Source organism: Brassica napus, chromosome C9 (assembly GCF_020379485.1).
Source record: "Brassica napus cultivar Da-Ae chromosome C9, Da-Ae, whole genome shotgun sequence".
Taxonomy (NCBI): domain Eukaryota; kingdom Viridiplantae; phylum Streptophyta; class Magnoliopsida; order Brassicales; family Brassicaceae; genus Brassica; species Brassica napus.
The window spans coordinates 46,597,296-46,648,908 of NC_063452.1; the positions used below are offsets into that span (position 1 = coordinate 46,597,296).

At 38.8% G+C, this 51,613-nt stretch overlaps 2 protein-coding genes across 2 annotated transcripts; one reads left to right on the top strand and one right to left on the bottom strand.

Moving 5' to 3' along the window:
- Nucleotides 1-1,233: 1,233 nt before the first annotated feature.
- LOC106385070 (GPI-anchored protein LLG1-like) lies at nucleotides 1,234-2,708 on the top strand. Its single transcript, XM_013825024.3, has 3 exons — nucleotides 1,234-1,521; nucleotides 1,610-1,669; nucleotides 2,158-2,708. The coding sequence occupies exons 1-3, from the start codon at nucleotides 1,431-1,433 to the stop codon at nucleotides 2,517-2,519; spliced, it is 513 nt and encodes a 170-aa protein (XP_013680478.1). The 5' UTR covers nucleotides 1,234-1,430; the 3' UTR covers nucleotides 2,520-2,708.
- Nucleotides 2,709-18,693: 15,985 nt separating this feature from the next.
- On the bottom strand, nucleotides 18,694-26,147 carry LOC106385234 (actin-related protein 8-like). Its single transcript, XM_048768046.1, has 9 exons — nucleotides 26,076-26,147; nucleotides 24,913-24,976; nucleotides 20,239-20,309; nucleotides 20,046-20,113; nucleotides 19,845-19,936; nucleotides 19,689-19,786; nucleotides 19,335-19,416; nucleotides 18,989-19,131; nucleotides 18,694-18,846 (listed from the first exon to the last, which is right to left on the bottom strand). Exons 1-9 carry the CDS (start codon nucleotides 26,145-26,147, stop codon nucleotides 18,694-18,696), a joined length of 843 nt encoding a protein of 280 aa, XP_048624003.1.
- Nucleotides 26,148-51,613: the final 25,466 nt, after the last annotated feature.

The following is a 51,613-nucleotide window of genomic DNA, read 5'->3' on the forward strand; positions in this document are numbered from 1 at the left end:
GACCTTTTTTTCCTTGCGGTGTGCATTCAGATAGCAGTAGTGAAGTGCAAATATGAAGTAATATCAACCAAAATTAAGAAAAGTCTTTTAAAAGCAGAGATAATCACATGGGCCTCTCTTGAACATGGCAAACAACCAGCAGTTTTGCAAGACCCGAATTTCTTAACCATGTTTTCTACTTTCTTTTTTCCTTTTATTTAGTTTCACCTGATGAGAAGTTTGAATCACAGACTCTTGACATTTTAAAATTTATTATTTGTTTGTGTAATTGTGCAGAGGTTTCAATGAGACCGGCTTATCGTTCTTCCAAGAAAGTAAATGACTATGACAAGCTTGAAGATGAAGTGAAGAAGAATAGAAGGATGATAAGCTTGAAGGAGACACTGCTTTGAACAAGTTCTTCCGTGAGATATATTTGAATTCTGATGAGGATATGAGCAGTGGTAGAGCAAATCATTTGTGAGTATCTATCTATCTATATTCCTATTTAGTCTTTCTTTTCTCATGGAGATTACAATGTTTTTGGCATTTTGATTGACTCTTTTGTAGTTTTGCACAATGAACAGGTGGAATCTAATGGGACAGCGCTTTCAATAGACTGGAAAGATGTTGGTGCTAAGAAAATCGAGTGCACTCTTCATGATGATCTGGCGCTCAAGACATGAGAAATGTGATCTTATATGATGTGTGGGTTTTACCTTAATCTAGACAGAACTCGAAGCCTTGGTCTTAAGTCTTGTTTCTCTACTTTATGGACTTAAGGTACTTTGTATTTTCCATAACTCATATTGTTTATACGAAACACTGAAATTTTTAATCTAAACGTTCTAATGTATTCTTTGTTCATATGAACATAATATAAATATCAATATGTAACATCGAATCTTTCATATTAACCACATACATGTAACATAAGTATTATATAGTTGTAAATATGTAATTATTAATTTAATATTAATGTTAATGTCCGGGCGGTCCACCTAGTATCTTAAATATATACTCTTTGTCTTTTTTAACTAACCGTGGATTAATCAGTGCGTACTGGTCATTAAAGAAAGTCCCAAGTTACATTTTTAGAAAATGTAATAAGATGAAAATGGTATTTCATTCCTCACCATACTATCCTATGTTAGCTTCCTTAATCTATTAATCAGCCTGTTTTGTTTTGTTGTAATTTTTTTAATTAAAATCCTACAACATAAATCATCAGCGGCAATAAGGCACCATCACCATTCCGCGTTGTTCTAGGCTGTCAAAAGAAAAAATGTCATCCACCTCTTTTTGTATTATTTATGTATTTAATATTTTATAATATTATGTTTCTCTCTCTTCTCTCTCTCTCTCTCTCATATCTTCGTGGTACGCCATAGCTCGCCCCCGAAGTCGTTTTTCTTTTTCATCAGATCTCTTGGTTACTTGCAAAGAGAATCATGGAGCTCAACTTCCTCTCTAGAGCTCTGAGTTCTTTCATCCTTGTACTCACAATACTTGCATCCTTCTCATCTTCAAGTTTCATCTCAGGTACACCTTTTCTTGATTTTTTTCCCCCAAAAGATCTCTTCTTATTACGTTCTTGGTTACATCAGTCAACTTATCTTTCTCATTGCAGATGGTGTGTTCGAACCGCAGAATTTGGCTATTGGAAGAAACCTGCTTCAGACCAAGAAAGGCAAGTTCTTCTGAATCTCATAATCTCTCTCTTATCTGAATCTTTTACTCTTCTTTTAAGTATTGAGGGTCTTAGTAGCAGTTCCATTTTGGTTTGTTTCCCGATGTGTTATGGATCCGTATACTATACAGCTTTATGGATCCAGATGGAGCAAGTAACATTTCCTTCATCTTTATGGATCCGTATACTATACAGCTACACTGACCAAATCTTTATCTTGATTCTCGTTTCTTGCTTCTGGCTGCCTATTGTGTGATTGCGCTTATATGATGATCTTTAAACCTCAACAAAATGTTTATTGATCTTCAAAACTGTTTGCTTCTCGATCATGGCATTAATCTGAAACCATTTTACACACAAACTGCTAATTGCGAACCTGTAGTTAACTACTATTTTCCCATTGTGCTTCATGGGATATGCATCCCAATTTTGTAAGAGTAGTATGTTGTGTATTGACATGGTTCTCCTTTTTTTCCATGGCAACACAGCATGTCCTGTGAACTTTGAGTTTATGAACTACACAATTATAACAAGCCTATGCAAAGGTCCCAAATTCCCAGCCAAGGAATGCTGTGGCGCCTTCAAAGACTTCGCATGTCCCTACGCTGATGATCTCAGTGATTTAAGCAATGACTGTGCAACCACTATGTTCAGTTACATCAATCTCTATGGAAAATACCCGCCTGGACTGTTTGCAAACCAGTGCCAAGAAGGTAAAGAAGGTCTCGAATGCCCCGCTACGTCTCCCACCTCGGCAAGTGATGTAAACGCAGCCACCACCACCGCTGCTTCTTCTCGTCTTTGGCTGGCAGCTTCTGCAGCTTTTTTGGTGTTTGTCAAGTTGCTCTGAGGCTGAGAAAGCCTGATGTCCGTCATGTAACAACTTGACGAAGCTGAATGCGTCTGTATATCCACGAATTGTTTTACTTGTACTCTCTCATTCTTTCGATTTTTGGAGCGTCCAAAATTCTAAATCATAATACGTATGACTTTTGTGTATCATTGTCTCTTTCTCTATAAAGGCAACAACTTAAACATATTTATAACTGACTTTAGTAATTGTCATTTTCTATGGTTTGGATAATTACTATACATACGGACTTGTGTGATCAATAATAGATACCATCACTATACATATGGACTTGTGTAAAACTAATTGCAAGCAGCTGCAACCTGCCCATCTCTTACTGAAGGAATAGCACGGTCTTTGCAAAGCTAGAAGTAAAAAGAAAAACTAAGACATTCACCACATTAGTCTTGACTTGCGACGGAACTGCTTTCTTGTGATGCACCAAGAACCAGGAAAGGTGCTCAACTGCACATAGTAATTAGTCAAAATGCAGCTGTGTGAGGCTCACAAGGCGGAATACGTGTTCAATGTGGTCAATGCCAATGATTTCACCAACATGTCCCCAATGTGTATGTAAATATCAAATTTAGACAAATAGCACTTGAAAAATAATCAGTTGGCAGTAAAACTTCTACAAGAGATTGAGAAAGAAGCTGACGTCACCTAATAATACGCTAAATGAATATCAATAACAATATCGAACTTACGTTACTGATAAGTTTTCCCCCATGCCATGCTGTGTCCACTCCGCAAGGAGGGATTACTTTAACTCCATTGCATATAGATGATGAAGGAAGATAGTTTTGCAGTTCTTTCTCTAGCCTTTCTGTATACATCACACACACACACACACACACAAAAACCGCTTAAGCAAGTCATTCATGTATCTTTTAGATAAGAGTTTTTTTTTTTTTTTGACAAAATCTTTTAGATAAGAGTTTCGAAGATCTTTCAACATTTAACAAAACAATAAGCAATATGACTGTACCTGCAAGCCCTGGCAAACATGCGCTTCCTCCAGCCAATACTACAGTCTTGAACCAGCTACCATCGCCTGTAAGTTCTGCTGCATCACAGTGGTCCATACAGAGCGCGACTGCCTGTTGCAACCCCATTGCGCGCCTAGTTATGCAATGACAAAAATCAACCAAAGAAACTATTTTAAAATGGCAAACATTTGGAGATTCAGAAGAACAGAACTACGCCTGAGATGCATTCAGCTTAACACATTACAATGATGTAATTAAAAAGACTATAGGAATAATGTGGAAAACAGTGGAACTTACTAACAAATATACACTACAGTGGTAAGGTGATATGATTTCTAGTCCCAGAACTGGTTCAAATTCCATCTCTTGGAGAAACTTTCAGGTTATATCTTAACTACTGTAAGGTAATATGATGCAGCGCAACCTGTGATCGTTCCCGATCACAACTCCCCTTCCAATTAGGACTTTCCTTTTCTATCTTTATGTTAAGTTTACTTATTTTTATCTAAAGTGCTTTTATTTTAGGAATAGGAAATCCCGTAAGGATCGTGCCTTTTGAGCTTTATATAAACGAGGTATTCAACCTCTTGTAGGTTACAATTTGATTAATAAAGTTATTGAGTTTGGTTTTAAAGAGCTTTCGAGCACTGCGAAGAGTATTCGCGCCCTCTGTTACAGCTACCTTCAAACACAAGTTATCGATTTAGGGTTCTAATTCTTGAACCTGACGTTAATAGCTTCCGTCTCTCTATCAGTTGGTATCAGAATCAGTACGTTTCGGGATTTCGTCTATCGTTCTCAATGAATAAGAAAACGACAGAAGGAACATCTCAAGATATGAGTGATTTACGAGCACTAATTGTCGAGATGCAAACGGCTCTCGCCACCACCATTCAGACGTCGATGCAGACCTCAATTCAACAATTGGGCGAATCGTTGGCGACTCGCTTGGATACTATCAACACAACATTACTCAACCGGCTGGAACCTCAATACCAGCAACCGGGTATTGTTCCTCAACAACAACTTCCACCGCTTCACCAGCAACGCCAACGTCAACTTCCTCCGCAACAACAACCTCTTCGCCAACATCAACAACGGCTGCAACGCCAGGACCAACTTGGTAACGTACGCGACCTGGACATACACGCGAATGAGGAAGAAGAAGAAGATGACCGTCTTCGGCAAGTCTATCGAGACGATTTGCAACACCGAAGAAACTTCGATAATCGGTTGGAGAACGGTTTCAAAGTCGACATCCCAGAGTTTCATGGCGGCTTAAAAGGAGATGATCTCATTGATTGGATGGTTGCCGTTGAAGAGATCCTGGACTTTAAGCAATTCCCTCCCGAACGACGAGTCTCTCTCGTTGCCATGAGATTTCGCGGTCATGCGGCGACTTGGTGGAAACAGCTTAAAACAACCCGTTCACACACTGTAAAGGCTCCAATTCAGACCTGGGAAAAGCTCACAAAACACATGCGTCAAACCTTTTTGCGGCACAACTATGAGCGCACAATTTATAATAGACTACAAAATCTCCGGCAGGGAAGTCACAGCGTTGATGAATACGCATAAGAATTTTCCTTGTTACTAACCCGCACAGAGATACATGACAGTCAAATCTAATTGGTCTCTCGCTTTATTGGAGGTCTCCGACAACAGCTCCAAACAGCTATGGCTCAGTTTGATCCGACGACCGTGGGCGAGGCGCATAGGCGCGCTGCAACGTTTGAACAGCAGTCCCGTTCATCGAACTGGAACAATTCGTCTCGACCAAAACAACAGGACACAACAAGTAACACAGCACCGGCAAAAGATGCAACCGATGAGGGCAAAACACCTACACCGGAAGAGCAAACACTTCGCCGGTCAAACCGCCTCAACGCCCTCCGTTGTTATTCATGTGGGGAGCACGTACATCGACAGACGGCTTGTCCACACGCAACACACAGGGGTCTCATCGCAGAGGATCAACAGAATGACGAGGAAGCATACGATTCCCAAGAGGAAGACGAGGATGACAAAGACCTGCCTCTTCCGACGACGGGCGACGTGGGTCATATGCTGGTGCTACGCCGGTCATGCATCACTCCTCGTCGACATGATGAACAATGGCTTCACACTAATATCTTTCGTTCTACTTGCATGATTAATGGTCGCGTCTGCACCGTCGTTGTCGATTCAGGCAGTTGTCAGAATGTCATATCCGACGAGGCTGTCACAAAACTCGGCCTGGCCAGAGAAAAACACCCGTCACCTTATACACTGGGGTGGCTTAATGATAGCGCTACAGTTCGTATATCCGAACGAGCCCTCGTCTCCTTCTCCGTTGGACCTCACTACAAGGATCGGATTTACTGCGATATAGCTCCAATGGACATTAGCCACTTATTGTTGGGAAGGCCATGGGAGTTCGATCGCAAGGTAATGCATAGTGGAGCCGAAAACAATTACCAATTCATGTGGAACAATCACACAATCTTGCTTCTTCCGCCTAAAGAAACAGTGACTCCACTAACGTCCATCCCAAAAGTCCCATCTCCAGCTCATTTGCCATCAACAACCAAAGCAACATTGCTTTGCTCGTATAAGTCATTCAAATCCGAGCTCAAAGCCGAGGGAATGGCATTCGCGTTGCTACCATCTCCCATCACCAAGGTCTTCACGGGTCAAATACATGATGACATCAAGACAGTCCTAGACGAGTTTCAGGATGTATTCCCAGGCGACTTGCCGACATCCCTACCGCCATTGAGGAATATTCAACACCAGATCGACTTGGTTCCAGGAGCAACGCTTCTCAACCGACCTCATTACAGAATGAGTCCTGGCGAACACGAAGAACTTCGACGCCAAGTAGAAGATTTACTCCGTAAGGGCCATATTCGCGAGAGTCTCTCTCCATGTGCCGTCCCCGCTCTTCTCATACGAAAGAAAGACGGAACGTGGCGTATGTGTGTGGACAGTCGGGCCATTAACAAGATTACGGTACGCTACCGTTTTCCGATACCTCGACTCGACGATTTACTAGATCAAACTGGTAAAGCAATGATATTCTCAAAAATTGACCTGAAGAGTGGGTACCATCAGATACGAATCCGTCCGGGTGATGAATGGAAGACTGCTTTCAAAACCCGAGAAGGATTGTTCGAATGGCTCGTCATGCCTTTTGGTCTCTCTAATGCTCTCAGTACCTTCATGCGCATTATGAACCAAGCACTGCGTCCCTTTATTGGCAAGTTCGTTGTTGTATATTTTGACGACATCTTAATTTTCAGTACTTCGGTGGCCGATCATATCACTCATATATGAGACGTATTGCAAGTTCTACGAACTGAGCAACTCTTCGCGGCTAAGCACAAATGCGAGTTTGGAGTTCCTGAGCTTCTTTTCTTGGGTTATGTGGTGTCCGGACAGGGTTTGTCAATGGACCAGTCCATGATTGAAGCCGTTCGCTCCTGGCCAGTCCCGAAGACGATCACGGAAGTACGCAGCTTCCATGGCCTTGCGTCTTTCTACAGACGTTTTGTGACTCACTTTAGTAGTGTTATGGCGCCACTTACCAGCTGTATGAAGGCGGGGAAATTTCTTTCGACTCCGGAGGCGACTGAGGCGTTTGAATTGATCAAAAGAAAGCTTACAACAGCTCCCATTCTCGTCCTCCCTGATTTCACAGAAACCTTTGAGCTTCATACTGATGCGTCTAAACTCGGCATTGGCGCAGTACTCAGCCAACAAGGCCGCCCGATCGCTTACTTCAGCGAGAAGCTGGCCGGTGCTCGATCACGTTATAGCACTTATGACATAGAGTTTTATGCGATCATTCAAGCTATCAAACATTGGCGACATTATTTGGTCCATCGAGATTATGTGTTATTCACTGATCATGACGCTTTGCGTCATCTTGATAGCCAAGCTAAAGTCTCGTCACGTCATGCTTCGTGGATTTCTTTTCTACAACAGTTCACTTTCTCCATTCGACATCAATCGGGCAAAACCAACAAGGTGGCCGATGCTTTAAGCCGACGTTATACAGTTCTCACTGTCATGCGGACGTCCGTTACAGGTTTTCAATCTTTGTCGGATTTATATCCAACCGATGGCTTCTTTAGTCATCTGTGGGAGGAAGCTCAGGCCGGAGTCTTGACTGATTATACCATCCACGATGGTTTCCTGTTCAAGGGACCTCGCCTATGCATTCCAGACAGCAGCGTCCGTTTGAAAATTATTCAAGAGTTTCATAATGAAGGGCATGCGGGACGTGATCGTACGCTCCACCTTGCAACATCATCGTATTTCTGGCCGACAATGCGGCGTGATGTTATACGGTTCGTCTCTCATTGCCGCGTGTGCCAGCTCGCGAAGGGAAAGGCGTCTAATGCGGGGCTATATCTTCCTTTGCCAATTCCAACACAGCCCTAGACCCATGTTAGTATGGATTTCATTCTCGGCCTTCCGCGAACACAAAGGGGTTTCGATTCAATTTTTGTGGTGGTCGATAGATTTTCTAAGATGGCACACTTTTTGCCTTGCATGAAGACTTCTGATGCTGTCAATATTGCGCTGCTCTTCTTCCACGAGGTGTATAAGTTACACGGATTACCCTTGTCTATTGTCTCCGACCGGGACACTAGATTTTTAAGCCATTTTTGGAGATCCTTGTGGAAGTTGGTAGGCACTAGCTTGGATATGAGTACTGCATACCATCCACAAACAGATGGGCAGACGGAGGTGACTAATCGTTCACTTGGAAACTTACTTCGTTGTTTGGTCAGTGATAATATTAAGAGCTGGGATGTCAAGCTCAGTCAAGCGGAGTTTGCTCACAATCACGCCTTAAACCGGAGCTTGGGTTATTCTCCGTTTCAGGTCGTATACGGCATAGTGCCACGAGGTCCTCTTGATCTTGCGTTGTTACCCGACAAAACAAGGCTTCATGGCGAAGCCGTTGATTTTGTTACCGAGTTACAACAGGTCCACCGGTTGGCTCGTGATAATCTGTCTACAGCGGCTGCTCGATACAAGCGTGATGCTGATAAGAAGCGGCGAGAGTCGATCTTCGAACCGGGGGAGCTCGTATGGGTCTTCCTCACCAAGGACTGTCTTCCTGCGGGTGAGTATGTAATACCCCGTCTTAAAAAAAAAAAAAAAAAAAAAAAAAAAAAAAAAAACCTAATTTCGGTTTTCTGGAATTTCTCGGGGAAGCCGAAGGCTCGGGAAATTTGTATCCTCAAGATTAAGGTTAGTCTGGAGTCTATTAAAAATATTTATCTCATCAGAACGGGAGCGGAAAAATATTTGGGATTGATCGCGGGACGAAAATTCACCAGAAGGACCGAAATCGCGCAAATCGACTGAGAAGCTCGAGGTGGCTTGATCTAAGGGATCAGGACGTGGTATCAACCATTAAACCTGCTGAGTGTTAACACAAGAAGGAGGTGTAGACGTGCATGAAGCAGTTCCATGCAGCTCGACACACAGAAGCACGAGGTGTCACAGTACCTGCGATCTGCCCATGCGAACCGGCATGTAGAGGCCCGTGTGTCGCGATGCATGAACACCAGACATGCTGAAGGGCAAGTGGACGTGGAGGTGTCTTATGGCATGGCCAGGAGGCATGCAACAGGGCATGTGGACGCCCATGTGTCGCCACGCATGCGACTGGAAGCATGCGAGACGACACACATGCGATCGGGTGGCATGTTCTTATTGGCCGGCAACTTCTATATATACCCAGCCACCCTTCACCATTTTTACTCATCTCATTCCATAGAAACCAAAGCAAAACGTGGCTAGAGAGAGAGAGAGAGAGAGAGAGAGAGAGAAAGAAGTGAGGTGCTTTAGAAGTATATGCATTTCCAAAGACTGATAAACTGCCGGGAAGTTCCGAAAGACTGTCCAGAAGTGAAAGAAGGTTCTTTCCGAGTTCTGATCAGTCCAGACTAGTCCATTCAAGACATCAACGTTGGATTTTGGGATTTAGCATCACGGTACCAAGACGAAGATTTGGAGGGGAGAAAAGGGGCTTGGTCAACATCCGGAATCAAAGAGTCGAGCCACATCGCTTAATCATTGTGAGTCACGGTTAATTGTTTGTTAACGTGTTTTTAATGCAGGTTCCTGACATCGGAGACGGTTTCCGAGCTAGGATAACCGGACCGGTCTAGGTGTCAGTTTGTGGATCCGAGGCTTGAGACGATGTCTGGGCTAAGTGGATATCAAGACTAGTCTAAGCACCCGAATTATTGTGATTGTGTGATTATTATATGTTGTTATAGTGTGTACCTCGTGTTGGTACTGTTGTGTGAGAACCTCATGGTGGTTCTAGTAGTAGTTTGCAGGTCATTGCTTCCTTAAATGGTACCACTAAGCCGGTCGTGGTCCGGAAAGTGGTGGGCTCGGTTGAACTTGGCTTGATCACCAAGGCCGAGTGTCACACGTAGATGTGACAGCCCCCGGCGAGTCCGATAGAGGACCGGGGCACGGCGATTCCGATTGAGGACCGTGACCGGGCGATTTCCAAGCGTCTACATCTGTGTGGTGTAATAGTGAATGGATTGCCGGTGTCCCTTATGTGGAGGAAGAATGATTCTGTTGGGCCCTAGGAGTATATATATATATATATATGTTGTTTGATTGATGCGACACTCATAAAGAGTTTTTTGATTTAATATGGTTTAATGGTTTATTGCTTAAATCGGTCTTGCTTTATGATCTTGAATGTTGCTTGTTGAACTACCCGTCTTGGTTGTGTTTGGGGTTAGGTTTAGAATGACGGGTAGTTGTATATGCTAGATAGGGAAGCCTGGCTCACTGAGTGAAACTAGTTCACTTACTCCTCACATCCTTTTGCAGGTGACCAGTAGAAAGGACCATAGCGCTCGCAGAACTGTAGGAGCTGGTGTAGATTGGACATCTTTTGCTAAAGACTCGTTTTCAAGATATATAAATGTATGTTTTACTTTCGACTGCGTCCATGGACCATATGTATAATATTTTAGGCTTGTGAACTTCATGTTTTATATATATGGAATAAAGTATGTTTTATATTCGTGACGTGTTGAATCTGATATTAGGTTAGTCCAACCTAACACAACTCTATGATTTGGTACGGGTTGCAAAGCCTTAGGCCGAAGATTAGAGGAAACGAGTTTTGAATGGATATTCTGGGTTACAGAGTTATATTTGTGACTTGGAAAGTCTATTCTAAACCCGTTGTGACACTTTCGAACTTGGCAGAGGAAGGTTGTTCGGGCATGTTCTTGTTTGATTCTTGCCCGGCTGACTGACTGATGTCTAAAACGGTTTGGGGGTGTTACAGAGGTGGTATTAGAGCATGGTTTAGATTATGCGGTCAATCACGTACTTTCCATATTTTATCGAGCCAAATGTGTCGCAAAAGATGTATTAGGAAACCAGTAGAGTTCCGCTCTAATTAGTATTCTAAATAGGAATTCCCTGTTTGTGGATTGCAGATGGCAAGGAGGGGAAGGAGTGATGGGGGACAAGATTGGATGCTGGGTATAGACAGAGTCTCAAGAAGAAGAGGATTGGGATATGAATCCGAGGGAAGGGTGCACACACTGGCGCACACCAACCAAGGATCCAGTGAAGAAAACGTAAGAAGAAACAACAATCTGTTTGGACATGATCAAGAGATACCACCAGAAGAAAACTTTCCACCAAACCGTACTGTAAGGGGAAGACCAGAAACAGGTGATAGCGAGTCAAGTGTCCAAGGACCTAGACCAGTGAGGAGGAACAACCCGATTGAACCAGAAGTTCATGATCCACCACAACAAGGAGTAGGAATGGAGCACACTCTGAAGATGCTTCATGACGTGATAGCGAGGTCATTACAACAACCTCAGGTGCAACCTCAGCCACTCGTGCCACCACAACCTTCAGTTAGTACACCGATGTTACCGTTGATAACTGCCATGAAAAATATGAAGACACCACATTTTGAAGGAGGGACAGATCCACTTCAAGCCGATCAGTGGCTTCGAACAATGGAGAAAAACTTTGAGACCCTGACGTGTTCCGAAGAATCTAAGAAGAAGATGGCAGTGTATTACTTAGACAAAGACGAGGCAGAATGGTGGGAGAGTAGGGATCGCCAAGTAGGACATCTGGTCACCACTTGGGCGGCATTCAAACAAGAATTTGAACGCAAGTACTTCACTCCTGAATCTAAGCGAAGGCTTCAACGTCAGTTTGCAAACTTGGTACAAGGAGATAAGACGGTTAGAGAATATGAATCTGAATTTATGCGACTGCGACGACATGTGCTGCGAGGACAAGATGATGAAGAAACCATGATATCTAACTTTATGTTTGGTCTAAAACCAGAGTTAGAAAATAGACTGGCAGTCGGGAACTACGAGAGTCTCACCGAGCTAGTGGAAAAAGCTGTGAATGTGGAGATTGGATTGGAAGCTGAGAAGGCAGCAAGTAAGAAATTCAAGCATCATCAAGAAGGAAAGTATGGTGGAAACCAAAGATCTTTTAAGGGTAAAGATAAGGAAAAAGAATCGGGAGGGCCAAGTCGACGATCTCTATTCACAGGGAAATGCTTTAACTGTGGCAAGATAGGCCATAAGTCAAGTGAATGCTACGGAAAGAAACCTGGATCCTTTCAGTCAAACTCCTACAATCCTACATGTTTCACGTGTGGAAAGAAAGGGCACATCTCTACCCAGTGCAGCGTCAACCGTCCTATCCCAGCTACGCCAATCACTGTCCATCCTCCTCCAGCTCCACCTGCAATCGCACCAGCGCCAAAAAGGCAAGCTATATGAGGTAGAGTTTACGCTTTAGAACTAGAGGATACTAAACTTCCAGGCCCATCTAAGGGTCCCATCACAGGTATTTGGGTTCTTTAACCTTACTAGATTTATTTTGTGTCGTGTTATTGCTTGTGATGGATTGGTTACCTTCTATTGGATAATTTTTATGTTGTTGATATATATATTGATGTTGTGGCAGGAACTTTACATGTTGCGGGACGTCCCACACATGTATTGTTCGACTCGGGGGCAACACATAGCTTTGTGGCCCCTGAGGTAGCTGCCGAGTTTGTGGGTTCATTTGTGATTGACAGGATGGATGTGGCTGTGATGACTCCTGGAGACCAAACCCTCCAAGCAAAAGAATGCCTCAGAAGAGTTCCGTTAGTCATTTGCGAGAAGATGTTCTTGGCAGATTTGTTGGTGGTGCCCTTAAAAGGATATGAAGTTATCTTGGGCATGGATTGGTTATCAGGCTATCGGGCACAATTAGATTGTGGAAAAGGTCGTATTTCGTTCAAGGAGAACGGGTAACGGCAAATAGTGTTCTACGGGATCAGTCCAAGCAAGTCTGTGTCTTTAGTAGCTGCCTTGAGAGTGGAAGATTTGCTTAAGGATGGAGAAGCGTATCTGGTAACAGTAACTGCTAGTAAAGGACCCGCTAGCAATGGAGTTGAAATTACGGATATTACGGTAGTACACGAGTTTGAGGATGTGTTTGCGGCGTTAAAAGAGTTACCTCCACCTCGGAGTAACCCTTTCACAATTAACTTGGAACCTGGAGCTAAGCCGATAACAAAGGCTCCTTACCGCATGGCACCCGCAGAGTTAGCAGAGTTGAAGAAACAACTTGAAGATTTAATGGAGAAAGGTTTCATAAGACCTGGCTCTTCACCATGGGGAGCTCCGGTCTTATTTGTCAAGAAGAAGGATGGTAGTATGCGACTTTGCATTGATTATCGAGGAATCAACAATATCACCATCAAAGATAAGTATCCTCTTCCGAGGATAGACGAGTTGTTGGATCAGCTAAGGGGAGCAAGTTGGTTTTCGAAGATCGACTTGGCGTCAGGCTATCATCAGATTCCAATATCAGAAGGTGATGTCATGAAGACTGCGTTTAGAACTCGTTATGGACAATACGAGTTCGTAGTAATGCCTTTTGGACTTACTAACGCACCGGCGGCCTTCATGAGATTGATGAATGAAGTCTTCCACGATTATCTCGACAAGTTCGTGATAATCTTCATCGATGACATTTTAATATATTCCAAGACAGAGGTCGAGCACAAAGCACACTTGAAGCTAGTGTTGGAACGGTTAAGAAACCAGAAGCTGTATGCCAAGTTCAGCAAGTGTTCTTTCTGGAAAAGAGAGATCGGGTTCTTGGGGCACCGTGTGTTTGGAGAAGGAGTTTCCGTAGATTCGGAAAAGGTGAAAGCCATCGAGGAATGGCAAAGGCCATCAATGGTAACCGAGGTAAGAAGTTTCCTCGGGTTAGCCGGGTATTATCGAAAGTTCGTCAAGAACTTTTCTTCGATCGCTAAGCCCTTGACGAAGTTGACCGGAAAAGGAGTTCCGTTCATCTGGGGAAAAGAAACGGATGAAGCATTTCAGAGATTGAAGAAAGCTTTGACCACAACACCGGTATTGGCATTACCTGAACAAGGTAAACCTTACACTGTGTACGCAGATGCTTCTAGGGTTGGGTTGGGTTGTGTGTTGATGCAGGAAGGCAAAGTAATTGCTTATGCATCAAGGCAACTCAGGAAACATGAAGAGAACTACCCAACACACGATTTAGAAATGGCGGCAGTGGTGTTTGCGTTAAGGATTTGGAGATCTTACTTATATGGAGAAGTCGTGGAAGTATTCACAGATCATAAGAGTCTCAAGTACTTGTTCACACAGCCTGATTTGAACCTCCGACAAAGGCGATGGATGGAGTTTGTGGCGGATTACGACCTGAAGATTCAATATCATCCAGGCAAAGCTAATGTGGTCGCAGATGCACTAAGTCGTAGAAAGTTGGCTTCTGATGTTGGAAAGGAAGTGGAAGTGTTATCAAGTGAACTCAAGTTGATGACTTTATGGGCAATTGAAGGGGAGCCAAGTGAGCCTTTAGGCATGTGAGCCGTAAACCAGGCAGGTTTACTCGCACGGATCAGACAGGAGCAACAACGTGATGAAAAGTTAAAACGGATCATCGTAGAAGTTAAAAATCAAGAAGCTCCAAACGCAAGTGGCTATCATGTTGCAGCAGATGGTACATTATTACTTAATGGGAGGATATCAGTACCACAGGGAGAAGGGCTACGAGATGAGATTTTGAAGTCGGCGCATCACTCGTTACTCAGTATCCATCCCGGGAGTACGAAAATGTATCAAGATATCCGAAGGTATTATCATTGGCCAGGAATGAAGAAATCAGTGGCGCGATGGGTGGCTCAATGTCAAACTTGTCAACAAGTCAAAGTCGAGCATCAGATTCCAGGAGGATTGTTACAAAGCTTACCAGTACCTCAGTGGAAATGGGATTCCATATCCATGGATTTCATCACTGGGTTACCGCCGGCTCGAGGAAGATCAAATAATGCAATATGGGTGATTGTCGACAGACTGACGAAGGTGGCGCACTTGTTACCTATGAAGGAAACAGATAAGGTAGAAGTATTGGTAGAGATGTATGTGGATCAAATTGTGAAGTTGCATGGCGTGCCAACAGATATAGTCTCCGATTGAGATCCTAGATTCACCTCAAATTTTTGGAAGGCGTTACAAGAAGCAGTGGGAACTAAGTTATTCATAAGCACCGCGTATCATCTCGAGACGGACGGCCAAACCGAAAGAACCATTCGCACCATAGAGGATATGATGCGGATGTGTATATTGGATTGGGCGGGAAGCTGGGAAAAACATTTACCATTAATTGAGTTCTCCTACAACAACAGCTTTCATTCTAGCATAGGTATGGCACCATATGAGGCGCTTTATGGGAGGCCATGCAAAACACCTTTATGCTGGACCGAAGTTGGAGAAAGAAGAGAGTTTGGACCCGAAATTGTAGAAGAGACAATGAAAGAGTTGGGGATCATTCAAACCAATATGAAGAAAGCGCAGGATAGACAAAAGAAGTACGCCGATCAATCAAGGCGAGAAGTGGTGTTCAGTATTGGTGATTGGGTTTACCTAAAAGTGTCAGCTCAAAAAGGAAAGGACCGATTTGGGAAGGTCGGCAAACTAGCGGTAAGATTCATTGGGCCTTACCAGATTATACAACGAATCGGAGAGGTAGCTTATCGTCTCAACCTACCTGAAGAGATGCAAATACATCCGGTATTTCATGTATCAATGCTGCAGAAACATGTTCATAATCCCAGCGCTATTGAGACAGAGCAAATCGAAAAGCTGCAAACAAACCTCACTTATCCAGAGGGACCAATCCGAATAGGTGAACGTCGGATACGAAGATTGAAGAATCGAGAAATTCCTCAAGTCCAAGTTTTCTGGGGTAAGCGGAACCGTGTAGTTGTGACCTGGGAGGATGAATCAAGATTCAAAGCGTTGCATCCAGATTTCTTCCACGAAGATGTAGTGATGGAAGAAGGGGGATCACCGGATCCTTAGAGAATTCGGGGACGAATTCTAATAAGGGGAGGAGGATGTAATACCCCGTCTTAAAAAAAAAAAAAAAAAAAAACCATAATTTCGGTTTTTTGGAATTTCTCGGGGAAGCCGAAGGCTCGGGAAATTTGTATCCTCAAGATTAAGGTTAGTCTGGAGTCTATTAAACATATTTAGCTCATCAGAACGAGAACGGAAAAATATTTGGGATTGATCGCGGGACGGAAATTCACCAGAAGGACCGAAATCGCGCAAATCGACTGAGAAGCTCGAGGTGGCTTGATCTAAGGGATCAGGACGTGGTCTCAACCATTAAACCTGCTGAGTGTTAACACAAGAAGGAGGTGTAGACGTGCATGAAGCAGTTCCATGCAGCTCGACACACAGAAGCACGAGGTGTCGCAGTACCTGCGATCTGCCCATGCAAACCAACATGTAGAGGCCCGTGTGTCGCGATGCATGAACACCAGACATGCTGAAGGGCAAGTGGACGTGGAGGTGTCTTATGGCATGGCCAGGAGGCATGCAACAGGGCATGTGGACGCCAATGTGTCGCCACGCATGCGACTGGAAGCATGCGAGACGACACACATGCGATCGGGTGGCATGTTCTTATTGGCCAGCAACTTCTATATATACCCAGCCACCCTTCACCATTTTTACTCATCTCATTCCATAGAAACCAAAGCAAAACGTGGCTAGAGAGAGAGAGAGAGAAAGAAGTGAGGTGCTTTAGAAGTATAGACATTTCCAAAGACCGATAAACTGCCGGGAAGTTCCGAAAGACTGTCCAGAAGTGAAAGAAGGTTCTTTCCGAGTTCTGATCAGTCCAGACTAGTCCATTCAAGACATCAACGTTGGATTTTGGGATTTAGCATCACGGTACCAAGACGAAGATTTGGAGGGGAGAAAAGGGGTTTGGTCAACATCCGGAATCAAAGAGTCGAGCCACATCGCTTAATCATTGTGAGTCACGGTTAATTGTTTGTTAACGTATTTTTAATGCAGGTTCCTGACATTGGAGACGGTTTCCGAGCTAGGATAACCGGACCGGTCTAGGTGTCAGTTTGTGGATCTGAGGCTTGAGACGATGTCTGGGCTAAGTGGATAGCAAGACTAGTCTAAGCACCCGGATTATTGTGATTGTGTGATTATTATATGTTGTTATAGTGTGTACCTCGTGTTGGTACTGTTGTGTGAGAACCTCTTGGTGGTTCTAGTAGTAGTTTGCAGGTCATTGCTTCCTTAAATGGTACCACTAAGCCGGTCGTGGTCCGGAAAGTGGTGGGCTCGGTTGAACTTGGCTTGATCACCAAGGCCGAGTGTCACACGTAGATGTGACAGCCCCCGGCGAGTCCGATAGAGGACCGTGGCACGGCGATTCCGATTGAGGACCGTGACCGGGCGATTTCCAAGCGTCTACATCTGTGTGGTGTAATAGTGAAGGGATTGCCGGTGTCCCTTATGTGGAGGAAGAATGATTCTGTTGGGCCCTAGGAGTATATATATATGTTGTTTGATTGATGCGACACTCATAAAGAGTGTTTTGATTTAATATGGTTTAATGGTTTATTGCTTAAATCGGTCTTGCTTTATGATCTTGAATGTTGCTTGTTGAACTACCCGTCTTGGTTGTGTTTGGGGTTAGGTTTAGAATGACGGGTAGTTGTATATGCTACATAGGGAACCCTGGCTCACTGAGTGAAACTAGTTCACTCACTCCTCACATCCTTTTGCAGGTGACCAGTAGAAAGGACCATAGCGCTCGCAGAACTGTAGGAGCTAGTGTAGATTGGACATCTTTTGCTAAAGACTCGTTTTCAAGATATATAAATGTATGTTTTACTTTCGACTGCGTCCATGGACCATATGTATAATATTTTGGGCTTGTGAACTTCATGTTTTATATATATGGAATAAAGTATGTTTTATATTCGTGACGTGTTGAATCTGATATTAGGTTAGTCCAACCTAACACAACTCTATGATTTGGTACGGGTTGCAAAGCCTTAGGCCGAAGATTAGAGGAAACGAGTTTTGAATGGATATTCTGGGTTACAGAGTTATGTTTGTGACTTGGAAAGTCTATTCTAAACCCGTTGTGACACTTTCGGACTTGGCAGAGGAAGGTCGTTCGGGCATGTTCTTGTTTGATTCTTGCCCGGCTGACTGACTGATGTCTAAAACGGTTTGGGGGTGTTACAGAGTACAACAAATTGAAGTCACGAAAGATTGGCCCCGTCGAGATCATTGAACGTATCAATCCAAATGCATATCGTGTTTGTTTGCCTTCTCATCTTCGAACTTCGGATGTGTTTAATGTCAAGCATCTTTCTCCTTATCATGGTGATAACGATGATCCAGATTTGTGGTCGAATCTTCCCAACCAGGGGGGTCCTGATGCAGCGCAACCTGTGATCGTTCCCGATCACAACTCCCTTTCCAATTAGGACTTTCATTTTCTATCTTTATGTTAAGTTTACTTATTTTTATCTAAAGTGCTTTTATCTTAGGGATAGGAAATCACGTAATCCCTTAAGGATCATGACCTTTTGAGCTTTATATAAACGAGGTATTCAACCTCTTGTAGGTTATGATTTGATTAATAAAGTTATTGAGTTTGGTTTTAAAGAGCTTTCGAGCATTGCTAAGAGTATTCGCGCCCTCTGTTACAGCTACCTTCAAACACAAGTTATCGATTTAGGGTTCTAATTCTTGAACCTGACGTTAATAGCTTCCGCCTCTCTATCATAATAAGTAGGGCAGGCCTTACATTCCAGCAAGACGTGGTTGGAATATTATCTCCCCTGTCTGAAAACGCTCATTTGACAGAGTAAACCATCCTTCACCCATAATTTCCACTGAAGCTTTTGTGTCTCTTGAAAGTTCAGCTTCATAATCCAGAGCCACATAATACAGGTTCTACGTTTGCAAAACAAAGCATTATGTAAATCAATTTAGTACAAAGTACTAATGCGTGTGCATGAGTTGCATTATGTGCGTGTACTATGGAAACCTACGTAGTTATTTTTGCTATCAGGAAAAAGTTGATCAATGGTAATACCTCTTTTAGAGTACGAACAGTGTAGAGCGATTGGAAGGTAGTGTTGTTCTCTTGCATCTTCTCTGTAAGGAAGCCCGTGAGTTTAAATGCTCCAAAACCAATGACTTCTACACCTACCTGCCTCATCACCTTCCCATTCAAAACTGCAGAACACCCAGTAAAATTAAAATGCTAAGACACCAGTGAATGGTGCAGACAGAGTCAGAGGGAGATTATTTCCAACGATATGAAACATTTACTTAATCTTTTTGACACAACTAATCAACTTCAGTACTATGTTACTAAAAATCAAGTGCAAGGACACAAAAAGAGTTGAATCAAGGAGAGAGAGAAAAAAACAGCTTACTTGGGACAATGGTTATGACTTGGAAACCAATGTTAACAACAATTCCAGATGTCTGCCGTGCAGCATATAAAGCTAGAACAGCCTGAAAATACATTTACAGATCATTCATAATTGGCTTCTGACTGTGTTAGCAACAAGACCAATCACGTGACATTGCATGTTACTATTTCCAGCTACTAGTGAGATAATGAATCAAATTCTAGACAAATAAATTCAAATTCTCGCCAATATACTCTTTTAGTTTGACTGCGTTAAACCGGGGAAAATTTGGCTATAGAGATGGAGAATGAATCTCTCTGAGAAAACCACTGCTCTGAATCACAAGAAAGCACTTGAGAGAGAACAAAGGCTTGCCTGATTAACTGCACATACTGCAGGAACATTCATGTCGAACAAGACATTAAGGATAGCAGTCTTAAGCAGCCGCCTTGATGCCTTTGCCGATTCAGTATCTGAAACAATTTTTTTTTTAATTTAAAAAACCTTTAAAGTGGAACTACGATATGTAACCTTGAATACAGAAAAATGACAAAAGATGAACCATCAAATGGCAGAGGGGAAGTGAAACCACTATTGGCTGCATAGATGGCTTAACCTGCATCCTGTAAGAGAAGTATCACATAAGAAACTCAAATATGATTTAGAAGACAAAGTCAGAGCCGTAGATACAATCTGAAACTATTTAGCTGCCACAAAAATGACAAAACAAACCTGTTGAAAATGGTTACAAAGAACTGTTGAAGCCTAGCGTATATGGGTGACTCAATGTTGCCAAATTCCTGGCGATAAAACTACTAAGAACTTATATCAAAAAGATAAGAGGCAAGGTTGTTAATATTTCAAATATAATATTTGTAGTAAAGAAGAAATAGTGAAACTGCTACAGTACCAGGAGCTATCTCACCAGAAAAGTAGCAGAACGTCCAGAAGGTGAATCATTCTTACTCCTGCCAAACTTGCAATATCCAGAACCACCTTCATGGCGAAGCAAAGCACATTCACACAAAATGAAACAAGCTCTTATAAACAAGGCATGGACAAAAAAACGAGATCCAAACCGAACTCAAATCTTCACAATATAAGCCGTAAGGATACCCAAATGAATCATGTACGGTGGTACAAAATATATCTGAACCCAATATATTATTAACGAATATGGGTAAACCTAAATAACCTGAAATACTCAAATTCAAGTCTATTTTGATATGATATACTCCAATTAAGTTTTAGAATGTTTTCTGAATATTAAATTTTGATTATTCATCCATTATCTTTTGTTATTAATAATTTCCCATAATTTTTAACCATAGAATTTCAATGAACACGTTTCTCTTTTCCTAAATTTACCATGCATTGAAAATGTAAAATATGTATTTTGTTTCTAAAACATGGAGTTTTTCAAAAGAAGGGAGTATAAAATATCTGAACCCAAAAATGAATATGATAAGAGTTAAAAAAAATATCTGAATCTGACCCAAGCATACATTAAAGATCCGAATCAGAGAGCTAAAAGCATCTCCAAAAATACTCTCTATTATAGAGTTTGCAAAACTATATGTTTGAAATTTTAAAGTGTTATTCTCCAAAAGCAAAATTCAAATTTAATTTCAAAATCATTTGTAATTTACACTATAGTCCTTAAATTTATCATAATTAATATAAATCCATAAAACTTTTATAAATAACTAGCACATATATAAAAGGAGGATTTACCAAAAATGACTCAAAACTTAATTTTGAATACAAAAATGTACCCCAAATTCAATCAAATGCAAAAGTAACCCAAAAGCTTAGTGAAATTACAACAGTCCCCTTATGAACAAACAAAAAACATGTATTCAATTTTACCGTTATAACCCTTCGTTAGAGAAGACTTCTTTGTAAGTCTTCTCTATGATGACTTCTTTGTAAGTCTTCTTGTTCAGTAGATCTTAAAAATAATTTTATAATTTTATAAAAAATATTTTGATGGGTAAAAAAATTGAAATCATGTAATAATAAACATTTCTCAATGATGTAAATTTAGTTCAACTGAAATTGGATTATTTTCAACATAGATGAGTGAATGTATATTGGCTCATGAGTCATTGGTTTAGGGTTTGATAACATATGTTATAGTATTGTATGTATCTTTAGGGTTAGATTCTGAAATCTTACCTTTTTTTTTTCTTTTTCAAATTGACTTATATATGTTTAGTAACTATTTAATAACTTGATTTAAACACTTTCTAAGTTTTTTTAAGTTTAAGAAAGTGTTTTTTTGCATAGTTAATTGATTTTAGGGCCTGAAATACTCACAGGAGACTTAAAAATAAATCTTCAAACACATCCCACCTAAATTTTAGTAGAATTTATGGTTTCCGCCTAAATTTTGGAATAATTTAGGTTTCCCACCTAAATCAAAGTCTTCCATAAGTCTTCCAGGAGTTTTCCATAAGTCTTCGAGAAGTCTTCCAGAGAAAGTCTTCTCATGGATTAGATCTTAAAAATAATTTAAATTTTTTGTAAAAAATATTTTCATGGGTTAAAATTTGAAATCATGTAATAATAAACATTTTTCAATGATGTAAATTTAGTTTATCTGAAATTAATTTTTTTTTCAATATAGATGAGTGGATGTAGATTGATTCATGGGTCATTAGTTTAGGGTTTGGTAACATATGTTATAGTATTGTTGGTATCTTTAGGGTTAGATTTGAAATCTTATCTTCATTTTTTTTTCTTTTTTTCAAATTGACCTATATATGTTTAGTAACTATCTAATAATTTGATTTAAACACTTTCTAAGTTTTTTTAAGTTTAAAAATGTTTTTTGCATAGTTATTTGGTTTTAGGGTCTAGAAGACTCACAGAAAACTTAAAAAGAAGTCTTCCGACACATCCTGTTCCCGCCTAAATTTTGGAATAATTTAGGTTTCCCGCCTAAATCAAAGTCTTCCATAAGTCTTCCATGAGTCTTACATAAGTCTTCCATGAGTCTTCCATAAGTCTTTCAGAAGTCTTCTGGGTCGAAAATATTTAACCTAATTGGAATTTTTGTCTCCATATATGAAGAAAATTTACACATTCTCTTTCTTCATCTCAAATGACTGCAACAAAAATGTAATGTTTCTCACTCCAAAACTCTCTAACCTCTCTCTAATCTCTTTGAACATCAAAACACCAAACTTTATATCAATTTCTCACTTTTCTTATGTCTTCTCACTAATTTATCTTCTTTTTGCAGGTTTTTCATTACATGATTCTCATCTTTCACTCTTTCAAAGGTAGATCTCTAAATTTTGGATTTGAATTTATGTTTGTTTTATATGTTAGATTCTAAAAAGCTATAGATTCAACATAGTGTGACTGTTTTGTTTATTTTGTAAGCATAAAATTTTCATTTGTGAAGTTTTTCTCTGTTTTGAAGTCATTTGAATGTTTTTGAATTTGCAGGTTTTTCCAGATCTGAGAGACTTTGAAAGACTTCTCAGAAAACTCTCAGAAGACTCTCGGAAGACTTCTCAGAAGCCTTCTTAAAAAGTCTTATAATGCATTTTATGCTAGAAGACTTCCCACGAAGTCTCCAGGAAGTCTTCTGAAGTCTTCTGCCTAAAATGGTATAAATTTTGGATATGTATTTTGTGTGTTTTATATATTATATTCTAAAAAATTATAGATCCAGCCTAATGTGATTGTTTTGTTTATTATCTAAAAAAATATTTTTGAAGTCTTCTCTATTTTTAAGTCATTTGAATGCTTTTGAATATGCAGATTTTTCAGATGTGAGACAGATTTTGGAAGACTTCTGGGATAATTCTTGGAAGACTCTCGGAAGACTCTTGGAAGACTCTTGAAAGACTCTCGGAAGACTTCTTGGGAAATCTTCTAATGTATTTTATGCTAGAAGACTTCGTGGAAGTCTTCAGAAAGTCTTCCAAAGTCTTCTGCCCAAAGTGGTACAAAGAGACGATGTGAAGTGGAGTTCAAGCTTCTCTATGTTGAGGAATAATATCTAGCTGTGTAATAATTTTGTTTATGGTCTTTTTATGATTTGTATGTGTAATATTTTAGTTGTGAATTATTTTGTAAACTTTAAGAGATGTTAATCAAAAGAATGGTAAATATGTTCATGTTTTGCCAAACGTACGTGATTTCATTAAAGTTATTGCTGCAACATACCAAAAAATATTTTAATCATTCTACCCACACATAACAAAACACAACAACCCAAAAACTTAGTAAAATTTGCTAAAACTAAGAGAGAAGACTTTTCAAGAAACCTTAGTCAAATTCACAAAAGATCAAAATTGAATTTTAAGTGAAAGTTGAAATTTTAAATCTCATAGAAGTTAAAAATTGTATCTTATGAGGAAGACAACGCAAACACATAACATCAAATTAATAAAACAAAATCATCGGAGAAGACTTCTTATGAAGTCTTCTACAAGTCTTCTATGAGGAAGACTTACAGAAAACTTCTCCGTTTAGCTGAAAACATTATTAAACATCAATGTTTGTACCTTCATAATTATCACAAATTACGTTATAAATTCGACTCAGTAGTCCCAATATTTACTAATAAACATGATATAATAAGAAGATATTAAAAATTCATTTTAATTTTGGATGAATTTGAAGTTTAATAAAGATTTACGTAGAAGACTTCTTTTGAAGTCATCCACGGAAGGCTTCAAAAGAAATCTACTCTGTGTAGACTTCAAAAGAAGTCTTCTATTTAGGTCATTTTTGCAATTGAAAATTTACGAATGAAGACTTCTTAACAAGTCTACTCTACAGAAGACATCTTCGGAAGTCTTCCTTTGTAAATATTGGCTTACTTTTGAAATTGAATTTTTTTTCGAAATTCCCAGAGAAGACTTCTCGGATAAACATGTTACTTTTGAATTTGACCGAAGTTAGTCAAAATTTTGATTTTTTGTAGAAGACTTCTACGGAAGTCTACCTGGAGAATACTTCAAAAGAAGTCTTCTCTAAGTCTTCCGGAAGTCTTCTCAATGTCGCAAGAAGTCTGCTTCGTTACTTTTACAATTGACTATATTTGACTTTTCGAGAGAAGTCTTCTCTCGCGGGAAAAGGTTTGACCAAAACCCAGAATTAAACTCGAGAAGTCTTCTTTTAGAAGTCTTCTTATTAATATTAAATGTTTTACTATTATTTTTCAATTGCAAAAGCAACCCACACAGATATCTTCCGGCATTGAGAAGACTTACGGAAGACTTTCAGAAGACTTCTGTAGAAGTTTTCTCCATGAAGACTTCTGTAGAAGTTTTCTCCATGAAGACTTCCTTAGAAGTCTTCTACAAAAAGTCAAATTTCTGACCAACTTCGGTCAAATTTAAACGTAACATGTTTATCCGAGAAGACTTCTAAAGAAGTCTTTTCTGGGAATTTCGAAATTTTTTGTTTACAAAGGAAAGTTAGAAGACTTCTAGGGAAGTCTTCTATTAAAAATACACAAAAGGTCAATTGCAAAACTAACATATGCATTGACCAGAAGACTTCTTTAGAAGTCTTCTCGATGAAGAAGACTTCTCGAACAGATCGGAAAAATAAAATGTAGTTCGCGATTTCATACCTTGAACTCGTGAGATGACTTGCGTGGTTTCTCCAATCACCCAGAACTTCACCACAACAGCTACCTACTCGTTAATCACCAAGAATCGTGAGCTTATGAACCTTACATAATTTGTAATCAAAATCTTCAGTTTTTTTTTGATGAATTTTGAGAGAAAGTGTAAGATATGTGGTTTGTGTGGATAGGAAATGAGAAAAGATGAGAAAAAATCGAAACTTTAGGGCGTTAACACTTTCAATTTGGTAGTTCATGGTGGTTGAGGTATTAATGTCAATGGCAAAGTTGTAAATATTTGATGAAGATGAGGATGGTAAGGTAAAAGCCTTATTTTCAGAAAAAAAAGTAATGGCAATTTCGTGAATAACTAGAACTTCTATGGTGAATAGGACAAAACAAAGTTTCAAAAAAACATAGGTTATTTTTGTGTTTGACTTGAAATTTTGATTCATTTTTTAAAGAACCCCCATATAAAAATATTATAGTAATATTAATTAATAAAATATTACACTAAAATATAAAATTATAAATAGAAATACATAGTTAAATATTAAACTACAAGCACAATACCACATTATTACATAAAATTATTTTCTTAATGCTCTATTTTCAGTTACACAAAATTTGTTTAGGCAATATTTTAGAAGTTCCGGAGAAAATTTACTAGACTACTAATGTTGTTTTAATATTTGATATGTGTAATACTTATATCTTCATGTATCTTTTTGTAATATTCTTGTTGTCTAATTCTACTTTTAAAATATTATAAAACTTATTTTATTTTTAAAAAAAATTATGTGTAAACTTAAATTTATAAAAAATAAATTGGAAATATTTAAGATATACAAAAGTTTTAAAGATTAAAAAGATAAATGAGAAAATACTTATGAATCATAAATATGATGTATAATTAATTTTAAGGAACAAAATGCAAATAAAAAGATGAACTTCAAATTTAGAGTTTTGAATAGTGAAACTTTAAATATGAATTTTTTTTCTTTTTAAAACTCTATATTTAAAGTTTTACGTTCATTTTTGGAGAGTAAAAAACTCTATATCTGAGGTTGAGTTTCTTTTGGAAATGCTCTGTGGTTAAGAGGCTGAACTGGAAAAGAACCCCGCCCATGCCTATTATAAACACAAAGAAGAGAGAAGAAAGCAGATACCTTCAATAATGATAGAGTCGGGAACTTGTGCCCTTTGACCATAAACACGCATGAAGGAGGTGGGTAAAACATTTGGTAAGAAGCTTTCTTTCTCTAACAGCGAAAAAAAAGGGGATTGGGTTTTCCAGATCTACCTCCGCCGTCGGTGGGCACCACGCTCTCCGGCGAGAACTCTCTGCCTCCCCCGGCCTTCTTCTCCTCTTGTCCCCTCTCTCATGCCGCTATGGTCGGTAAAAAAAAAAACATCGTCCGCCGTTGGCTTTGTCCTTTAAGGTTCACAGTCTGATGCGCTCTGCTAGGATTTTGGCTATGGCCAAGCTGAAGAATAAGTCAATCTCTCTCATCGATATCCCAAATTTCGACGTACCTGCTACTGGATCTTTGATTCCGGTGATGAATTTTTCTTTAGTTGCTCTGGCCTCTGCTTCGGGTCCGTCTTCTTCTGCTCAGGCCTCTGCTTCGGGATCTTCTTCTGTAGTCGCATCCGTCGCTGCTCCGGTTCCTCTTGAGTCGTCGAAGGATGGCGTTCCTTCTTTCTTGAATTCCTCTCTTCCTCCTCAGGTGGAGGGTTCCAACCTCCGCGAAGGCTTTCCTGTCGCTACGAACGTTTCCAAGCCTTTGGAGAAGGTAGATGCTCAGGTTAAAAACTACGCTGTGCTACTCAAATGCTCTGCTCAGTTGCAGGAGATGGGTACTCCAATTGATCACATCTCAGGCGCGCCTTTCGTCCTTATTCCGGATGAAAACATTGAGGCCGCCAAGATGGAGTTCAAATATTTCATCTATGCACGCTTCCATGGTGATTATCCCTCAATGGGAAAAATTATCGGAGTCGTCAATGCTGTCTGGGCTCGAACTGGTCCTCGAATCTTTGTCCACAACCTTGGTCAGGGTACTTATCTCCTCCGTGTCACTAATCCAAGAACCCGTGAGGTCTTTCTGTCTCGTACCTGTTGGAATATAGGGGGTCTTCCTATGTTTGTTGCTCCCTGGTCTCCTGAGTACTCTCCGGATGAGCCTCCCCTCACCAGTGCCATAGTTCCTGTTGAGATGCGCAATGTTCCCTACCTGCTGTTCAACAGGGAGATTCTGAGTCGTATCGCAACGGCAATTGGCAAACCGGAATCCCTTGCCCCTAAAACTGAGCGCAAGGAGAACTTTGAGGTTGCTAAGTTGTATGTTCGCGTTGATCTTACATCCCCACTCCCTCATAAGGTTGTCTCCCGATTCTCTAATGGCAAGGAGGTAATGATTGATGTCTCTTACCCCTGGTTGCCTATTAAATGCGATAGCTGCAGCAAGTTCGTTCACATAAAAGAGAGATGCCCAACTGTTGCGAAGGAAGCTTCCTTAAATTAGGCCAGAGATAGGATGTTAGCTCATCAAACATCAGGGAGAAGATCCAAATCTCGCTCGGGTCGTTCCTATGATAAAAAATCAAAGAATTTGGAAACTTGTTATGTTCCCATTGTCCGTGATACGAATTGTGGAACGGAGCCTCAGGAGAATGATACTGTTTCACCCAAAGCTCAGGAATCTTGTGCTCTAGAGGAGGGTGAAATTTATCAGGAAACTGAGGATCATGAAGCTGATGCTGATAAGTGTGACAGAGTAGTGCAAGATACTGCTCATGGTGGAGTCAGTAATACGGGCGAAGACAGCAGAGGAAGCGCTGATGTGGTAGTTAGTGATCAACAGTCAGTAAAGGACCGTCGAGGGGATCTGCAAGATGTGATATCGGATAGAGTGGCAGTAGAGGTAATTAGTTCTGAATCATTATCAGAGGCAGTGCCAGCTGCTGTGGTTGAGCTCATTACAGAGGCCTTAGTGTCGAATGTAGATCCTGGTGGCTCTGCAAATTTAGACTCAGATCAAGATGTGGCTAAGCAAGAGGGTACTGAACGTCAAGACACGGCTCCGACATTAGAGGATCAGGATCGTGACAACCCGTTTATTCTGGTTAAGAATAGGAAGAGTGGTCGCAGGGCCATGAGGCGCCAATAAAAATGTTTAAGATGTTTTTTGCGTGGAATGTACGTGGACTGAATAGCGATAGACGCCACACGATGACCAAAGATTGGATTAATATCCATAGGCCACTTTTTGGAGCTTTTTTGGAAACTCATATTATGGAGAATAATAAAGAGAGAATTTTAGGAGCAATTCCTCGGGGTTGGAATTTTTTTGGGAATTTTGAGGAGGATGTTTCGGGTCGTATCATCATTGTTTGGGATCCTACCGTCACGATGTGTATCTACCATGCAACTGCTCAATCAGTCACTTGTGGAGCCACTATTCTCTCTGAGAACATTACTCTAACTGTCACATTTGTTTACGGTTTCAATCAAGTGGAGGAACGTAGTGCTTTGTGGGACAGTTTAGTCGAGTTACAGGACACTTCTCCGTTTGCCTCGCATCCCTGGTCTGTTATCGGTGACTTTAATCAGATGTTGAGGACTAATCATCACTCAAATCATCTATTCTCTCGTGTTGATGAAGCGGGAATGGATGATGCTAATCTCGGGTTGCAGGAAGCTCAGTTGTTTGAGGCGCAAACCAAAGGTCCCCCCTACACTTGGAGGAACATGCAGGATGACAATCCCATCTCTACAAAAATTGATCATGCATTCATCAACCAGGCCTGGTCGTCTGCTTTTCCTGACTCATATGCAGAGTTTTTGGATCCCTCTCAGTCGGATCACGGCCCTTGCCTTCTTAGGATGCCTTCAATCAGACGACGGGTCGTCAAACCCTTTAAATTCTTCCACCATGTGATTGATCACCCTGAGTACGCAGAGACTGTTGCTGACAATTGAAAATGCGATGATATAGTGGGCACTGATTAGTTCAAGTTGGTCCGCTTGCTCAAGAAGTTGAAGCGACCGTTGCGCAGTCTTAACAAGCGGCACTTCAGTGGCATATCTCAGAGAGTAAAGGGACAGAAAGAGAAGGTAGATGCACTCCAGCGGGCCCTCCTTACCTCTCCAGACAACGCTACAGCGGCAGAGGAACATGTTGAGAGAGATAAGTTGAATACTCTATTAAAGGCTGAGGAAAAGTTTTACAGACAAAGGTCTAGAGTTCGTTGGGGATCGTAACACACCCTTCTATCACAGAACGGTTTCTCAGCACGCGTCAAGGAATCATATTCATTATCTTAAAGATACTGATGATCGCATGCTGTTTTCGATGGATGATATAAAGGCTCATGCTGCAAATTATTTTCAGGGGATTCTAGGTTCAACGGTGCTTCCGTTCTCTGCGGCCTCCTCTGAAGACTTGACATCCCTCTTACCGTTTTGATGTACTGAGCTTCAACAGAATTACTTAAAACGCGAGGTCACTGCAGCAGAGATCAAAGCCACGTTGTTTTCCATGCCCATGAATAAGAGTCCGGGTCCGGATGGTTACTCTGTCGAGTTTATCAGAGCTTCTTGGGACACTGTGGGTGAAGATGTCATCAAGGCAGTTCGTGAATTCTTCAGGAACGGTAAATTGCTAAAAGATATGAACACAACTGCTATATCTTTGATTCCTAAGAAGCCAGAAGCTTGTTCATTGAGTGACTTCAGACCCATCAGCTGCTGCAATATTGTCTACAAGCTAATCTCGAAAATCATTGCGAACAGGCTTAAACCTATTCTGTCTGAGTGTGTTAGCCCCAACCAGGCCGCTTTCTTAAAGGGTCGCAGTCTCAGGGAGAATGTACTTTTAGCAACTGAGCTCATCAAAGATTATAACAAATCCTCTTGTCACAAGAGCGCTATGCTAAAAATAGATATTCATAAGGCTTTTGACACAGTCTGTTGGGAGTTTGTCACCAAGGTGCTTGCGGCTCAGGAGTTTCCTCCTATGTTCATTGCTTGGATCCAAGAATGCATATCTTCGCCTAGATTCTCGATTGCAATAAATGGTGAACTGGCGGGGTTCTTTGAGGGCAAGAAGGGTCTTAGGCAAGGAGACTCAATTTCCCCATATCTGTTCATTATGTTGATGGAGGTTCTTTCTCGTCTATTAGATCGCGCTCAAGCTGAAGGCTCCTTTCGCTTACACCCACTTTGTTCTGACCCGAAGCTAACCCATTTATTATTTGCGGATGATCTCTTGGTGTTCTCTGATGGCTCTAGGATGTCAACTGCTGGCATTAAAGAGACTATGAATCTTTTCAAGAATTGGTCTGGACTGGATATAAATGAGACAAAGTCAGAGATCTTCTATGGAGGGTATTCTGACATCCAAAAGTCAGTTTTAAGTGATCTCTCTGGTTTTCAGCGTGGTGAGTTTCCGACGCGGTATCTTGGTCTGCCCCTAAGCCCGAAGAGAATCTCTGCAGCTACGTTGCAGCCGTTCGTTGATCGAATAACTTCAAAACTGCACTCCTGGACAGTAAAGTTTCTATCGTTTGCAGGTAAGGTGAAGATGATATACTCTGTTATCTATGGGATGGTCAACTTTTGGAGTTCTGTTTTTGTATTACCGAAATGGTTCTATGCTAAAGTGGACTCACTATGTTCTGGGTTCCTATGGAAGAACAACACAACATCTGCGATTGGGGCCAGAGTCTCTTGGGTTAATATTTGTAAACCAAAATCAGAGGGTGGTCTAGGAATTAGACAGCTTGAGGAATTTGAGATGGTATTTAGACTGAAGAGGGTGTGGCTTTTCTTCTCTGAGTCTGGGTCTCTTTGGGTTCCTTGGCTAAGGAATAATAGGTTTGGTGGTCGTTCTTTCTGGCAAATTAATGATGCTCAGAGATTCTCTTCCACTGTGGGACCTCAAGCTCGACGTGTGGCGGTTGTTCTGAAGCTCCTCTGTCAAGTCATCGTCTACAACCTGTGGCGTGAACGGAATGCTCGCATCTTCAGGGAAGTGAGGATGAATCAAGACGATTTCTTCAGAGTGGTGGATCGTTCCATGCGTGATCGGCTCCTTTCCCCTTCTCTCATATCTTCCTCATCTCCCTTCTTGCTGGAGTTGTATTTTTGGTTCATTTTCCCTTATAGTTAATGCAACTTTTCTCTCTCATTTTCCTTATAATAAGTTGTGTTTCACAACATTGTAAAACCTTTTGAAAAGCTGGTATAAATTTTAACATTTAGACCAAAAAAAAAAAAAAAAAACACACATGAAGGACAACTCCTCTGATTCACTAGAAATCATTCAGCAAAAATAAGCTAGACACTGAAACTCTCTGACAAGTGACAATCAATCATCAATCATCATCCACACATCTCAATTTCACCGCGTCTCTTGGCTCCATCAGCATCAGTATCTGGACTAGTATATCGATCGGTAGCTGATCGAACGCGCCGATAGAAGAAGAGGAAGAACCTGAATCGCCTTCGTCGAATCCTTGCAGCTATTCGATCGGCTCCACAGCGATCCCCATACTTTCCTTAGATTCATAGTCGAATTTCCCCGAACCTCTCTCTCTCTCTCTCCCACCCTCTGCCTTTGTTGACTTGTGCTGTTTTAGATAATGACACGTGTACAGTGACGGGCAAGGATTTTTGATTAGAGTGCCACTTCACTCACCGACGCAAATTTCAATCATCGCAATATCGCATAACGATATTTTGCGAGCCCAATGAGGAAAAGATCCAAGTGGATTTACCACAATTAGTTAAAAAAAAAAAAGAGAAATTGCATCGAATAGCTTTCAAACAAATTATAATTTATTATATAATAAAAAATCTAAATTATAAATATGTATTGTATATTTTATATAATAATGTTATTATATCTTTGTATCCAACCGATGAAACTTGCATACAAAAAATAAAATTTAATTAATAATTTGTTGCAAAAGATAAAATATAGTCTTTCATTATTTACATATCTTTTTAAACTGAATTTCTTCTCACGAGAAAGACAACCAATTGTGATAAAAAAATGATGAAAACATAGACGGTGAACACATACAACAACTTTTTCTCCTTTTCTTAAATCATTGATTCTTACAATCATGCTTTTGTTTACATACTATGTTTCGTTTCGTTTCTGTTTTTATTTTATAGATCCAGTGGTGAAGAATAATGACGGCAGATCAGTAGAAACGCCACCGTGTTGGGAAAAAAGAGGAGATGAAGAACAAAATGATGGTGGTGAAGAATAATGATGGTGAACAAAATGGATGTGTATCAACATGTCTAAGAAAAATACGAATTGAAGAAGATGAATTCATTGTTTAAACTATATTCGGTGAAAAAATTAGTAGTATATATTCTTAAGTGTAGTTATTTATGTAAGGTTACAATACTATTTGAGACATATTTTATACTAGTCCTTTAAAATGTAATAATATGTCATGTTTTTAAATTTGATAGTTTTCTTCTCTATCATTTTGTGTGATTGATTATAATATATATAAAATTCATTTTTCGAATATTGGACAAATTTAATTATTTGGAACATTTGTTTACTATACTACTGTGGAATAGAAGATATGCAACCGGCTAACCAAGTAAATGTGTTTTCAAGTGTTTATTATTAGAAAATAATTTATAGATTGTATTTGGGTTTATAGGTTCCTGTCTAAGGTTTAGATTTACTAAGTAAAGATTTGAGTATAGTAAACCATATTATATATATTCTATTTGGATTTATATTTCTTGATAGGGTTTAGCTTTACATTAAGGTTTAGATTCGGGTTTATACTTCCTTGATTGGGTATATATATTTATATTTGGGTTTAAAAATATACAAAACAATTCTAGGGTTTAAATTTACTAACTTGATGTTTGGGTATAGTAAACCATATTATATACATTCTACTTGTAATCACTCTCCTCCTAACAACCATTGAATCTTCAAAGTCTTCATTCAAATCGCCGGATGTGACACATCCTTGAAGCTTCTGAAGATTTGAAACATATCATTTTTGAAACACTTTCTATAAGCTTCAATTTGCTGAATCTGAACAAAATCGCAGAAGTCTAATTGAAAAAAAAAAATCAATTTTCAATTTTTGAAAGACACTTTGCTTAATACATCGTGAAGCAAAGATTGATTCTTTTTTTTAACAGAAAACTGAGAATAACCAACGAGAAGATGAAAGACCCACAGATTCTCTGATTAAACAAAATCAACAAAATATTTTAGAATTATTGTAAAGTTGTTCTTTATTTGTTATTAAATATCAGTTTTTATAATTTATAGATAAATAATGTATTTATAGTCAAAAGAATGAATAAATAATGTATTTATAGTCAAAAGAATGTTTTTTAATTCGTATGTACAATTTTATAATAGTCTAAAAGATAAAGATTGATAAAAAGAATACTTTTTCTTTTATTCTCTGTAGCACAAAGCTGGTTTTTTAAAGATAAGAGCATTGGAATTGAAAAGTTTCTCAGCACCAAGTCTTTCAACATATGACCATGGAGATTCAGGCGATTTTCCGATATGGGTTCGTCAGAACTCTTTGCCGGCGGTAGCGTCATGTCGGTGCAAATTAGTAACCCATTGAAGGCACTTCATGGATAACGTAGAGACATGTGCTTCTTTTATCATTATCCTTATCTGATGTTCAATGGAAATTGGGCTAATAATTTCTTGTATTGGGCTGAGTTGTGAATTATGAATCCACTTGTAATTTTGACCCTTTCTGGTCTTTTAATAATATGGTTGACAAAAAAAGTCTTTCAGCATATAATATTAATATGCACATGATGAACATTATATATAAATTATTTTTACATATTATATATTCTTTTACATATTATGAAATAATAAATATATATTATTAAAAATTCAGTAACTATTACGTATATTATTAAAGTGATGCGAAGACATGAATAAATTTTATTAATCCGAACAAACACTTTTTTCTATTATATGGTCTATAATTAAATTTAAATGAGATTAACATAGATATATTTTATATTTTTAATATTGATATTTATTAAATAATTTTGTCTACTCATATTATTTTTTGATCATTTGTATCTTTTTATAAAAAAAAATTAAATCACTGATAACAAATAATTTAGTTGTTATATTATAATTATAATGTTTGAATGTCAAGCAGTATTTTCATATCCAACTCAAAACCATGGTCGAACCGATAGACTTGGCACTTTATATATAATCTGGTTCAGATTTAATGAAAAAATGTTAATTAAAAATTCGATAGAACCCGTTAAAAATCCAAAAACTCGCTATTAACAAGTTGGAGGTACTATTTATAAAAACTTATTTAAATCTAGCAAAATTTAAAAGAAACAAACACATCGCCTCAAATGAATGAATCTGATTTCTGTGAGAATGATATATCATGTGCTCGAATTTGATACAGTCATGATGGGATGTAGCCATGCATATTGTTGTAGTGTATTGATATTTGATATTTTGAGTAATTATGTCTGAAAGAATAAACACACATGGTTAAAGCTGCTTTCCTACTGATTTGTGTATAATAAAAGTATGGTTTGTGTATAATTGGTTTCTAAAAAGATATTTTATTAATAAATTTTATGTGTATAATAAAGTATGGCCACTAAATATTTGATTTTATGAGCTATATTTAAGATAAATTTCATTTGTGTATAATAAAATGTTTTTTTTTCAAATGATGCTAATGGGTTTCAAAAGATGTTCTAATAAAAATTAAATTCCATTTGAAAAACTATATATAGACAATTTAAATAAAACTGAGTTTTTAATTAAACAGAAAAAAACAGGAACGATCTTATGTTAATAATATAAATCTAAAATTATTAATTAAGTTAAAATAGATTATGATTTGATTAAAACTCTCTAAACCCCCATAACTGAATAAATCACCTTAGTAAAAGTACATGGAAAATCACTTATATATATTAAAAGATAACCATTATATCTTTTTACATATGATACATGTCATAACTAAAATAATTTTTAAAATTACTAAAAGATGAAGTTGGTCTATCTAAACATATAATATATTTTTTATTAAACTAATCATAAATTAATTATTAATATAAAAATGATATTTTTCTTATTTTTAAAATAAAAGCTGTAGAATTAATAATATGATTAAAATATATATTATAATTAAAAAAATTAATAATAAAAAATTGCACTGAGGCGAGAAAGCCGGATGTCCATAGTGTAGCTCCACGTTTTGTTTCTTGTACTCTCTCATTCTTTCGATTTTTGTAGTTTCAAAATATTCTAAACTGTTAATATGTATGACTTTTGTGCGTCTCATTCAGTTCTATAAATCGACCAATGAAGTGAATACTCACGCGAAAGATAGTAGTTGTATATGTAAATCAACTAGAGGTTGAAAGAAGCTCTTCTGCAAGCAGTATGCACATGTCAAGGCAGAAATTTGCATATTTATGACAAGACTTCAGTAATTATTGTTTTCTATGGCTCTAGAGTGCAATCAATAACGGACACTATCATTACACTTGTGAAAAATGCTTATCATTAATTGCAGGCAGCTGTAACCTGATTAGGGACAATAATTATTGTTCTCTCTCTCACTAACCGAATAGCACGGTCTTTGCAAAGGGAGGGGAAGTAAAGAAAACTAAGAGATTCACCACATTAGTCTTGACTTGCGAGGCAACTGCTTTCTTGTGATGCACCAAGGACCTGGGAAGGTGCTTAACTGCACAATAGTAATTAATAAAAATGCAGGCTCAGAAGACAGAACATGTGTTAAATACCGGAGGATTGGAGTACAGAAAAATGACTGCATATTCAGTGTTATTCCGTAATGGTTTCACCAAAACATGCTCAATGTGTGTGTACATATATCAAATTCAGAAAGTAAAACTTGAAGCATAATCTGTTGGTTAGTAAAACTGCTAAGGTTGAGAAACAGTCTTATGAATATCAATACTAATATAATATCAGACTTACGTTACTGATAAGCTTTGCCCCATGCCACGCTGTGTCCACGCCGCAAGGAGGAGGGATTACTCTGATTCCATTGCATATAGATGAAGGAAGATAGTCATGCAGTTCTTTCTCTAGCCATTCTGGATACAGTTCACACACACACATTACTTACTTCCGAGAATACTTCATGCACTACAAGAAAACATCAAGGATTCTGAGGGAAAAAATCGTCGGAATTTCGTCGGAATATCGTTATTCCGACGAAATTCCGACGAAACACGTCGTCGGAAATAATTCCTCGGAATTTCTTTTTTCCTCGGAAATCCCTCGGAATTTTCCGACGGAATTCCGAGGAAATAAATTTCCGAGGAAATTCCGAGGATCCCTTGTTTGTCGGAAAAGTCCTCGGAATATACCGAGGGAGAACTTCGTCGGGATAATTCCTCGGAAGTTCATCGATCGATGCATGTTTGGACATATATACATCGATCGATAGGAGTATACCGACGGACTTTTTCCTCGGTTTATTCCGAGGAACTGTTCCCTCGGTATATTCCGAGGGATCAGTTCCTCGGAATTTTCCGAGGGAGTTGTCCCTCGGAAAATTCCGAGGGAAATGTCCCTCGCTATATTTTTTAAAAAAACGGATCGATCGATGCGTTTTTGTTCAAAAACGCATCGATCGATCTAGTGAAAAATATAATTAATTTCCTCGGAATGTAAAAAATATTAATTTTTTTGAAAAAATAAAATTTCTGAAATTTAAATTCGAAAATATGAAATTAAAAGTAAAATTGAAATCATATTAATTAATATTCAAAGTTTCACAAATAAAAATAAAACATTCCGAGATTGGGGGAAAAAAAACTACGGGTCTGGCACGTCCGGGAACACCTCGTTCGGGTACATCCTCTGCATCATCTCCATCATTTGCTGGTTCAGCCTCCTCTGTGCCTCATAGCCTGCCTGTTGAACCGCCATCGGGGTCTCCAACAAAGATATACGATCATCTTTGTCCTTCAACTGAGCCGTAAGTACTTCTGGATCAACAAAGGGCGGTGGTGCAGAAGAAGGAGGAACCGACCGGGTGCGACGACCCAAACCGACCAAACGTCCCTTCTTCTTTGGAACCGACTGAATAGAAAAAAGCCAAATTTAGAAATTTAAACCAAGAAATAAATGAATTGAACTTTTAAAAAAAAAGAACTTACGGATTCAACGATTTCGTTGATTCGAAACCGGGACAAGTTGGTCGAAGCCGTCGAAGCGTCATCCTCGGTTTGAAGCTGAGACACTTCGTCTACCACCTGAGTTTGGACCAGGTCGACCACGTCCCTCACAAGACCGTCATCAATCTGGCCGGTCTTCTTGTTGGTATACGCCCTCCTCATTAGGGCGAGATCATCAACCGGCTCGCCATCATTTTCTTCCGCCTTGAAAAAAAACATAAAATTAAAGAAACATTAGAAATTAGAAGAAATGCACAATAAATTTAAATTCTGAAACTCAAATAATTGAAGAAAAAGCGGTTGAACTTACCATGCGATCTCCGAGAGTGGCAATAGATTGAGCACCCAAGTTATGCTTGTAGATGCCCTTCCCTTTACGGTCGCTCCTGCGGTTGGTGGAGTTGGTGGAAGAAGTTTCTTTCGTCTCCTCCTTATCCCAATGCGCACACAACTCCTTCCAGACCGTGTCGTTCATCGACTTTGGGACCTTTTAATTAAAAAAAAAAGAAAAAGTTTAATAAATTAAAAAATAGTTTAATAAATTAAAAAATTGTTTAATAAATTAAATCGAACCTTATTGATTTCCCACTTCTTCTTCCACTCGTGGATCTGCTTCCCATAGTTGTCCATTACTTTATGGACGAAGTGGTGATAGATAAAGAGCGTCTCATCGGAATTCCAGTTGAACTCTTGCTGAAAAAAAAACACAATTAGTAGAAAATTTATATTAAAGATTAAAAATATAAGTAAAAAATTAGAATACTTACCGCAAACTGACGAAACCACAGAACCTGCTTGTCGGTTGGGAAGTGAGTGAAAGTCGGATGTCCACTGTCGAGGGCCGAGTACATCATACGGTTGATCCATGCGCTGATCCCGTTCCCGGATCGGTTGAACCTTATTAAAAGAACAAACGGTTAATAATGAATCCAAATTTAAAGAAAAAAAATGTTTAATTACCATGTTTGACCCCGTCCATGTGGATACGGAGTGAGATACGGAAGATGGTCACGACCGGGCTGTTGAACCAACTCCGCAACCCTCATCACTCCCGGAGGACCCGGAGGAACAGGAGCGGATGCAGCAGCGGGAGCGAGAGGAGCATGAGCGGGTGCAGCAGAGGGAGATGTATGGTTGGAGCTGTGGGGCGAAGGGGAATCCTGAAAATGGCTGGAATCCCGAGACTGGCTCCCCGTACCACCACGACCACGACGCTGTCGAGGCCGGGTCTGATCATCATGAGACCTGTAAATTAAAAAATATATTTAATAAATACAGAAATATATAAATTAATTTTTTTTATTAAAAAAAAATCCAAATAATTTAATCACAGAAAAAGATTTATATATATTAAATTTTTTTAATAAATATATAAAAATAGTTCTAATAAACAAAAAATAGTTTTAATAAATAAAAATTGTTTAATAATTACAAAAAAATAGTTTAATAATATATATATGAAAAATATTTTTAAATCCCAAATAATAGTATTTAATCACAAAAAATTTTTATAGATATTTAAAATGTTTTGTAAAATCCAAAAATCGAATTTATATAGAAATTTTTTTTTGTAAATCCAAAAAATCGAATTTATATAGAAAAATCGTTTTGTAAAATACAAAAATCGATTTTATATACAAAAATCGATTTATAAATACAAAAAATAAAAAAATATAAAAAAATTCTAAATCAATTCAACAAAACAAATTATTCAACCAAATCACAATTCTAAACCTATTATACAACCAAATCACAATCCTAACCAATCACCCTAACAAAAATCTATCAAAACTACACAAAAACCTAACAAATAGAACCTAAGAGAGTGGGATAGGGTCCTTACATGATTTGTGTAAGAGAAGAGGGAGATCGCCGGAGATATCGTCGGATTTCAGGGGGAAATCGCCGGAGAGAAAGAGAGGAGTCGCGCAGAGGAAGAAGAGAGAAATGGGGAAGAAGAAGGGGCTCGTGGTTATAAAACCTAGGGTCCGACGGACATTATCCGTCGGAATTCTAATTTCAATTTTCGCGAAATATTTGCCCGGTAAAATGAAAATATTCCGAGGAAATTCCGACGGATATTTTACTATCTGTCGGAATTTCCTCGGAATATTCCGAGGAAATACCGAGGAACTAGTGTTTGGGGTTTCAAAACATCAATTTTTTTTGCCGTATTTCATTTCTTATACAATTGTAATGCATACCATTGAGGATTCTTTGTATACATGAGCATAAACCATGAAATAACAAATTTCAAAACTAATTGAAAGTATTCCCTTTACCGTTCATTAAAAGGTATAAGTGTTTCTCTTATGTTGCGAGATTTCGTTCATACAATCGGAAAAGTGTTAATTATACGGTAAGGAACAAATTTTTGACTTCATAATGAACGTAAGACACTTAATAAGGGTTATATAGGTGTTATTCAAACGGCAAAACGTTGTTTTCGGTTTAAAAACCCTATTTCCTCGGAATTTCCTCGGATTATTCCGAGGGAACTCCGAGGAAAACCTCTTCTTCCTCGGAATTTCCTCGGAATATTCCGAGGAAATTCCGACGAACTAGTGTTTGGGGTTTCAAAACGTAATTTTTTTAAAAAAAAACGCATCGATCGATGCGTTTTTGAACAAAAACAAATCGATCGATTACTAAGATGGACCGGGCCGTAAGATTGTGATCGATCGATGAGAGTATCCCATCGATCGATCGAGAATCTGAATTGTTCCTCGGAATGCCCTCGGAAAATCTTGTATGTTTTTTTAAAAACGCATCGATCGATGCGTTTTTGAACAAAAACAAATCGATCGATTACTAAGATGGACCGGGCCGTAAGATTGTGATCGATCGATGAGAGTATCCCATCGATCGATCGAGAATCTGAATTGTTCCTCGGAATGCCCTCGGAAAATCTTGTATGTTTTTTTAAAAACGCATCGATCGATGCGTTTTTGAACAAAAACAAATCGATCGATTACTAAGATGGACCGGGCCGTAAGATTGTGATCGATCGATGAGAGTATTCCATCGATCGATCGAGAATCTGAATTGTTCCTCGGAATGCCCTCGGAAAATCTTGTATGTTTTTTAAAAACGCATCGATCGATGCGTTTTTGAACAAACAAATCGATCGATTACAAGATGGCCGGGCCGTAAGATTGTGATCGATCGATGAGAGTATCCCATCGATCGATCGACAATCTGAATTGTTCCTCGGAATTTCCTCGGAAAATCTTGTATGTTTTTTAAAAACGCATCGATCGATGCGTTATAGAACAAAAACGCATCGATCGATTACCAAGATGGCCCGGGCCGTAAGAATGTGATCGATCGATGCGTTATAGAACAAAAACGCATCGATCGATGCGTGTTCGGAAAACAGAATTATAAGGCAAAACCCGACCTTTTTTGGATCTAAACCTTAGAACTCTCATCCCCTCCGATTTCCCCTATAATTCGCCCCCCTTTCTCTCTCTATAATCATCCGATTTGAACAATTTTGGGCTCTATTCCACTTGATTTTTCGAGCTCTACCTGATTCCTACACTCGTCTTCACCCTAAGACAGGTATACTCCGCGAATCTCCACATTCTGAAATCGTGTTCTTGAGCAATTTTTTGGGTTTTGTGAATTTCTTATTTCCGTGTTGATTCCTTGATCAAATATGCATGAAACAGATGTTTAAACATGGAATAGAACACAATTGTCTGTGATCAACGAGTTTGGAACAAGATTTGAGATGATTTAGGGATTGAGAATTTTTTTCAATTTGGTTTTTTTTATCACAACTCGATTTCGCTTTTCATTTTCATGTTGCTTTGAGTTCTTAATTGATTATAACCATGTTGAGAGCAATGATTCTATTTTGTAGAGAATGAAGCGCACGAAAACATCAGCAAAGAAAAACACACAAGAAGAGGGTTCGTCTCAGCTGGAGAAGCAAAGGCCAAAGAAGTGGGATAAGTCTGATACCACCCACTACAACAACATGAAGAAGGTAGCCGTTCCGGCTACACAACTAGCATGTCCTGAGACGATGACAATATTGGGAATCAAAGCAGACATTGAAGGACTGTTCCAGAACATGGGTCTAGGCCAACTATGCAACCTCAACGAACCCACTTATCCGGAGTTGGTACGCCAGTTCATAGCATCCGCATACGTCACCCGTCCCGATGATAGCCATCAGGAAGGTTTTCTGGCATTCGTAGTGCAGAAAGTATACTATGAGGTATCTTTCACAGACCTCTGCGGACTATTTGGATTGAGTGCAGGGGAGAGGACATCGGTCTTTATTGGACTTCAGAGCTGTTGAACTTCTGGGAAACGATTGGCACAGGGGTTTATAGATCTTCTCAGGCAAAGGAGTCACTTATCCGGAGCCCAGTACTGAGATATGCCACACGCCTCATTGGCTCATTGCTATACGGGACAACCACAGCCGCATCAGTCACGCAATGGGAGTTGTGCCTCCTGTACCAAGGTGTGAGGCATTTGCTACCGGCATTTGGAAACTCTACATTCCCACCTGCTACTGCCTTCAACATGGGAGCGGTGCTGGCCGCAAACTTAGCAGGATACAAGGGGAAAGTAACCAAATCCAAGAGCAATGCATGTGGATTTGGTGCAGTGATTACTCGGATCCTTAGACATGTGGGTGTAGACTGCGAGAACCACCAGGTAGCACTGGACAGATCGAACAACATTGCTTGGAACTACCTGGATGTCATTTCTCTAGTAAGTAAGGAGTTCATAGCTGGTCCCCACTCGAGGATCCATCGGGATGGTCCTTACGTCTACGTATTCCAGGACCGAGCGAAGAAAACACTCTACTGCCACCTGCCTCAGATCGGCCTGACTGCTCTACTTTCAGAGGCTGCAGTTGAGTTCCTACCCCCTGCTACCGCACTAGTAGACAAGCCATCCTTCTTCACGCCAAAATATCAGACCAAAGGCAAGGGCGTGGTTGATGAAGAAGGACAAGATGAGGCTGCACAAGCCATTCCAGATGATTCACAACCCCATCAGCTACTCCCATCAGACTCCAGCCAGTACAAGCTGCAAGAGCTTCCACCGAACGCCACTTCGCGCCAGCAACAACATTGGAGAGATCAGAGCATAAAGACAAACAACGACATGCTACACAAGATCTGGGCTGCCATTTCACGTATCAGGCCGTGTCGTTGCCAAAAGGATGATGTAGTTCATCGGGACAACTCTCCATCCAGCTCTGGTTCGGGTTCGAGTGGTACACACAGGGTAAGAAAGAGGTCCAAGAGACCCAACGATGCAGGAACATCTGGAGCAGGAGACGAGGAGTAGGAGCTATCACCGGCTATTTTATTTTCTTTTCTATTCTAACGTTTTATGGTCTTATTTTCTGTTAATTTTGAACTGAGTTTTTTTTTAGGTTTCTTAATTATGAGTTCGTATTTCTTTTACATGGTTTCTTTGTTTTATTTGGTTGTGTTTTGTGTAGCTTTTAATTCGTATTCAGCTTTGCCTTGCTAGATAAACCAAATAACTATTATCCGAGGAAAGAGGTTATATCAAGTGTTCCTCGGAATTTCCTCGGTATTTCTTAAAAAAAAAAAAAATAAGTTCAATGGTAGTCTGTTTCCGAGTCATCATCACCAGATGAATCTGAATCTGGATCTTGGTGAAACTCTCCAATCACTGGTTCATCCTCTACGTGAACGACGGCTTCCTCTCCAAAGTCGGTTAAATCGACTACAAGGCCAACTCCAGCTAAATCTTCTGCTGCACTACAGTTGCCGGATGTGCTTGGTTGTAGTGGGTCTTCCAGCTCAGAACTTCCCTGAACTCGGCCTCTCGGGTTGAGTCTTGTAACAGTAACCCATGGATCATCTCTGTTCCTTACCCGGGGGTACTTGATATAACAAACCTGTAACATTTAGAAAAATTATAAATTAATACACATGATGATGAATCATTCTGAATAATTAACATTTAATTACCTGATCGGCCTGGGAAGCAAGAATGAAAGGATCATAATATTGCAGCTTTCGCCTCGAATTTACTGATGTAACACCAAATGCATCTGTTCTCACACCTCGATCTGGGGTGTTGTCGTGCCAATCACAATAGAAAACAGTACAGCGCAATCCAACCATGCCCAAATACTTGATTTCCAAAATCTCATGTATGTGTCCGTAGTATACATCATCTCCTGATGCAGAACAAACGCCAGCATCATAAGTCGTACTCGAACGTCTCCTCTTCTGAGTTGTGAATGCATATCCTCGAGTACAAAATCTCGGATATGACTTCACAACAAAGTTTGGTCCAACGACCATCTCACGTATCCAATCGTCAAATGTTTCACCTCTGGCCAAACCAGCAGACACCTATTAATAGCACATATATATATATTATATCAATAAATGTGAATTAGTATAAATATGTGATAAAATATATTTTAATTTGTTTAAAGCACTCACATAAGTAAACATCCATCCAGTAAATTCTCTCTGCTTCATTTCTTCTAGTTCGTCCTCTGTGGCGTATCTATACTCGAACCGCTTTTCTGCCATGAAAATCCTGTATATGATGACAATAATGTAATTAATTAAGATTTAAATTTCAACTTGTTAAAATAAAAATTTGTAAGCTCATTTATTTACCTCTCATATTGAAGAACGTCTTCGCAGTTGGTGAGCAAATATGTTTGCAAATGACTGCGCTCCTGCTCAGTAAGTCGACGGTCCTTTGGTTTTCCGCTAAGTCGTCCAACGTCTGTGAAAATGTCTGGAACCGTAACATGATATGTTGCCCGTTCGCCTCTATCATCATGCCGAGCAGGTCTTCTGTTTTTGGTCTGAACTTCTGCTGGAAAGTAGTACTCGGCAAAGTTTGAAGTTTCTTCATTGATCATCTGTGCGACTATAGAACCTTCCACCCTACTTAAATTTTTCACCATCTTCTTCAAATGGAACATATACCGCTCATACAGATACATCCATCTATACTGCACAGGACCACCAAGTTCCAATTCTCTTGCCAGGTGAATAACAAGATGCTCCATAACATCAAAAAATGAGGGAGGAAATATCTTCTCAAGGTTGCACTGAATCACGGCTATGTTAGTCTTCAAATTTTCAATACCTTCAAGAGTCACTGATCTCGTGCATAAATCGCGGAAGAAACCACTTATCCCTGCAATTGCTTCATGAACATTTCGTGGTAATAGTTCCTTGAAGGCGAACGGAAGGAGGCGCTGCATCATTACATGGCAATCGTGGCTTTTCAAGCCAGTAAACTTTCCTTCCTTTCTGTCGATACAGTTACGCAAATTTGATGCGTAACCGTCTGGAAATTCCACATCGTTTGAAATCCAATCAAAGAACGCATCTTTTCCCGCTGCATCAAGTCGGTATATGGGAAAAGGAGCCCTACCATTCTCATCAACATGAAGTTCTGAACGAGCACATATATCGACTAAATCCAGTCTTGACTTCAAATTATCCTTTGTTTTACCTTGAACATTAAGGATCGTGTTCATGAGATTGTCAAAAAAGTTCTTCTCAATATGCATGACATCTAAATTATGCCTTAGCAGATGATCCTCCCAGTATGGCAGATCCCAGAAAATTTTTTTTGTGCCAGTTATGTAGTTCTCCAACAGCATCTACCGGAAAACGCTCATGTCCACCGACTTCTGGCGTCCTTTCTGCACCAAAATCTCTTAGTTGTATCTTCAAATCTTTCCCACAAATTTCCGGAGGTGGACTGTCAAACACCCTCTTGTTCTTCGTAAACAAATTCCTACTCCTACGATATGGATGATCAGGTGGTAGGAATCTCCTGTGACAGTCAAACCAACACGTTTTCCTTCCGTGCTTTAGTTGGAAAGCATCAGTGTTATCTTGACAATATGGACATGATAGCCTTCCATGCGTTGTCCATCCAGACAACATACCATATGCTGGAAAATCACTTATTGTCCACATTAGTACTGCCCGCATTTGAAAGTTTTCTTTACACGAAACATCGTATGTTTCAGCACCTTGAGCCCATAGTTGTTGCAACTCATATATTAGTGGCTGAAGAAACACATCAAGTGATCTCTTAGGATGCTCTGGTCCGGGAACGAGAATCGAGAGAAACAAAAACTCTCGTCGCAAGCACAAGTTTGGGGGGAGGTTGTATGGTGTAAGAATGACGGGCCATAGAGAATACTGTCTTCCACTCTTGCCAAACGGACTGAAACCATCAGTACATAATCCAAGGTAGACATTTCTTCTCTCATACGCAAAGTCGGGATACTTTGATTGGAAATGCTTCCACGCTTTTGCATCTGAAGGATGTCTGATCTCACCATCTGTTGAGTGCTCCGCATGCCATCTCATTGGTTGCGCTGTGCGTTCAGACAGATACAACCTCTGCAACCTTTCCGTCAAAGGTAAATACCACATCCTTTTATATGGCACTGGAACTCTTCCACTCGTATCTTTATAACGAGGCTTTCCACAAAATTTGCATGTAACCCGCTGTTCATCCGCCCTCCAATAAATCATGCAGTTGTCGCTGCATACATCTATTACCTGATACGATAAACCAAGACCAGCTACGAGTTTCTGAACCTCGTAGTATGAACCAGGAGCTACATTATCCTCGGGTAGAATACCTTTTACAAAATCAGCAATCGCATCCACACAGTCTTCAGCCAAATTATAATCTGTTTTAATGCCCATCAATCTTGTAGCAGATGATAAAGCTGAATGACCATCTCTGCAACCTTCGTACAATGGTTGCTTTCCAGCATCCAACATATCATAAAATCTCCTAGCTTCTGCATTGGGTAAATCTTCCCCTCTAAAATGATCATTTACCATCTGCTCAGTACCTACACCATAATCTACATCCGTTCTAATTGGTTCTTCTAATCTAACCGCTGGCTGAGGTTCACTAGTACTACCATGTTCATAATCAGTTTCCCCATGATGATACCAAATTTTGTAACTTCGTGTAAACCCACTCAAATATAGATGAGTCCAAACATCCCACTCTTTAATAACCTTTCTATTTTTACAATTAGAGCAAGGACATCTTAACATACCTGTTTTTGCTTCCGGTTGTCGGTGAACTAACCCCATGAATTCAGTTATACCTCGTTGGTATTCTTCCGTAAGCAATCTCGTGTTCGGATCCAAATGAGGTCGATCGATCCAAGAACGAAAATAATTTGAAGAAGACATATTTTTTATGAATCAAATTCGTGTGTAAATAGAGTAAGAGGGAGGATGAAGATATGAAGTGAATGAAGAGGAAGAGGAGTGCTTGTATTTATAGTTTAAATCCTGCCGACATACCGAGGAAATTCCGACGGAATTCCGACGGACAAAACTAGTTCGTCGGAATTTCCTCGGAATTTTGTAAAATCCCCCAACGGCTCTCCAACGGCTATAATATTTTCTCGGAATTCATCGGTTTTTTCCGAGGAACACAGTTTTCCTCGGAATTTCCTCGGAATATTCCGACGGACTGTAGTTTCCTCGGAATTCCGTCGGTATATTCCGAGGATTTCATTTTCCGTCGGAATGTCCGTCAGAATATCGCTGTTTTCTTGTAGTGATGGCTTTACAATAGATTTGAACAAAACAAGTAGTATGTATGTACCTGCAAGCCCTGGCAAACATGCGCTTCCTCCAGCCAATACTACAGTCTTAAACCAGCTACCATCCCTGTAAGTCCTGCTGCATCACAGTGGTCCATACAGAGCGCGAGTGCCTGGTGCAAGCCCATTGCCCGCCTAGTTTCGCAATGACAAAAATCAATCAAAGAAACTATTATAAAATGGCAAAAATTTGGAAATTCTTCAGAGAAACACTAACCCAGGCCTGAGATGCATGCAGCTTACCGCAATGGCGCAATAGGATGATGTAATTTAAGGAAATATATGAATAATGTGGAGAACAGTGGAACTTACTAACAAATATACACTAAAGTGGTAAAATGATATCATTTCTAGTCCCAGCACTAGTAGAGAAACTTTCAGGTTATATCTTTCTTAACTAGTGTACGGTAATGAGTAGGGCAGGCCTTAGAGCAGCCTGAAAATATAGAGATGGAGAATGAATCTCTCTGAGAAAAACACTGCTCTGGATCACAAGAAAGCACTGGAGAGAGAATAAAGGCTTGTCTGATTAACTGCACACACTGCAGGAACATTCATGTCAAACAAGACATTAAGGATAGCAGTCTTAAGTTGCCGCCCAGATGTCTTTGCCGATTCAGTATCTGTAAACAATTTTTTTTATAAAAACCTTAAAACTGGAATAACGATCTTGAAGATAGTAAATAACGAAAGATGTAGCTAACCAGAGCTGCAAAATAGGTGGGCTGTCCAATGGGCGTCAATGTCCAATGGGCTGTCTATGTCCAAATATATTTGGGTTTCCATTAGTTATACTCATATTTTTAGATGGGCTTTAAATGGTCAAAATTGGGAAACCAATTAATCTATGGGTGTTTGTGGATTTGGTTAATATAGACATGGACGGTTCAATTAAAAAAAAATTCTAGGGTTTCCAAAATTTGGGGGAAAATTGGAAAATTTCATTTCACCGTGAAAGAGAGTTTATGCGACTCATTTGGCGATTTTGGCGATTGAAACTGAGTTCCAACGGAGAAAGTCTCTCCGTTCGTCTCTCCGCTCAGTCTCTCCGTTCGTCTCTCCGTTCAGTCTCTCCGTTCTCCAGTCTCCAACTCTCCATTCATCTTCTCTCGAGCTCTCGGAGGCGACTCGCAAATCGCGATCCTTCGTTTGTTGTTGTTGCTTTGTAATTCGACTCGCAAAGTAATTCGACTATTTTCTTAATCCAAACCAACTCATTGCGACTCCTTTTGTTGTTTTGTTTTGCCTAGTCGAAACTTGAGGAATGAGGACATGATCAGTTTTCCCGCCAAAACCGTAAAATCAAGTTTTCCCGCCAAAACCGGAAAATCGAGTTTTCCTGCCAAAACCGCAAAATCAAGTTTTCCCACCAAAACCGGAAAATCGAGTTTTCCCACCAAAACCGGAAAATTGAGTTTTCCCGCCAAAACCGCAAAATCGAGTTTTTCCGCCAAAACCGTAAAATCGAGTTTTCCCGCCAAAACCGTAAAATCGAGTTTTTCCGCCAAAACCGAAAATCGAGTTTTCCCGCCAAAACCGGAAAATCGAGTTTTCCCGTCAAAACCGGAAAATCGTGTTTTCTACCAAAACCGAAAAATTGAGTTTTCCCGCAAAAACTGCAAAATCGAGTTTGTCCGTCAAAATCGAGTTTTTTCGGCAAAATTGCAAAATCGATTTTTCTACCGAAAACGCAAAATCGAGTTTTCCGCCAAAACTGTAAAATTTGTAGGCTTATAGATTAAAATTTAAAATTTTCTTATATGGTTCATTATCTCCATGGCAGCCCATGTGAACATGGGTGTTAGTAGGTCTGGTCCTTAATGGACATGGTTCCTAATGGACATGGTCATTCTTTGTCCACAAACAATAAATGGATAAATAGATATGGACTAATGGACGTGGGCTAACCCAGTTTACAGCTCTATAGCTAACCATCAAAATGGCAGAGGGGTAGTGAAACAACTATTGGCTGCATATCTGGCTTAACCTGCATATATATATATATATACCAGGGAAAGCCCGCGCTTCGGGCGAAAATTTGTTGCATTATATTTTCTTTTATTTATTTTTAGTTTAAATGATTTTATTTTAATTATATATAGAATGTTATTTTTAATTCCTTTATAACTATTTACTGAGTTTTGTTTCAAAGTGTCTTTCAAGGTAGGAATGAATCGTAGAGATTTTATGTTGTTATGGTTTTTTTACTTTCTAAGTTCTATCGCATAAATATTGTTTCGAGGAAAATTAAAGTTGTTTTCTTTTTTTTGACCGATAAAAAAACTAAAGTTAGTTCAAAGAAAAATTCTTATATAATTCAGTTCTGTTGAACTGAGATGAATGTTCTCTTTAAATGTCTTCAAAGAGATATTTTTTTAATTGATAAAATGAAATGAGAAGGATTTTTTAAAACCTACTTTACATTTTTACCCTATATGACTATCCTCTTCGTCTTTGACAAATTTGTTCAAAAAAATATTTTTTATTACACTACCTAATTAGTACATATCACAAAGAAATCGAACGAATCTAAAAGAGAAGTTTCATATATTTCGTCTTTGCATCCATCAACGTTGACCAAATTTTCCTATATCTTGGCTGCTTTTGTTTTGCAGTTGTCTCTGACAGAATCAATAACAAACCTTTTAAATAGTGCATCTGCTGTCAACTTCATGCACTTCAGTTATCTTACTAACCAACAGCAAGTATTTGGTTAAACCGTTTGGTTTAAGACAGACCTTCAATGCTAAAGTCTTATCAAAATTTTATCTCCAAGTACTTGTCTTCCAAGAGAAACAGAAGAGATGTTGTCATTTCTGAGCAACTTTAGATGTTGTCATTTCTGAGCAACTTTACCTATAAGCCAATAACCGCAACCTGAAACATCTACCAATAATTCATCGTTAAAACCAAAGTGTTCTTGTCATTGGTGGAGATGGTTATTGCGGTTGGGTTACTGTTCTCCACGTGTCTAAGAAGAAATACAAAGTTACCATCTCAGTCAAATTTGACAAAAAAGGCGCTAAGATCCGACTAACTAACATTACCAACCGGCTCCGCTTCAGATCATTGTAAGGAAAGCTAATGTGAAGTAATAAGCTCTGACTCACGCAAAGGCCTCGGGTTTATGTCAAATATTGGTTCATCCTGCCACACAGCAAGTTAGCATCAAGTATCAACACAAAAGATATCTTGAAATAAAGTTAAACAGTTACAATGATAAACTACATCAGCCAGACTTAATTGAGTCTTAGTAAAGTGAAGTATGAAAAATTAGAAAAAAAACAGCATGAGACACAATCAAAAACAAGAAGTCTGCGGTGTTTTCAATGTATTTATGTAAATTATAAAGAACACATATTTGATGTTACCATTCCCTGCAAGGTCTGCAATAAATCAACTGCTCCAACAAAACAAATAAGCTTATTTGCAAGACAATGTAATGAGAAATACACACATACAATATAAATCTGACTGTCAGGTTACCTCTTCTGTGCTTTGATTGTCAGTGTTATAACGTCAACTTGCTTCTACAGATATTGCATATTTTTTTTTCCGAGATTGCAGATTTGATGTTCTGTATCTATCCTAGGGATATAATATGAAATTTTCTTTCATTCGCATGAGCAAAAAGAGCATTAATTAGTTTGGTTATGCTGGAAACACGAATGGGCCATCACCAAAAATTTGACACGGTTCTTCCATGAACACACAAATTTTTATGATTCCTCCTGTTGGACAAAAATTAAAAACTAAACAAAACAAAAATAAAAGCAAATAGCTTTTATTTCAGTTGCATTTATGAAATATCCTAAAACGAATAAAACTGCATAATTTATTACTTGTCTTTTCAGTTACATGAATGAAATATGCTTAAATGAATTTAAACTTCTTATTTTATTGTTTGTCTTTTTCAGTTACATTAATGAAATATCCTTAAATAAATTGGGACATAATAACATTTAATCAACAAAAAAAAACTCATGAGTTATCCTTACGTGCATAATTTTAATAATGGAGATTTTAAAAAACGTGCATCATTAAAATGTTACATAAAACATACAGCAATAATATATAACATGCATCAATAAAACTAGAATTTGACTCACACAATTGTACGGATATTATTTTCAGTTGATTAAATTAAAAAATATTTATTTATTCAAAAAATATTTAAGAATTGCTATGTTTTTAAAAATTATATGGTATTATTTGCTCATAACTCATTTGTCATTTGCTAAATTGTTAGAAATAAAATTTTAGCATAATATAACTCAGTTGTCATTTGCTAAATTTATGATTTTTATTTACATTTTTTATTATTTAATTATAATATTTTCATTTTATATTTGAAAGAGAAATGAATTTTCTTTCAAACAATATTTTTGTAAATGTATTTTTTAAAAAATAATAAATTTAAATTGTTATTATCATTGAATATAATTATTTTTGACATAATTTGAGTTTTCGTTTACATCAAAACTTATCATATTTTAGGATAATTTTAATTTAAAATGTAATTTTCATATTTTTCAAACAAATTCTAAAAATATTTTTTAAATATTTTGTTATAAGTTTTAAAAAGGTAAAGATATTAAAAAAATTCTAATTAAAATATGCAAAATTTAATAAGTTTTAAGGAAATGGTCAAAAAAAAAAATTACACATAAAAAAAACATGATTTTTGTTAACTGGGCGGATCATTATTTATATGATATCGAAAACGAAAGAAAAAATTATGTTTTTACAATTATCTAATTAACTATATATACTCATTTTTCTATATTTTTTTATATAATATCACACATTCGTAAAAAATAGATAGTTTAAGATGCAAAAAAAAA

Coding starts and splice junctions, on each gene's coding strand:
- LOC106385234 (XM_048768046.1), bottom strand. CDS start 26,147: ATGTTTTACCCACCTCCTTCATGCGTGTTTATGGTCAAAGGGCACAAG. Junction 19,787..19,844: donor GTCATTTTTCTGTATTCAAG/GTTACATATCGT, acceptor AAATTGTTTCAG/ATACTGAATCGGCAAAGGCA. Junction 19,417..19,688: donor CAGTATGTGCAGTTAATCAG/GCAAGCCTTTGT, acceptor ATGTATTTTCAG/GCTGTTCTAGCTTTATATGC.
- LOC106385070 (XM_013825024.3), top strand. CDS start 1,431: ATGGAGCTCAACTTCCTCTCTAGAGCTCTGAGTTCTTTCATCCTTGTA. Junction 1,522..1,609: donor ATCTTCAAGTTTCATCTCAG/GTACACCTTTTC, acceptor TTCTCATTGCAG/ATGGTGTGTTCGAACCGCAG. Junction 1,670..2,157: donor CCTGCTTCAGACCAAGAAAG/GCAAGTTCTTCT, acceptor ATGGCAACACAG/CATGTCCTGTGAACTTTGAG.